The following is a 72,089-nucleotide window of genomic DNA, read 5'->3' on the forward strand; positions in this document are numbered from 1 at the left end:
GTGTAATGGAATGTGGAATGGAATGGAATGCAACGTGGAATGGAACGTGGAATGGAATGTGGAATGCAATGTTGTGGAATGCAATGTGCAATAGAATGGAATGGAACGCGTAATTGAATGGAATGGAATGGAATGTGGAATGGAATGTGGAATGAAATTGAATGGAATGTAATTGAATTTGAAATGGAATGGAATGGAATGTGGAATGTAATGGAATGAAGTGGATGGTGTATTGGAATGGAATGGAATATGGAATGGAATGTGGAATGGCATGTGGAATGGAATGGAGTGGAGTGTGGAATGGAATGGAATGGAGTGGAGTGTGGAATGGAATGGAATGGAATGGAATGGAATGTGGGATGGAAAGTGGAATGGATTGGAATGGAATGTGGAATGGAATGTGGAATGGAGCGTGGAACTGAATGGAATGGATTGTGGAATGGAATGTGGAATGGAACGTGGAATAGAATGGAATTGAAAGGAATGTGGAATGGAATGGAATAGAATGTGAAACGGAATGGAATGAGGAATGGAATGAAATTTGAAATGGAATGGAATGGAATGGGGAATGGAATGGAATGGAATGCGAAATTGAACGGAATTGAGTGGAATGTGTAAAGGAAAGGAATGGAATGTGGAATGGAATGTGGAATGGAATTTGGAAAGGAGTGTGGAATCGAATGGAGTGGAATGTGGAATGGAATGTGGAATGGAGCGTTGAATTGAATGAAATGGATTGTGGAAAGGAACGTGGAATGGAACGTGGAATAGAATGGAATTGAATGGAATGTGGAATGGAATGTGGAATGAAATTGAATGGAATGTAATTGAATTTGAAATGGAATGGAATGGAATGTGGAATGGAATGGAATGAAGTGGATGGTGTATTGGAATGGAATGGAATATGGAATGGAATGTGAATGGCATGTGGAATGGAATGGAGTGGAGTGTGGAATGGAATGGAATGGAGTGGAGTGTGGAATGGAATGGAATGGAATGGAATGGAATGTGGGATGGAAAGTGGAATGGAGCGTGGAATTGAAGGGAATGGATTGTGGAATGGAACGTGGAATGGAACGTGGAATAGAATGGAATTGAAAGGAATGTGGAATGGAATGGAATAGAATGTGAAACGGAATGGAATGAGAAATGGAATGAAATTTGAAATGGAATGGAATGGAATGGGGAATGGAATGGAATGGAATGCGGAATTGAACGGAATTGAGTGGAATGTGTAATGGAAAGGAATGGAATGTGGAATGGAATGTGGAATGGAATTTGGAAAGGAGTGTGGAATCGAATGGAGTGGAATGTGGAATGGAATGTGGAATGGAGCGTGGAATTGAATGGAATGGATTGTGGAATGGAACGTGGAATGGAACGTGGAATAGAATGGAATTGAATGGAATGTGGAATGGAATGGAATAGAATGTGAAACGGAATGGAATGAGGAATGGAATGAAATTTGAAATGGAATGCAATGGAATGGGGAATGGAATGGAATTGAATGTGGAATTGAACGGAATTGAGTGGAATGTGTAATGGAAAGGAAAGGAATGTGGAATGGAATGTGGAATGGAATTTGGAAAGGAGTGTGGAATCGAATGGAGTGGAATGTGGAATGGAATGTGGAATGAATGGAGAGGAATGTGGAATGGAATGGAATGGAATGTGGAATGGAATGTGAAACGCAATGGAATGGAATGTGGAATGAAATGTTGAATGGTATGCCATGGAACATGGAATGGAATGTGGAATGGACTGGAAAGTAAAGTGGAATGGAAAGTGGAATGGAACGTCAAATGGAAAGTGGAAATGATTGCAATGGAATGTGGAATGGAATGTGGAATGAAATGGAATGGAGCATGGTATGGAATGTGGAACGCAACGAGGAAAGGAACGTGGAATTGAACGTGCAATCTAACGTGGAATGGAAAGTGGAATGGAAGGTTTAATGGAATCGAATGGAATGTGGACAGGAACGTGGAATGAAACTTGGAAAGAAATGGAATGGAAGGTGGAGAGAAACGTGGAATGGAACGATGAATGGAAGGCGGAATGAACCGTGGAATGTAATGGAATGGAAAATGGAGGGAAAGTGTAATGGAACGTGGAATGGAACGTGTAATCAAAAGTGGAATGGAATGGAATGCATTCTGGAAGGGAATGGAAAGGAAAATGAAATGGAATGGACTGGAAAGTGAAATGGAATGGAATGGAATACAATAGAATGAAGAATGGAATGGAGTTGAATGTGAAATGGAATGTGGAATGGAATGGAATGGAAGGGGTAATGGAATGTGGAATGGAATGGAATGGAATGTGGAATGGAATTGAATGGAATGAAATGGGGAATGGAATGCAATGCTATGGAATGGAATGTAGAATGGAATGGAATAGAATGGGGAATGGAATGGAATGGAATGAGGAATGGAATGGAATGGAATTGATTGGAATGTGGAATGGAACAGAAAGGAGTGTGGAATGGAAAGGAATTGAAAGGAATGTGGACTGGAATAGAATTGAATGAAATTTGAAATGGAATGGAAAGTGGAATGGAATGTGGAATCGAATGTGTAATGGAATGGAATGGAATGGAAAGTGTAATGGAATGGAATGGGGAATGGATTGGAACAAGAAGTTGAATGGAATGGAATGAAATGTGGAATGGAATGGAATGGAAAGTGGAATGGATTGGTATGGAATATGGAATGGAATGAAATAGAATTTGGAATGGAATATAATGGAATGTGGAATGGAATGCAATGTGGAATGGAATGTGTAATGGAATGGAATGGAATGGAAGGTGGAATGCAATGGAATGGAATGAGGAATGGAATTGAATGGAATGTGGAATGGTCTGGAATGAAATCTGAAGTGGAATGGAATGCAATGTGAAATGGAATGGAATGTGGAATGGAATAGAATGGAATGGAATGGAATGGAATGGAATGTGGAAAGGAATGAAATGGAATGTGGAATGGAACGTAAAGGAATGGGATATGGAATGGAATGGAATATAGAATGGAATGGAATGGAATGGAATGGAATGAGGAAACGAATGGAATGGAATGTGGAATGGAATGGAATGGAATGTGGAATGGAATGAAGTGGAGTGGAATGGAATGTGGAATGGAATTGAATTTAATGGAAGGTGGAAAGGAATGGAATGGAATGGAATGAAATGGAATGTGGTATGGAATGGACAGGAATGTGGAAAGTAACGGATTGGAATATGGAATGGAATGGAATGGAATGTGGAATGGAATGGCATGGAATGTGAAATGGACTTTAATAGAATGCAGTGTGGAATGGAATGCTATCGTATGGAATGGAATGCGGAATGGAATGGGATGCAATCTTTAATTGAATGGAATGGAATGTGAAATGGAATGGAATGGAATGTGGAATGGAATGGAATGGAAAGTGAAAAGGAATGGAATGGAATGTGGAATGGAATGTGAAATGGAAGGTGGAATGTAATACAATGGAATGTAGAATGGAATGGAATGGAATGGAATGTGGAATAGAACGTGGAATGGAATGGAATGGAAGGGAATGGAATGGAATGAAATGGAATGTGGAATGGAATTTGGAATGGAGTGGAATGGAATGTGGAATGAAATGGAATGGAATGTGGAATGGAACGTGGAATGGAATGAAGTGGAATGTGGAATGGAAAGGAATGGAACGGAATGGAACGTGAAACTGAACGAGGAATAGAACGTGCAATGGAAAGTGAAGTGGAAAGTGGAATGGAACGTGGAATGGAATGTGGAAAGGAACGTGGAATGGAAGACAATGTAATGTGGAATAGAAAGGAATAGAAAGTGTAATGGAATGTGTAATGGACTGGAAAGTAATTTGGAAAGTGACGTGGAATGTAATGGATTGGAACGTGGAATGGAACATCGAATGGAAAGTGGAATGGAATGTTGAGCGGAATGGAGTTTGGAATGGAAGGTGAAATAGAATGGAATGGAATGTTGAATGGAACCTGATATGGAATGAAATGGAACGTTGAATGGAAAGTGGGATGGAATGTGGAATGGAACATGGAGGGGAACGTGCCATGGAACGAGTAATGGAACGTGCAATGGAATGTGGAATGGAATGTGGTATGGAAAGTAATGGAATGTGAAATGAAATGGAATGGAATATGTAATTGAATGTGGAATGGAAAGAGGAATGGAAAGTGGAATGGAAAGTTGGATGGAATGTGGAAATGAACGTGGAATGGAATGTGGAATGGAAAGTGGAATGGACCATGGAATGGAATGTGAAATGGAGTGGATTGGAATGCGGAATGGAATGGAATGGAATGGAATGGAATGTCAAATGGAAATGAAAGGAAGGTGGATTAGAATGGAAAGGAATGTGGAATGGAATGGAATGGAATGTGGAATGGAATGTGGAAAGCAGTGTGGAATGGAATGCAATGGAATGGAATGGAATGTGGAAAGGATTGGATTGGAAAGTGGAGTGGAATGGAATGGAATCTAATGGAATGTGGAATGGAAAGGAATGGAATTCAATGTGGAATGGAATGTAATGTGGCATTGAATGGCATGCAATGTGGAAAGTAATGGAATGGAATATGGAATGGAATGGAATGGAATTGAATGTGGAATAGAATGGAATGTGGAATGGAATGGAATGGAATGTGGAATGGAATGGAAGGGAATGCAATGTGGAATGAAATGGAATGGAGTGGAGTGGAATTTTGAATGGAATGGAATGTGGAATGTAATGTGGAATGGAATGGAAAGGAATGTGGAATAGAATGTGGAATACAATGGAATGGAATGTGGAATAGAATGTGGAATGGCAGGTGGAATGAAATGGAATGGAACAGAAAGGAATGTGGAATGGAACGTGGAATGTAACTTTGAATGGAATTGAATGGAATGGAATGGAATGGAATGGAATGTGGAATGGAATCGAATGGAATGTGGGTGGAATGGAATGGAATGTGGAATGCAGTTGAATGCAATCGAATGTGGATTGGAATAGAAAAGAATGTGGAATGCAATGGAATGGAATGGAATGTGGAATGGAAGGGAATGTAATGTGGAATGGAATGGAATGAAAGTTGGACAGGAATGGAATGGAATGGGGAATGGAATGGAATGGTGAATGGAATTGAATGGAATGTGGAATGGAATGGAATGGAATGGAATGTGGAATGGAATGGAATGAAAGTTGGACAGGAATGGAATGGAATGGGGAATGGAATGGAATGGTGAATGGAATTGAATGGAATGTGGAATGGAATGGAATGGAATGGAATGTGGAATGGAATGGAATTTAACGTGGAATGGAATTGAATGGAATGTGGAATGGAATGGAATGGAATATGGAATGGATTGGAATGGAATGGAATGGAAGGTGGAATGGCATGAAAAGGAACGTGGAATGGAATGGAATGGAATGGAATGGAATGGAATGGAATGTGGAGTGGAAGTGAATGGAATGTGGAAGGGAAAGGAATGGAATGTGGAATGGAAGGGAATTTTAATGGGATGGACAGTGGAATGGAAAAGAATGGAATGGAATGGAATGTGGAATTTAAAGAATGGAATGTGCAATGGAAGGGAATTGAATGGAATGGAATATGGAATGTAACGTTGAAAGGAATGGAGTGGTATGTGGAATGGAACGAGAAATGGAATGGAGTGGAAAGTGGAATGGAATGGAATGGAATGTGTAATAGAAAGAGGAATGGAATGGTATAGAATGGAATGGAATGTGGAATGGAATGGAATGTTACGTGTAATAGAATGAGGAATGGAATGGTATAGAATGGAATGGAATGTGGAATGGAATGGAATGTTATGTTTAACAGAATGAGGAATGGAATGGTACAGAATGGAATGGAATGTGGAATGGAATGGAAAGGAATGTGGAATGTATTTGAATGGAATGTGGAATGAAATGTGGAACGGAATGGAATGGAATGTGGAATGGAATAAGAAATGGAACGTGGAATGGAATGGAATGGAACGTGGAATGCAAAGTGGAATGGAACGTGGAATGCAAAGTGGAATGCAAAGTGGAATGTAACTTGGAATGTATCGTGGAATGGAATGGAATGGAAAGGAACGTGGAATGGAATGGAATGGAACGTGGAATGGAACGGAATGGAAAGTGGATTGCAACGGAACGTGTAATGGAGAGGAATGGAACGTGGAATGGAATGGAAAGTGGATTGCAAAGCAACGTGTAATGGTGAGGAATGGAAAGTGGAATGTAATGGAAAGTTGAATGGCGAGGAATGGAACGTGGAATTGAATGTGGAATGGAATGGAATGGAATGTGGAATGGAATGGAATGGAATGTGGAATGGAATGATGAATGGAACGTTTAATGGAATGGAATGCAACATGGAATAGAACGCGGAATGGAACGTGGAAGTGGGTGGAAAGGAACCCGGAATGGAATGGAATGTGGAATGGAATGGAGTGAAACATGGAATGCAGTGGAATGCAACGTGGAATGGAAGAGTATGGAAAGTGAAATGGAGTGGGATGGAACGTGGAATGGAATGTGGAATGGAATGGAATGTGGAATGGAATGGAACGTAATGGAATGCAAAGTGGAATGGAATGGAAAGTGGAAAGTAAAGGAATTGAATGTCGAATGGAATGTGGAATGTAATGGAATGGAATGTGGAATGGAATGTGGAATGGAATGGAATGTGAAATGGAAATAGAATGGAAAGTGAAATGGAAAGAGAATGGAATGTGTAACGGAATGGAAGAGAATGCAACGTGGAATGGAAGCTGGAATGGTATGTGGAATGGAATAGATCGTCAAATGGAATGTAATGGAATGTGGAATGTAATGGAATGGAATCTGGAATGGAATGGAATGGAAAGGAATGTGAAATGGAATCGACTGGAACGGAAAGGAATGTGGAATGGAATGGAATGGAATGTGGAATAGAATGGTATGGAATGTGAAATGGAACGTGGAATAGAATGGAATGGAATGTGGAATGGGATGTGGAATATTTTGGAATGAAATCTGGAATGGAATGTTTAATGGAATGGAATGGAATCCAATGTGGAAAGGAATGGAATGGAATGGTATGTGAAATGGAATGGAATGAAATGGAATGTGAAATGCAATGGAATGGAATGTGCAATGGAATGGAATGGAATGTGGAATGGAAAGGAATGGAATGTGGAATGGAATGGAATGGAATATGGATTGGAATGGAATTGAATGTGGAATGGAAAGGAATGAAATGTAAAATGGAAAGTGGAATGGAATGGAATGTGTCCTGGAATGAAATGGAATGCGGAATGGAATGGATTGTAATGTCGAATGGAATGGTCTGGAATGGAATGTGCAATGGAATGGAATGGAATGGAATGGAATGGAATGGAATTGAATGTGGAATGGAATGTAATGCAATGTGGAATGGAATCTGGAAAGGAATGTAATGGTATGTGGAATGGAAAGTGGAATTGAATGGAACAGAACGTGGAATGCAATGGAATGGGACGTGGAATAGAAAGTGGAATGGAACGTGGAATGGAATGCAATGGAACGTGAAATGGAATGAGTTATGGAATGTGGAATGGAATGGAGTGCAACGTGGAATGGAATGAGGAAAGGAACATGGAATGGACTGGAATGGAATGTGGAATGGAACGTGGAATGGAACGTGGAATGGAAATTGGAATGGAATGCAAAGGAATGTGGAATTGAATTGATTGGGATGTGTTACCGAATGGAATGGAATGTGGAATGCAATGGAATGGAATGTGGTACAGGATGTGGAATGGAATGTGGAATAGAATGGAGTGGAATGGTATGTGGAATGGAAAGGAATGGAATGTGTAATGGATTGGAATGTGCAATGGAATGGAATGGAATGGAATAGAATGTGTAATGGAATGTTTAATGGAATGGAATGGAAAGTGGAATTGAACGTGGAAAGGAATATGGGATGGAATGTGGAAACGAACGTGGAATGGAATAGAATGTGGAATGGAATGGAAAGGAATGTGGAATGGAATGTGGAATGTAATGTAATGGGATGTGGAATGGAATGGAGTGGAATGGAATGGAATGGGATGTGGAATGGAATGTGTAATGGGAAGTGTAATGGAATGGAATGGATTGTGGAATGGAATGGAATGGAATCTCTAACGGAATGGACCGAAATGGAATGTGGAATGAAAGGGAATGGAATGGACTCTAATGGAATGTGGAATGGAATGGAATGGAATGGAATGTGGAATGGAATGGAATGGAATGTGGAATGGAATGGAATGGAATGAAATGTGGAATAGAATGGAATAGAATGTGGAATAAAAGGGAATGGAATGGAATTCAATGTGGAATGGAAAGGAATGAAATGTGGAATGGAAAGTGGAATGGAACTTGGAATGGAATGGAAAGGAACGGAATGGAATGTGGAATGGAATGTGGGATGGTACTTGGTATGGAATGGCTTGGAATGCAATGGAATGTGGAATGAAATGTGGAATGGATGGAGAATGGAATGGAATGGAATGGAATGGAATGTGGAATACATTGTGGAAAGCAACGTGGAATGGAATGGAATTGAATGTGGAATGGAATGTGGAATGGATTGGAATGGAAGGTGTAATGGAATAGAAAGGAAAGTGGAATGGAACATGGAATGGAATGGAATGGAATGAGGTATGGAATGTCGAATGAAATGGAATGGAAAGTGGTATGAAATGGAATGGAATGTGAAATGGAATGGAATGGAATGTGGAATGCAATGGAATGGAATGGAATGGAATGGAATGTGGAATGTAACTTTGAATGGAATGGAATGGATGTGGAATGCAATGGAATGGAATGGAAAGTGGAATGGAACGTTGAATGGAATGTGGAATGGAACGTTGAATTGAATGTGTAATGGAATGGAATGGAATGTGGAATGGAATGGAAAAGTATGTGGAACGGAATGGAATTGAATAGAATGTGAAATGCAATGGAATGGAATGGAATGTGAAATGCAATGGCATGGAATGGAATGTGAAATGCAATGGAATGGAATGGAATGGAATGGGATGTGCAACGGAATGGAATGGAATGGGAAATGGAATGTGGAATGCAAAGCGGAATGGAACGGAATCGAATGTGGAATGCAATTTGGAATGGATGGGAATGGCATATGGACACAAATGGAATGGAATATAGAATGCAATGCAATGGCGTGGAATGGAATGTGGAATGGAATGTAATGCAATTTGTAATGGAATGCAATGTAATGTGGAATGGAATGCAATATAATGTGGAATGGAGTTGAATGGAAAGTGAAATGGAAATAGAATTTAATGTGGAATGATATGGAATTTAATGTGGAATGGAATAGAATTGAATGTGTAATGGAACGCGGAATGGAATGGAATGGCATATGAAATAGAATGTGGAATGGAATGGAATGTGGAATTGAATGGAATGTAATGGAATGTGGAATGGAATGAAATGGAATGCAATGTGGAATGCAGTGGAATGGAGTGGCGTGGAATATTGAATGGAATGGAATGTGGAATGGAATGTTAAATGGAATGGAAAGGAATGTGGAATAGAATGTGGAATGGAATGGAATGGAATGTGGAATGGAATGTGGAATGGAAGGTGGAGTGGAATTGAATGGAACAGAATGGAAGGTGGAGTGGAATTGAATGGAACAGAATGGAATGTGGAATGGAATGTGCAATGTAACGTTGAAGGGAAAGGAATGGAATGGAATGTGGAATGGAATGGAATGGTATTGATTGTGGAATGGAATGTGGAATGGAATCGAATGGAATATGGAATGGAATGGAATGGAATGTAGAATGGAATGGACTGAAATGGAATGTGGAATGCAATGGAATGGAATGGAATGTGGAATGCAATGTAATGTAATGGAATGGAATGGAATGTGGAACGGAATGGAATTGAATATGGAATGGAATGTGGAAAGAAATGGAATGGTATGTGCAATGGAAAGTGGAATTGAATGGAACGGAACATGGAATGGAATGGAACGGAACGTGGAATGGAATGTAATGTGTTATGGCATGAGGAATGGAATGGAATAGAATTGAAAGGAATTTGGAATGTAATTGAGTGGAATGTGGAATGGGAAATGGAATGGAATGTGGAAAGGAATGTGGAACAGAATGGAATGGAATGTGGAATGGACTGGAATGGAATGAAATGTTTAATAGAATGGAATTGAATTTGGAATGGAAAGGAATGGAAAGGAATTCAATGTGGAATGGAATGGAATGGAATGTGGAATGGAACTTGGAATGGAACGGAATGGAACGGAATGGAATGTAAAATGGAATGTGGAATGGTACATGGAATGGAAAGGCTTGGAATGGAATGGAAAGTGGAATGGAATGTGGAATGGCAGGTGGAATGGAATAGAATGGAATGGAATGGATTGTGGAATGCATTGTGTAATGCAAAGTGGAAAGGAATGGAAATGAATGTGGAATGGAATGTGGAATGCATTGAAATGGAATGTGGAATGGAATAGAAAGGAAAGTGGAATGGCACGTGGAATGGAATAGAATGGAATGAGGAACAGAACATCGAATGGAATGGAATAGAATGTGGTATGAAATGGAATGGAAAGTGGAATGGAATGGAAAGGAATGGAATGTGGAATCCAATGGAATGGAATGGAATGCAATGTGGAATAGAACGTTGAATGGAATGTATTGGAATGTGGAATGGAATGTGGAAAGGAATGGAATGGAAAGTGGAATGGAATGGAATGGAATGTGGAATTGAATGGATTGAAACATGGAACAGAACGGAATGGAATGTGGAATGCAATGGAATGGAATGTGGAAGGGAATGTCGAATGGAATGTGGAATAGAATGGAATGGAATGGTATGTGGAATGGAATGGAAAGGAATGTGGAATGGAATGGAATGTGCAATGGATTGGAATGGAACGGAATAGAATGCGGAATTGAATGTTTAATACAATGGAATGGAAAGTGGAATGGAACATGGAAAAGAATGTGGGGTGGAATGTGGTAAGGAACGTGGACTGGAATCGAATGTGGAATGGAATGGAATGTGGAATGGAACGTGGAATGGAATGGAATGGGATGTGGAATGGAACGTGGAATGGAATGGAATGGGATGTGGAATGGGGTGGAAAGTTATGGAATGGGATGTGGAATGGAATGCGTAATGGAAACTGTAATGGAATGGAAAGGAATGTGGAATGGAATGGAATGGAATGGAATGCCGAATGGAATGGGAAGTCGAATGGAATGGACAGAATTGGAATGTGGAATGCAATGGAATGGAATGGAGTGTAATGGATTGTGGAATAGAATGGAATGGAATGTGGAATGGAATGTGGAATGGAAAGTGGAATGGAATGAAACGGAACGGAATGGAATGTGGATTGAAGTGTGGAATGGAACGTGTAATGGAATGGAATGGAACGAAATGGAATGTCGAATGGAACGTGGAATGCAACGTGGAATGGAAATTGTAATGGAATGGAATGGAATGTGGAATTGAATTGATTAGGATGTTTTACCGAATGGAATGGAATGTGGAATGCAATGGAATGGAATGTAGAACAGAATGTGGAATGGAATGTGGAATAGAATGGAATGGAATGGTATGTGGAATGGAAAGGAATGGAATGTGTAATGGATTGGAATGTGCAATGGAATGGAATAGGATGTGTAATGGAATGTTTAATGGAATGGAATGGAAAGTGGAATTGAACGTGGAAAGGAATATGGGATGGAATGCGGAAATGAACGTGGAATGGAATAGAATGTGGAATGGAATGTGGAAAGGAATGTGGAATGGAATGGAATGGAATGGAATGCAGAATGGAATGGGAAGTCGAATGGAATGGACAGAATTGGAATGTGAAATGCAATAGAATGGAATGGGATGTGCAACGGAATGGAATGGAATGGGAAATGGAATGTGGAATGCAAAGCGGAATGGAACGGAATCGAATGTGGTATGCAATTTGGAATGGATGAGAATGGCATATGGACACAAATGGAATGGAATATAGAATGCAAGGCAATGGCGTGGAATGGAATGTGGAATGGAATGTAATGCAATTTGTAATGGAATGCAATGTAATGTGGAATGGAATGCAATATAATGTGGAATGGAGTTGAATGGAAAGTGAAATGGAAATAGAATTTAATGTGGAATGGTATGGAATTTAATGTGGAATGGAATAGAATTGAATGTGTAATGGAACGCGGAATGGAATGGAATGGCATATGAAATAGAATGTGGCATGGAATGGAATGTGGAATTGAATGGAATGTAATGGAATGTGGAATGGAATGAAATGGAATGCAATGTGGAATGCAATGGAATGGAGTGGCGTGGAATATTGAATGGAATGGAATGTGGAATGGAATGTTGAATGGAATGGAAAGGAATGTGGAATAGAATGTGGAATGGAATGGAATGGAATGTGGAATGGAATGTGGAATGGAAGGTGGAGTGGAATTGAATGGAACAGAATGGAAGGTGGAGTGGAATTGAATGGAACAGAATGGAATGTGGAATGGAATGTGCAATGTAACGTTGAAGGGAAAGGAATGGAATGGAATGTGGAATGGAATGGAATGGTATTGAATGTAGAATGGAATGTGGAATGGAATCGAAAGGAATATGGAATGGAATGGAATGGAAAGTAGAATGGAATGGACTGAAATGGAATGTGGAATGCAATGGAATGGAATGGAATGTGGAATGCAATGTAATGGAATGGAATGGAATGGAATGTGGAACGGAATGGAATTGAATATGGAATGGAATGTGGAAAGAAATGGAATGGTATGTGCAATGGAAAGTGGAATTGAATGGAACGGAATATGGAATGGAATGGAACGGAACGTGGAATGGAATGTAATGTGTTATGGCATGAGGAATGGAATGGAATAGAATTGAAAGGAATTTGGAATGTAATGGAGTGGAATGTGGAATGGGAAATGGAATGGAATGTGGAAAGGAATGTGGAACAGAATGGAATGGAATGTGGAATGGAATGAAATGGAATGAAATGTTTAATAGAATGGAATCGAATTTGGAATGGAAAGGAATGGAAAGGAATTCAATGTGGAATGGAATGAAAAGGAATGTGGAATGGAACTTGGAATGGAACGGAATGGAACGGAATGGAATGTGAAATGGAATGTGGAATGGTACATGGAATGGAAAGGCTTGGAATGGAATGGAAAGTGGAATGGAATGTGGAATGGAAGGTGGAATGGAATAGAATGGAATGGAATGGATTGTGGAATGCATTGTGTAATGCAAAGTGGAAAGGAATGGAAATGAATGTGGAATGGAATGTGGAATGCATTGAAATGGAATGTGGAATGGAATAGAAAGGAAAGTGGAATGGCACGTGGAATGGAATGGAATGGAATGAGGAACGGAACATCGAATGGAATGGAATAGAATGTGGTATGAAATGGAATGGAAAGTGGAATGGAATGGAAAGAAATGGAATGTGGAATCCAATGGAATGGAATGGACTGCAATGTGGAATAGAACGTTGAATGGAATCTATTGGAATGTGGAATGGAATGTGGAAAGGAATGGAATGGAAAGTGGAATGGAATGGAATGGAATGTGGAATTGAATGGATTGAAACATGGAACAGAAAGGAATGGAATGTGGAATGCAATGGAATGGAATGTGGAAGGGAATGTCGAATGGAATGTGGAATAGAATGGAATGGAATGGTATGTGGAATGGAATGGAAAGGAATGTGGAATGGAATGGAATGTGCAATGGATTGGAATGGAATGGAATAGAATGCGGAATTGAATGCTTAATACAATGGAATGGAAAGTGGAATGGAACATGGAAAAGAATGTGGGATGGAATATGGTAAGGAACGTGGACTGGAATCGAATGTGGAATGGAATGGAATGTGGAATGGAACGTGGAATGGAATGGAATGGGAAGTGGAATGGGGTGGAAAGTTATGGAATGGGATGTGGAATAGAATGCGTAATGGAAACTGTAATGGAATGGAAAGGAATGTGGAATGGAATGGAATGGAATGGAATTTCGAATGGAATGGGAAGTCGAATGGAATGGACAGAATCGGAATGTGGAATGCAATGGAATGGAATGGAGTGTAATGGATTGTGGAATAGAATGGAATGGAATGTGGAATGGAATGTGGAATGGAAAGTGGAATGGAATGAAATGGAACGGAATGGAATGTGGAATGAAGTGTGGCATGGAACGTGTAATGGAATGGAATGGAACGAAATGGAATGTGGAATGGAATGTGGAATGGAACGCGGAAAGGAATGGATTGGAATGGAATGGAATATGGAGTGAATTGTGGAATGGAACGTGGAATGAAATGGAATGGAATGTGGAATGTAATTTGGAACAGAATGGAAATGAATGGAATGGAAAGCAATGTGCAATGGAATGGAATGGAATGTGGAATGTGGAATGGAATGGAATGTGGACTGAAAGGAAATTCAATGGACAGGAATGGAATGGAATGCGGAATGCAAGCTGGAATGGAATGAAATGAAATGGAATGGAATGGGTAATTGAATCTGTAATGGAATGTGTAATGGAATGTGTAATGGAAAGGAAGGGAATGCAATGTGGAATGGAATGTTGAAAGGAATATGAAATGGATAGGAATATCGAATGGAATGGAATGGAATGTGGAATGGAATGGAATGGAATGGAATATGGAATGGAATGGAATGGAATGTGGAATGGAAAGGAATGGAATGGAATGTGGAATGGAATGGAGTGGAATGGAATGGAATGGAATGTGGAATGGAATGGAATGGAATGTGGAATACAATGGAATGGAATGTGGAATGGGATGTGAAAAGTTTTGGAATGGAGTCTGGAGCGGTAGGTTTAATGGAATGAAATGGAATGCAAAGTGGAATGGAAAGGAATGGAATGGAATGTGAAATGGAATGGAATTTAATGGAATGTGAAATGCAATGAAATGGAATGTGCAATGGAATATGGAATGGAATGGAATGGAATTGAATGGATTGTGGAATGGAACGGAATGGAAATTGGAATGGAATGGAATGCAATGGAATGTGAAATGGAATGGAATGGAATGTGGAATGGAATGGAATGGAATGTGGAATGGAATGGAAAGGAATGTGGAATGGAATGGAAAGGAATGTGGAATGGAATGGAATATGGAATCGAAAGGAATCGAATTTGGAATGCAATGGAATGGAATGGAATATAGAATGCAAGGGAAAGGAATGTGGAATGGAATGGAATGGAATGTGGAATGGAATGTGGAATAGAATGGAATGGAATGTGGAATGGAATGGTATGTGGAATGGAATATGAATGGCATGCAATGGAATGTGGAATGGAATGGAATGGAATATGCAGTGGAATGGAAAGGAATGTGGAATGGAAAAGAATGTAATGTGGAATGGAATGGAATGGAATGGAATGGAATGAGGAATGGAATGGAATTGAAAGCGAACGGAATGGAATGTGGAATGGAATGGAAAGGAATGTGGAATGCAATGCAATGGAAAGTGGAATGGAATGCAATAGAAAGTGGTTTGAAACAGAATGGAATGGAATTGAATGTGGAATGGAATGGAATGGAATGTGTAAAGAATGTGTAATGCAACGTGGAATAGAATGGAATTTTATGTGGAATGGAATGTGGTATTGAATGGAGTGGAATTTGGAATGGAATGGAATGGAATGTGGAATGCAATGTAATGGAATGGAATATGTAATGGAATGTGGAATGGAGTGGAATGTGGAATACAAAGAGGAATAGAAAGGAATGGATTGTGGAATGGTATGAAGTCGAATCTGGAATGGAATTTGGAATGTAGTAGAATGGAATGTGGAATGGAGTGTGGAATGGAATGGAAAGTAATTTGGAATAGAATGGGTTGGAATGTGGAATGGAATGTGGAATGGAATGGGATGGAAAGGAATGTGTAATGGAACGTGGAACAGAAACTGTAATGCAAGGTGCAATAGAATGGAATAGAATGGAATGCAATGGAATGGAATGTGGAAAGGAATGGAATGGAATGTTGAAATTAATGGAATGGAATGGAATATGAAATGGAATAGAATGTACAATGGAATGTAATGTAATGGAACGTAATGGAATGCAGTGTGGAATGGAATGTGGAATGGAAAGTGGAATGGAATGGAAGGTGGAATGGAATGTGAAATGGAATGTTGAATGGAACGTGGAATGAAATGGAATGGAGCGGAATGGAATGGAATGTGGAATGAAATGTGGAACGGAATGTGGAATGGAATGTGGAATGGAATGGAATGGTGTGGAATGGAATGGAATGTGGAATGGAATGTGGAATGGAACGTGGTATGGAATGGAAAGGCATGTGGAATGGAATGTGGTATGAATTGGAATGGAATGTGGAATGGAATGGAAAGGAATATGGAATGGATCGTGGAATGGAATGGAATGGAATGTGGAATGGAATGGAATGGAATATGCAGTGGAATGGAACGGAATGTTTAATGGAATGGAAGGGAATGGAATATGGAATGCAACGGAATGGAATGGAATGGAATTGAATGGAATGTGAAATCGAAAGTGGAATGGAATGGAATGGGATATGGAACAGAATGTGGAAAGGAATGGAATGGAAAATGTAATAGAATGGAAAGGAATGTGGAAGGGAATGAAATGGAATTGAAGACGGAATGCAATGGAATGGAATGAAATGGAATGGAACACGGAATGGTATGGAATTGAATGGGAATGTAATGCGGAATGGAACGTGCAGTGGAATGGAACGGAAAACAATGGAATGTGCAATGGAATGTGCAACGGAAAGTGGAATGGAATTTAATGGAATGTGGTATGCAATGCTGAATGGATGGGAATGGCATGTGTAATGGAATGGAATGGAATGGAGTGTGGAATGCAATGGAATGGAAAGTGGAATGGAATGGAATGCAAATTGGAATGGAATGGAATGGAATGCAAATTGGAATGGAATGGAATGGAATGTGTATCGGAATGCAAAGGAATGTGTAGTGGAAAGTGGAATAGAATGGAATTAAATGGAATGGAATGTGGAATTGAATGCAATGGAATGTGGAATGTAATGGAATGGAACGTGAAATGGAAACAGAAGGGAATGTGGAATGGTATGGAATGGAGTGTGGAATGGAATAGAATTGAATGTGGAATGGAACGTCGAATGGAATGGAATGGAATGTGAAATAGAATGTGGAATGGAATGGAACGTGTAATGGATTGGAATGGGATGTCGAATGGAATGGAATGTAATGGAATGTGGAATGGAATGTAGAATGGAACATGGAATGCAATGGAATGGAACAGAATGGAATGTGGAATAGAAAGTGGAATGGAACGTGGAATGGAATGGAATGGAATGGAATGGAATGGAATGGAATGGAATGGAATAGAATGTGGAATGGAATGGAATATAATGGAACGTGGAATAGAATTTGGAATGGAAAGTGGAGTGAAATGCTATGGAATGGAATGTGTAATTGAATGGAACGGATTGTGGAATGGAATGCAATGGAATGTGGAATTGACATGCAATGGAATGTGGAATTGAATGCAGTACAAAGTGGAGTGGAATGGAATGGAAAGTGGAATGGAGTGGAATGGAATGTGGAATGGAGTGGAATGGAATGTGCAATGGAATGGAATGGAATGTGGAATGGAAAGGAATGTAATTTGGAATGTAAGGGTATTGAATTGAATGGAATGTGGAATGGAATGGAATGGAATGGAATGGAATGTTGAATGGAATGTGCAATGGAATGTGGAATGGAATGAAATGTGTAAAGGAATGAAATGCAATGTGGAATGGAATGTGGAATCGAATGTGGAAAGGAATGCAATGTGGAATGGAATTGAAAGGAATGTGAAACGGAATGTGGAATGGAATTTGGAATGGAATGGAATGGGCAATGGAATGCAATGAAATGGAAATTGGAATTTAATGAAATGGAATGGAAAGGAATTTGAAATTGAATGGAATGAAATTTGGAATGCAACGCGGAATGGAATGTACAATATAAATTAGAATGGAAAGTGGAATGGAAAGTGGAATGGAACTTGGAAATGAATGTGGAATTGAATGTGGAATGGAATGTAAGGGAATGCGGAATGTAAGGGAATGGAATGTGGAATGGAAGGAAATAGAATGGGATGCAATGTCGAATGGAATGGAGTTGAATGGATTGTGGAATTGTATGTGGAATGGAAAGAAATTGAATGTGGAGTGGAATGGAATCTAATATGGAACGGAACGTGGAATGGAATGGAATGGAATGTGGAATGGAATGTGGAATGGAAAGTGGAATGGAATGGAATGGAATGTGGAATGGAATGGAACGGAATGTGGAATGGAACGTGGAATGGAATGGAACAGAACAAGAAATGGAATGAAATGGAATCTGGAATGGAATGGAAAGAATAATGGAATGGAATAGAATGTGGAATGCAGTGGAATGGAATGTGGAATGGAATGGAATGGAACGTGGAATGGAACGTGGAACGGAACGTGGAATGGAACTTGGCATGGAACGTGGAATGGAATGTGCACTGGAATGGAAGGTGGAATGGAATGGAATGGAATCTGGAATGTAACTTGGAATGGAATGGAATGGAATGGAAAGGAATGGAATGGAATGGAATGTGGAATGGAATGTGAAATGGAATGGAATGGAATGGAAAGAATGGAATGCAATGGAATGTGGAATGGAAAGTGGAATGGAATGTAATGGAATGTGGATTGGAATGTGGAATGGTACGGAATGGAATGGAATTTGCAATGGAATTTGGAAAGGAAGGGAAAGAAATGGAATGGAATTCGAAATGAAATGTGGAATGGAATGGAATGGAATGTGGAATGCAATGGAATGCAATGGAATGTGCAATGGAATGTGGAATGTAATGGAATGGAACGTGCAATGGATCGCGAATGCTACGGGGAATGGAATGGAATGGAATTAAATGGAATGTGGAATAGAATGGAATGGAATGTGGAATCAAATGGAAAGGAATGCGGAATCTAATGTGGAATGGAATGGAATGGAATGGAATGTGGAATGGAATGGAATGTGGAATGGAATGGAATGGAATGTGGAATGGAATGGAATGGAAAGTGAACTACAATGGAAAGGAATGTGGAAATAAATGTAATGGAATTTGGAATGGAATGTGCATTGGAATGTAAAGGATTGTGTAATGGAATGGAATGTGGAATGGAATGTGAATGGAATTGAATGGAATGTGGAATGGAATGGAAAGAAATGTGGATTGGAATTGAATGGAATGTGGAATGGAATGTGGAATGGAAAGAAATGGAATGTGGAATTGAATGTGGAATGGAAAGGAATGGAATGTGGAATGCAATGAAATGGAATGTGGAATGGAATGCAATGGAATGTGGAATGGAATGTGGAACAGAATTGAATGGTATGTGGAATGGAATGTGGAATGCTTCGAATGGAATGTGGAATTGAATGGAATGGAATGGGAATGGAATGTGGAAAGCAATGTAATGGAAAGTGGAATGGAATGTGGAATGGGATGGAATTGAATGTGGAATGGGAAAGAATGGAATGTTTAATGGAATGTGGAATGGAATGAAATGGAATGCAGAATGGAATGTGGAATGAAATGGAATGAAATGTGGAAAGGTAGGTGGAATGGAAAGTGGAATGTAATGGAATGGGATGTGTAATGGAATGTAATGGAAGGTTGAATGGAATATGGAATGGAATGTAAGGCAATGTGGAATGGAATGGAATGGAATGTGTAATGGAATGGAATGGAATGTGAAATGGAACGTAGAATGGAATGGAATGGAACATGTAATGGAATGGAATGGAAGGTGAAATGGAATGGAACTTGGAATGGAATGGAACGGAACATGGAATGGAATAGAATGCAATGTGAAATGTAATGGAATGCAATGTGGAATTCAATGGAATAGAATGTGGAATGGAATGGCATGGAATGTGGAATAGAATGGACTGGAATGCGGAATGCAATGTGGAATGAAATGGAATGGAATATTGATGCAATGGAATGGAATTTGGAATGGATTGGAATGGAATGTATAACGGAATGTGGAACAGAATGAAATGGATTGTGGAATGGAATGTCTGATGCTTGGAATGGAATGTGGAATGGAATGGAATGGAATCTGGAATGGAATGTGGAATGGAATGTGGAGTGCAATGCAATGGAAAGTGGAATGGAATGTGGAATGAGATGGAATGGAATGTGTAATGAGACGTGAAATGGAATGGAATGGAAAGCAGAATGGAATGTGGAATGGAATGGTATGGAATGTGGAATGGAATGTGGAATGGACTGGAATGGAATGTGGACTGGAATGTGGAATGGACTGGAATGGAATGTGGAATGGTATGCGGAATGGAACGTGGAATGGAATTGAATACAATGTGGAATGGAATGGAATGGAAAGTTGAATGGAACGTGGAATGGAATGCAATGTGGAATGGAATGGAATGGAATGCAATGTGGAATGGAATGGAATGGAATGTGGAATGGAATGCAATGGAATGGAATGAAATGTGGAATGGAATGGAATGCAATGTGGAATGGAATGTAATGGAACGTGGAATGTAATGGAATGGAACATAGAATGGAATGGAATGGAATTTTGAATGGAATGGAATGGAATGTGGAAGGGAAGGGAATGGAAGTGAAAGAAATGTGGAATGGAATTGAATGGAATGTGTAATGGAAGAGAATGGAATGGAATGATATGTGGAATGGAACGGAATGGAATATGGAAAGGAATGTGGAAATGACTGGTATTGTAAGTGGAATGGAACGTGGAAGAGAATGTAATGACATGTGCAATGGAATGGAAAGGATTGTGTAATGGAATTAGGAATGGAACGTGGAATAGAATGGAGTGGAATGTGGAATGTAATGGAATGTAATGTAGAAATTAATTGAATGGAATGGAATGTGGAATGGAAGGGAATGGAATGTGGAATGGAATGGAATGCAATGTGGAATGGAATGGAATGTGGAATGGAATCGAATGGAATGGAATGTGAAATGGAATGGAATGGAATCGAATGGAATGTGGATTGGAACAGAATGGAATAGAATGGAATGTGGAATGGAATGGTATGCAATGTGGAATGGAATGGAAAGGAATGTGGAATGGAATGGAATGGAATATGGAATTGAATGGAATGGAATGGAATGTGGAATGGAATGGAATGGAATGTGGAATGGAATGTGCAATGGAATGGAATGGAATGGAATGTGGAATGGAATGTGGAATAGAACGGAATGGAATGTGGAATGGAACACAATGGAATGTGGAAAGCAATGCGGAATGCAAAGGAATGGAACGTGGAATGGAATGTGGAATGGAATGGAATGGAATGTGGAATGTAACGTGAAAAGGAACGTGGAATGGAATGTAATGGAATGGAATGTGGAATGCAATGGAATGGAATGGAATGTGGAATGGAATGGGGAATGAAACGTGGAATGGAAGGGAACGGAATGGAATGTGGGTTGCAACGTAATGGAATGCAAAGTGGAATAGAATGCAACGTAATGGAATATGGAAAGGAATGGAATGGAATTTGGAATGGAATGGAATGAAATGTGGAATTAAATGGAATGGAATGTGGAATGGAATGGAATTGAATGTGCAATGGAATGTGGAATGCAATGGAATGGAACGTGAAAGGGAATGGAATGGAAATTGGAATGGAATGTAACGGAACATGGAATGGAATGGAATGGGATGTGGAATGTGATGGAATTGAAAGAGGAATGCAATGGAATGGAATATGGAAAAGAATGGAATGGAATGGAATGTGGAATGGACTGACATGCAATGAGGAATGGAATGGAATGGAATGTGGAATGGAATGGAAAGGAATGTGGAATCTAATGTGGAATGGAATGGAATGGAATGGAATGTGGAATGGAGTGGAATGGAATTTTGAATGGAATGGAATGGAACATTGAATGGAACGTGCAATTTAACGTGAAATGGAACATGAAATGGAACGTGCAATGGAATGCGGAATGGAAAGGAATGGAATGTGGAATCAAATGTGGAATGGAATGGAATGGAATGGAATGGAATGTGGAATGGAATGTAAAATGGAATGGAATGGAATATAATGGAATGGAATTGAATGGAATTAAATTTGAAATGGAATGGAATGGAATGTGGAATGGAATGGAAAGGAATGTGGAATGGAATGGAATATGGAATGGAATAGAATGGAATGTGGAATGGAACGTGAAATGGTTTATGAGATGGAATGGAATGAAATGTGGAATGGAACGTGGAATGGAACGTCTAATGGAAGGTGGAAGGGAACACGGAAAGGAATTTGGATTGGAATGTGGAATTTAATACAATGGAACATGGAATGGAATGTGGGATGGAATGGAATGGAATGTGTAATGGGAAGTGGAATGGAAAGGAATGGAACATGGAATGGCACGTGTAATGGAACTTGGAATGGAACATGAAATGGAACGTGGAAAGGAATGTGGAAAGGAATGTGGAATGGAATGTAGAATGGAATGGAATGGAATGTGTAAGGGAATGGAATTTAATCTGGAATACAAAGGAATGGAATGTGGAAAGGAATGTGGAATGGAATGGAATGGAATGCGGAATGGAACGGAACAGAATGGAATGTGGAATGGGATGGAATATAATGTGGAATGGAATGTGAAATGGAATGGAATGGAATGTGGAATGGAATGTGGAATGGAGTGGAATGGAATGGAATGCGGACTGGAATTGAATGGCATGGAATGTATTGTCGAATGTAATGGAATGGAGTGTGGAATGGAATGGGATGGAATTTGGAATGGTACGTGGAATGGAATGAAATGTGGAATGCAATGGAATGGAATGAAATATGGAATGGAAGGGAATGTGGAATGGAAAGGAATGGAATGTGGAATGGAATGGAATGGAATGTGAACTGCAATGGAATTGAATGTGGAATGGAATGGAATGGTATGTGAAATGGAATGTGGAATGTAATGTGGAATGGAATGGAAAGGATTGTGCAATGTAATGGAATGGAATGTGGAATGGAATGTGGAATGCAATTGAATGGAATGCGAAATGGAATGGAAAGGAATATGGAATGGAATGGAATGTGGAATGTGGAATGGAATGTTGCATTCCACTTTCCATTCCACGTTGCATTCCAAGTTCCATTCGCTTTCATTCCACATTCCATTCCATTCCATTCCACTTTCCATTACACGTTCCATTCCACATTGCATTCCTTGTTTCATTCCGCGTTCCATTCCACGTTCCATTTCTTTCCACTCAACATTCCATTCCATTGCCTTACACTTTCCATTCCTTTCCATTCCATTACATTGCACATTCCATTCCACATTCCATTCCCTTCCATTACAGATTCCATTCTATTCTATTCCATATTTCATTCCACGTTCCATTCCACGTTCCATTCCAATATATTCCACATTCCATTCAACACTGCATTCCCTTACAGACCATATTCCATTGCACATTCCCTACCATTCCATTTAAACATTCCATTCCATTCCATTCCACATTGCATTTCATTTTCCATTCGATTTCACACTGCATTCCACATTCCATTACACATTCCATTCCATTCTATCCCACATTCCATTCCACATTCCAATCCATTCCATTCCACGTTCCATTCCACATTGCATTCTACATTCCATTCCATATTCCATACCATTCCATTGCACATTACATTCCACAATCTGTTCCATTCAATTCCCCATTCAATTCCACGTTCCTTTCCATGTTCCATTCTACATTCCATTCCACGTTTCTTTAAATTCCGTTCCACATTGCATTCCGGATTTCTTTCTATTCCAATCTACATTCTATTCCAGATTCCATTCCTTTCCATTCAACATTTCATGCCACATTGCATTCCACATTCCATTCCCTTCCATTCCATGCTCCATTCCATATTTCATTCCTCATTCCATTCCTCATTCTGTTCCACGTTCCATTGCATTCCATTCCACGTTTCATTTCACCTTCCATTCCATTCCATCCCAGGTTCCATTCCACATTCCATTCCATGCTCCATTCCACATTCCATTCCACGTTCTATTCCACCTTCCACTAGAAGTTTCATTCCACGTTCCAATCCATTTCATTCCACGATCTATTCGACATTCCATTCCATTCCATTCCACTTTCCATTCGACATTCCATTCCACATACCGTTCCGCATTCCATTCCATTCCATTCCACATTCCATTCCGCATTCCATTCCACATTCCATTCCACACTCCATTCTACATTCCATTACATTCCCTTCCACATTCCATTGAATTCCATTCCACATTCCATTCCACTTTGCATTCCATTCCATTCCACATTCCATTCGACATTGCGTTCCATTCCAGTCCATATCCCATTCCACATTCCATTCCATTATTTTCACATTCCATTCCATTCCATTACACATTCCGTTCCACATTTCATTCCACATCCCATTCCATTCCATTCCACATTCCATTCCACAATCCATTTCGTTCCATTCCACGTTCCATTCCAGGTTCCATTCCACATTACATTACAGATTCCATTCCACAATCCATTCCATTCCATTGCAAGTTCCATTCCACTTTCCATTGCGTTACATTCCACGTTCCATTCCACATTCCATTGCACATTCCATTCCCCATACCTTTCCGTTCCATTCCACATTCAATTCCCCATTCCATTCTTCATTACATTGCTCGTTCCATTCCACGTTCCATTCCATTAAATTCCACGTTCCATTCCACAATCCATTCCATACCATTCCACTTTCCTTTGCACATTCCCTTCCACATTCCATTCCACATTCCATTCCGTTCCATTCCACATTCCATTCCAAAGTCCATTCCACATTCCAGTCCACCTTCCATTCCATTCCATTACAGTACATTTCACGTCCCATTCCACTTTCCATTCCATTCCATTCCACGTTCAATTCCACATTCCATTGACCATTCCATTCGACGTTCCATTCCATGCTCGATTCAACGTTCCACTCCATTCCATTATACTTTCCATTCCACGTTCCATTCGATTCAATTCCACTTTCCATTCCACATTCCATTCCGTTCCATTCCACTTTCCTTTGCTCTTTCCATTCCACATTCTATTCCACATTCAGTTCCACATTCCATTCCATTCCATTCCACATACCATTCCATTCTATTCCAAATTCCATTAGATAGCATTCCATTCCATGCTTCTTTCAATTCCATTCCATTACATTCCATTTCATTACATTCCATACCATTCAATTCCACATTTCATTCCGTTGCATTCCGCAATCCATTCCATTCCATTCCATTCCATTCCACATTCCACTCCATTTCGTTCCATTCCACATTTCGTTCCATTCTATTCCCCATTCCATTCCTTTCCATTTCACATTACATTTCACGTTACGTTGCACGTTGCTTTCCACATTCCATTCCAAGTTCCATTCCTCGTTCATTGCTTTCCATTCCACATTCCATTCCATTCCATTCCACATTCCATTCCATTCCACTCCACATTCCATTCAACGTTCCATTCCATTCCATTCCACCTTCCATTACACGTTCAATTCCACATTCCATTCTACGTTGTATTCCACATTCCATTCCATATTCCATTGCACATTCCATTCCATTACACGTTCCATTCCACATTGCATTCCAGTTTCCATTCCACGTTCCATTCCACATTCCATACCATTCCATTCCATTCCATACCATTCCATTCCATTCCATTCCGGATTCCTATCCATTCCATTCCACATACTATTCTGCCTTCCATTCCACTCTATTCCACATTGCATTCCACATTCCATTGCATTCCATTCCACATTCCGTTCCTTTCCATTCCACATTCCATTCGTTTCCATTCCAAATTACATTCCACATTCTATTCCACGTCCCTTTCTACATTCCATTCCACATTCCATTCCACGTTCCATTCCATTCCATTCCATTCCATGTTCCATTCCATTCCATTCCACGTTGCATTCAATGTTGCATTCCTGAATCCATTAGGCATTCCATTCCACGTTCCATTCCATTCCATTCCACGTTCCATTCCACATTCATATCCATTCCATTCCACATTCCATACCATTCCATTCTATTCCATTCAACATTCCATTCCATTCCATACCACCTTCTATTCCACATTCCAATCCATTCCATTCTCATTCTTTTCCATTCCATTCCACTTTCCATTCCAAGTTGCATTCCACGTTCCATTCCACGTTCCATTTCGCTTTGCATTCCATTCCATTTCGCGTTCCATTTCATTCCATTACACATTGTATTCCACATTCCATTCCACTCCATTCCACATTCCATTCCACATTACATTCGATTCCATTCCATATTCCACTGCCTTCCATTCCACATTGCATTCCTTTCCATTCCACGTTACATTGCACATTCCCTTCCATGTTCCAATCAACATTCCATTCCAAGCCATTCCAAATTCCAGTCCATTCCATTCCACATTCCATTCCACATTCCATTCCATTCCGTTACACATTCCATTCCATTCCATTCCACGTTCCATTCCACGTTCCATTCCAAATTCTCTTCCACATTGCATTCCACTTTCCATTCCACATTCCAGCCCATCCCATTCCACTTTCCATTCCATTGCATTCCACTTTACATTCCACGTTCCATTCCACATTCCATTCCACATTCCATTCCATTCCATTCAATTCCATTCCACATTCTCTTCCACATTAAATTCCACATTCCATTCTACATTCCATTCCACATTACATTACATTCCATTCCACGTTCCATTCCACATTCCATTCCACATTCCATTCCACGTTCCTTTCCATTCCATTCCACGTACCATTCCACTTTTCATTCCATTCTTTTCCACTTTCCATTTCACATTCCATTGCACATTCCATTCCACGTTCCATTCCACATTCCATTCCACGTTCCATTCCATTCGATTACACGATCCGTTTCACATTCCATTCCATTCCATTCCACTTTCCATTCCACATTCTATTCCACGTTACATTCCATGTTCATTTCCATTCCAATCCACCTTCCATTCCACACTGCATTCCATCCACATTCCATCTCACATTCCATTACACATTCCATTACACATTGCGCTCCTTTCGATTCCAAGTGCCACTCCACATTCTATTCCTCATTCAATTCCGCATTCCATTGCATTCCAATCCACATTCCATTACATTCCATTCCACATTCCGTTGCATTGCTTTCCACATTCCATTCAACGTTCCAGTCTGTTCCTTTCCACATTCCATTCCACATTCCAATCCATTCCATTCCACATTCCATTCCACATTCCATTCCACGTTCCTTTCTATTCAATTCCACGCTACATCCAATCTTCCAATTCACGTTCCTTTCCAGGTTCCTTTCCATGATACATTCCATTCCATTCCACTTTCCATTCCACTTTCCACTCCATATTTCATGCCACATTCCATTGAAAATTACATTCCACATTCCATTGCATTCCATTCCACATTTTTTTCCATTGCAATCCACATTCCAATCCACATTCCATTCCATTCCATTTAAACATTCCAATCCACATTCCATTCCATTCCATTTAAACATTCCAATCTATTCCATTCCAAATTCCATTCCACCTTCCATTCCATTCCACATTCCATTCCACACTCCATTCCACACTCCATTCCATACCATTCCATATTCCATTCCACATTCCGTTCCATTCCATTCCACGTTCCATTCCACGTTCCATTGGTCATTCAGTTGTACATTCCATTCCACATTCCATACCGTTCCATTCTACATACAATTCCATTCCATTCTACATTCCATTCCATTCCATTCCACTCCACGTTCCATTCCATTTCATTCCACATTCCATTGCACATTCCATTCTACATTCCATTCCACTCCATTCTATTCCATATTCCGTTACATTACATTCAACTTTCCATTCCATTCCATTCCACATTCCATTCCACATTCCTTTGAATTCCATTCCACTTTCGTTTCCACATTACATTCCATATTACATTCTTTTCCGTTCCACATGCCATTCCACATTCCATTCCACATTCCGTTCCATTCCATTCCACATTCCATTTCATTTCATTACACACTCCATTCCACATTCCATTTCATTCCTTTCCGCATTCCATTTCCTTACTTTCAAAATTACATTCGACATTCTATTCCACGTCCCATTCCACATTCCATTCCTCATTCCATCCCACGTTCCATTCCATTCTATTCCACGTTCCATTCAACGTTCCATTCCTCATTCCATTACGCATTCTGTTCCTCGTTCCATTCAATTCCATTCCACGTTCCACTCCTCATTGCTTTCCATTCCTTCCACATTCCATACCATTCCAATCTATTCCATTCAAATTCCATTCCATTCTATACCACATTCTATTCCACATTCCAATCCATTCCATTCTCATTCTTTTCCTTTCCATTCCACATTCCATTCAAAGTTCCATTCCACATTCTATTCCACATTCCATTCCACGTTCCATTTCGCGTTGCATTCCATTGCATTCTGCATTCCATTCCATTGCATTCCATTCCATTCCACATTCCACTGCATTCCATTCCATTTCACATTCCGTTTCCATTCTATTCCCCATTCCATTCCATTCCATTTCTCATTACTTTCCACGTTCCATTCCACGTTACTTTCCACGTTCCATTCCATGTTCCATTCCTCGTTCCATTCCTTTCCTTTCCACATTCCATTCCATTCCATTCCACATTCCATTCCATTCCATTCCACATTCCATTCCACGTTCCAATCCATTCCATTCCACCTTCCATTACACGTTCAATTCCACATTCCATTCCACGATGTATTCCACATTCCATTCCATATTCCACTGCACATTCCATTCCATTCCATTCCACTTTCCATTCCACATTGCATTCCAGTTTCCATTCCACGTTCCATTCCACATTCCATACCATTCCATTCCATTCCATTCCGGATTCCTATCCATTCCATTCCGCATTCTATTCTGCCTTCCATTCCTTTCTACTCCACATTCCAATCCACATTCCATTGCAATCCATTCCACAGTGCGTTCCTTTCCATTCCACATTCCATTCCCTTCCATTCCAAATTACATTCCACATTCTATTCCGCGTGCCATTCCACATTCCATTCCACGTACCATTCCACTCTATTCCACATTCCATTCAACGTTCGATTCCTCATTACATTACGCATTCCATTCCACGTTCCATTCCATTCCATTCCACGTTCCATTCCACATTCATTTCCATTCCATTCCACATTCCATACAATTCCATTCTATTCCATTCAACATTCCATTCCATTCCTTACCACATTCTATTCCACATTCCAATTCATTCCATTCTCATTCTTTTCCATTCCATTCCACATTCCATTCCAAGTTCCATTCCACGTTCCATTCCACGTTCCATTCCACGTTCCATTTCGCATTGCATTCCATTCCATTCCACATTCCATTCCACACTGCACTACGTCCATTCCAAGTGCCACTCCACATTCCATTCCTCATGCCAATCCACATTCCTTTCCATTACATTCCACATTCCATTAATTTCCATTCCACATTCCTTTGCATTGCATTCCACATTCCATTCCACATTCCATTCCATTCCATTTAATCATTCCAATCTATTCCATTCGACATTCCATTCCATCTTCCATTCCATTCCATTTTCCATTCCATATCCCATTCCACACTCCATTGCACACTCCATTCCATGCCATTCCATATTCCATTCCACATTCCGTTCCATTCCATTCCACATTCCACTCCACTTTCCATTTCAGATTCCTTTCCACATTAAATTTGACATTCCATTCCATTCCATTTCACATTCCATTCCACATTCCGTCCATTCCATTCCACTTTCCATTCCACATTACCTGCCACATTCCAATCCATTCCATTCCACATTCCATTCCACATTCCATTCCACATTCCATTCAACATTCCATTCCATTCCATTCCATTCCAAATTCCATTCCATTCCATTCAATCCTGCTCCACATTCCATTCCATCCCATTCCATTCCACGTTGCATGCCGCTGCATTCCACATCCCTTTTCACCTTCAATTCCGTTCCATTCCACATTTCATTCCATTCCATTCCACATTCCATACCATTCCATACCATTCCATTCCACAATCCATTCCATTCCATTCAACTTTTGATTCCACATTCCATTCCACATACCTTTCCGTTCCATTCCATATTCCATTCCACATTCCATTCCACATTCCATTCCACATTCCATTCCGTTCCATTCCACATTCCATTGCATTCCGTTCCAGATTCCTTTCCACATTCCTTTTCATTCTATTCTACATTGCATTCCATTCTATTCCAAATTCCACTCCACATTCTATTCCACATTCTATTCCACATTCCATTCCACATTCCATTCCATTGCATTCCACATTTCATTCCATTCCATTCCTCATTCCATTCTTTTCCATTCCACTTTCCATTCCATTCCATTCCATATTCCGTTTCACGTTCCATTCCATTACATTCCAGGTTCCATTCCGCATTCCTTTCCACTTCCCATTCCACATTCCATTCCATTCCATTCAATATTCAATTCCACATTCCATTTCGCATTCCATTCCACATTCCATTCCACACTCCATTCCACATTCCATTCCGTTGCATTCCACATTTCGTTACACCTTCCATTCCATTCCATTCACCATTGCATTCAACATTGCATTCCATTCCACTCCAGATCCCATTCCTCATTCCATTCCATTCCATTCCACATTCCATTCCATTCCATTCCACATTCCATCCCATTCCATTCCACATTCCATTCCATTCCAAATTCCATTCCATTTCACTCCACTTTCCATTCCACGTTCCATTTCACATTCCATTCCACATTGCATTCCAAGTTCCATCCCATTGCATTCTACATTTCAATCGATTCCATTCCACGTTCCATTCCACGTTCCATTCCACATGCCATTTCACATTCCAATCCAAGTTCCATTCCATTATTTCCAAGTTCCATTCCACTTTCCATTCCATTCCATTCCTCGTTCCATTCCACATTCCATTCCGTTCCATTCCGTTCCAAATTCCATTCCATTCAATTCCAATCCACATTCCATTCCATTCCATTCCAAGCTCAATTCCATTCCACTTTCACTTCCATTCTATTCTATGCCAAATTCCATTTCATTCCAATCCACATTCCATTCCCCGTTCAAATCCATTCAATTCCAAGTTCCAGTCATTTCCATTCCACATTCCATTCCATTCCATTCCACATTCCATTCCATTCCATTCCCATTCCATTCCACATCAGATTGCATTCCATTCCAGTTTCAATTTCCTTTCATTCCATTTCGTTCCACATTCCATTCCACATTGCAATCCATTCCATTCCCCATTCCATTCCATTTCATTCCACATTCCATTCCATTTCATTCCACATTCCAATGCACATTCTACTCCATTCCATTCCTTTTCACATTCCATTCCACATTCCATTCCGTTCCGTTTCACGTTCAATTCCATTCCATTCCATTCCACATTCCAATTCTTTCCATTTCACATTCCTTTCCTTTCCATTCTACATTCCATTCTGCCTTCAATTCCATTCCATTCCACATTCCATTGGACATTCCATTCCATTCCATTCCACGTTCCTTTCCATTGCATTTCACGTTCCATTCTAATCCATTCCACGTTCCTTTCCACGTTCCATTCCACGTTCCATTCCACTTTCCATTTCACATGCCATTTCAAATGCCATTCCATTCCATTCCAATTTCCATTCCGCATTCCATTCAGTTCCATTCCATATTCCATTCCATTCGTTTTCACATTGCAGTCCACATTCCCTTCCGCATTCCTGTCCAGATTAGATTCCATTCCATTCCACTTTCCATTCCATTCCATCCCATTGCATTCCACATTCCATTCCAGATTCCATTTCTTTCCACTCCATTCCATATTCCATTTCATTCCATTCCACATTCCATTGCATTCCATTCCACACTCCGTTCCATTTCTTTCCACTCCCCATTCTATTCCAATCAACATTCCCCTCCATTCCATTCCACATTCCGTTCAGTCCCACTCCATTCCATTCTGCATTCTATTCCATTTCTTTCCATTAAACATTCCATTCCACTTGATTCCATTCCACATTCTATTCCATTCCACAATCCATTCCACTGCATTCCATTCCTCATTCTTTTCCATTCCACATTTCACTGCATTCTGTTCCACATTCCAATCAATTCCATTCCATTCCATTCCACATTCCATTCCATTCCGCATTCCATTCTACTTCATTCCATTCCACGTTCTATTCCATTCCACATTCCATTCCATTCCTTTCCACATTCTATTCAATTCCATTCCATACCATTCCCAATTTCATTCCATTCCTTTTCATTCCACATTCTACTCTGTTCTACATTCCATTCCACTACATTTCACATTCCATTCCATTCCATTCCACATTCCATTCCATTTCTTTCCATTCATTTTCCTTCCATTCCAATTTCTATTCCTTTCCACATTCCAATGCTTTCCTTTCCACATTCCATTCCACTACATTGTATTCCATTCCTACCCACATTCCATTCCATTCGATTCCATTGCACATTCTATTCCATTCCATTCCACATTCCATTCCACAATCCATTCCACGTTCCATTCCACCTTCCATTCCTTTCCATTCCACATACCATTCCATTCCATTCCACATTCCATTCCTCTTTCCATTACATTCCATTCCACATTAAATTCCCTTCCATTCCACATTCCTTTCCATTCTATTCCACATTCCATTCCACATTTGTTTCCATTCCATTCACCATTCCTTTCCACATTCCATCCCATTCCATTCCATTCCACATTCCATTCCATTCCTTTCCACTTTCCGTTCCGCATTCCATTCCATTCCATTGCTCATTCCATTCCACATTCCATTCCATTCAATTTCACATTCCATTCCATCAATTCCACATTCCATTCCACATTCCATTCCACATTCCATTAAATTCCATTCCACATTCCAATCCATTCCATTCCACGTTCCATTCCATTGCATTCCACATTGCTTTCCATTCCATTCCACATTACTTTCCATTGCATTCCACATTCCATTCCACATTCCACTCCACTCCATTCCATATTCAATTGCATTTGATTCCACATTCCATTCCATTACATTTCATTCCACATTCCATTCGACATTCCATTTTATTCCATTCCACATTCCATTCCATTCCATTCCACATTCCATTCCACATTCCACTCCATTCCATTCGATACAACATTTCATTCCACTTTCCATTCCATTCCATTCCACATTCCATTCCACATTCCACTCCATTGCATTCCACTTTCTGTTGCATTCCGTTTCACATTCCAGTCCACATTCCATTCCAAGTTCCATGCCATTCCATTTAATATTTCATTCCTTTCCATTTCATATGCCATTCCATTCCATTCCATTCCACTCCACAATCCATTCCACATTCCTTTCCAAGTTCCGTTCCACATTCCATTCCACATTCCATTCCTCATTTCATTCTGTTCCATTCCAGTTTCCATTCCACATTCCATTCCACATTCCATTCAGCATTCCATTTCACATTCCATTCCATTCCATTCCACATTCCGTTCTCAATCCATTGCATTCCTTCCCACATTCCTTTCCACTCTCCATTCCATTCCATTCTACATTTCATACCAGATTCAATTCCACATTCCATTCCATGTTCCATTCCACTTTCCATTCCACTTGCCATTCCATTATATTCCATTGCTCGTTCAATTTCATTCCATTCCACGTTCCAATTCATTCCTTTCCACATTCCATTACACATTCCATTTCACATTCCTTTCCAAATTATATTTCACTTTCCATTCCATTCCATTCCATTCCACAGTTCGTTGTAGTCCATTCCATTCCATTCCACCTTTCATTCCATTGCATTCCGCATTCCATTCCATTCCATTCTATTCCATTCCATTCCTTTCCATTCCATTCCACTGTATATTCCACTCCATTCCATTCCATTTCACATTCCATTCCATTCCATTCCACATTCCATTCCACATTCCACTCCATTGCATTCCACTTTCTGTTGCATTCCGTTTCACATTCCAGTCCACATTCCATTCCAAGTTCCATGCCATTCCATTTAACATTCCATTCCTTTCCATTTCATATGCCATTCCATTCCATTCCACTCCACATTCCATTCCACATTCCTTTCCAATTTGCGTTCCACATTCCATTCCTCATTTCATTCCGTTCCATTCCACTTTGCATTCCACATTCCATTACACATTCCATTCAGCATTCCATTTCACATTCCATTCCATTCCACATTCCGTTCTCAATCCATTGCATTCCTTCCCACATTCCTTTCCACTTTCCATTCCATTCCATTCTACATTTCATACCAGATTCAATTCCACATTCCATTCCATGTTCCATTCCACGTTCCATTCCACTTGCCATTCCATTATATTCCATTGCTCGTTCCATTTCATTCCTTTCCACGTTCCAATTCATTCCTTTCCACATTCCATTACACATTCCATTTCACATTCCTTTCCAAATTATATTTCACTTTCCATTCCATTCCATTCCATTCCACAGTTCGTTGTAGTCCATTCCATTCCATTCCACCTTACATTCCATTGCATTCTGCATTCCATTCCATTCCATTCTATTCCGTTCCGTTTCTTTCCATTCCATTCCATGGTATATTCCACTCCATTCCATTCCATTTCACATTCCATTCCATTCCATTCCACATTCCATTACATTCCTTTCCACATTCCATTCCACTTTCCATTCCATGTCGCATTCCATGTTCCATTCCACGTCCCATTCAATGTTGCATCCCTTTCCATTCCACATTCCATTTCATTCCATTACACTTTCCATTCCATTCCATTCCATGTTCCATTCCACGTTCCATTCCACTTTCCATTCCACGTTGCATTCCAAGTTCCATTCCATTCCATTCCATGTTCCATTCCACGTTCCATTCCATTAAATTATACGTTCCATTCCATTCCATTTCAAATTCAATTTCACTTTGCATTCCATTGAATTCCACGTTCTATTCCATTCCATTCCACATTTGATTCCACGTTCTATTCCATTCCATTCCGCATTTCATTCCACTTTCCAATCCATTCAATTCCACGTTCCATTCCACGTTCCATTACTTTCCATTCATCATTCCTTTCCATTCCACTTCACATTCCATTCCATTCCATTCGACACTCCATTGCACGTTCCATTCCATGTTGTGTTCCATGTTCCATTCCACGTCCCATTCCACCTTCCATGCCTTTCCATTCCACATTCCATTCCATTCCATTCCACATTCCATTCCATTCCATTCCACATTCCATTCCATTCCATTCCACATTCCATTTCTCATTCCATTCCTTTCCATTCCACGTTCCATTCAACATTCCAATCCATTCAATTTCACGTTCCATTCCATATTCCATTCCACATTCCATATCACATTCCCTTCCAGTTCCATTCGACGAACCGTTCCACGTTCAATTACAGGAAGCATTGCACGTTCCATTCCACATTCCATTCCATTCCATTCCATTCCATGCCAGCTTGCCTTCCACATTGCATTCCACATTCAATTCCATGTTCCATTCCACATTCCCTTCCATGATCTATTCCACGATCCATTCCAGTTTCCCTTCCATTTCATTCCACGTTCCATTCCACATTCCATTCCTTTCCATTCCACATTCCCTTCCACATTCCATTCCACGCTGCATTCCACATTCCATTCCACGTTCAATTCCACGTTGTATTCCAAATTCCATTCCACGTTACATTCCATTACATTCCACGTTCCATTGCACATTCCATTCCAGGTTCCATTCTACTCCATTCCGCTTTGCATTCCACATTCCATTCCATTCCATTCCACCTTCCTTTCCACATTCCATTCTACGTTTCATTCCTCGATCCATTCCACGCTCCATTCCATTTCATTCCAAGTTCGATTCCACATTGCATTCCATTCCATTTTCCATTTCACATTCCATTCCACATTCCATTCCACATTCCATTCCACATTGCACTCCGTTCCATTCCACGTGCCACACCACATTCCATTCCACATTCCATTACACTTTCCATTCCACATTCCTTTCCATTCCATTCCATTCCATTCCACGTTCCATTCCACATTCCATTCCACTTTCCATTCCACGTTCAATTCTACGTTCCATTCCTTTACATTCCACATTCCATTCCATTCCATTCCACATTCAATTCCATATGCCACTCCACGTTGCATTCCACATTCCATTCCAATTTCCATTCCAATCCATTCCACGTTCCATTCCATGATCCAATCCACATTCCTTTCAACGATCCATTCCATTACATTAGACGTTCCAGTCCATGTTCCATTCCATTCCATTCTATTCTACATTCCCTGCCTTTGCATAACACGTTCAATTCCACATTCAATTCCACATTCAATTCCACATCCCATTCCGTTCCATTCCACATTCCATTCCATTCCATTTCACATTTCATTCCATTCCACATTCCATTCCATTCCATTTCACTTTGCATTCCATATTGCATTCCATTCCATTCCTCATTGCATTCCACATTCCATTCCACATTCCATTGCACATTCCATTCCATTCCATTGCATATTTCATTCTACATTCCATTGAAATCCATTCCACATTCCATTCCACATTCCATTCCACATCCCATTCTAACTTCCATTCCTTTCCATTCCACCTTCCATACCATTCCATTCCATATTCCATTCCATTCCATTCCACATTCCACTCACTTTCATTCCACGTTGCATTCCATGTTGCATTCCACGTACCATTCCATTCCATTCCACTTTCCATTCCATTCAATTCCACGTTCCATTCCATGTACCATTGCATTCCTTTTCACTTTCCATTCCATTGCACGTGCCATTTCATTCCATTTCACATTCCATTCCACATTGCATTTCACATTCCATTCCACATTCCATTTCACACTCCATTGCATTCCATTCCATTCCATTCCACATTCCTTTCCATTCAACATTCCATTCCATTCCACATTCCATTCCATTCCACATTCCTTTCCATTCCATCCACATTCCATTCCATTGTATTCCACATTCCTTTCCATTCCACATTCCATTCCATTGCGTAACACATTCCATTGCATTCCACATTCCATTACATTAAATTCCACATTCCATTCCACATTCCATGTCACATTCCATTACACATTCAATTCCTCATTGCGTTCCACGATCCATTCAATTGCATTCCACATTTCACTCCATTCCGTTCAGTTCCACATTCCATTCCATTCCATTCTGCATTCCATTTCATTCCATTCCACATTCCATTCCATTCCATATTGCATTTCATTCCATTCCACGTTCAATTAAATTCCGTTCCACATTCTATTCCATATTCCATTGCACATTACATACTGCATTCTAGTCCCTTCCATTACACATTCCATTCCATTCCATTACACTTTCCTTTCCATTCCATTTCACATTCATTCCATTACATTCCACTTTGCATTCAACATTCCATTCCACATTCCATTCCGCATTCCATTCCCTTCCGTTAAACATTCCATTTCATTCCATTACTCATTCCATTCCATGTTCCATTGAACTTTTCATTCCACGTTCCATTCCACTTTCCGTTCCACATTCCCTTCCATTCCATTCCAAATTCCATACCATTCCATTCCACATTCCATACCATTCCATTCCATTCCATTGCACGTTCCATTACATTACATTCCATTCCGCATTGCATTTCACATTCCATTCAATTCCGTTCCACACTCCATTCCATTCCTTTCCACATTGCAGTCCATCCCATTCCACATTCCATTGTATTCCATTCCACGTTTCATTCCATGTTCCATTCCATTCCATTCATCGTTCCGTTCCATTCCCTTCCAATATCTATTTCATTCCAGTCCACAATCCATTCCACATTCCATGTCACATTCCATTCCATATTCATTTCCACATTCCATTCCACGATCCATTGCATTCCATTCCACATTCCATTACTATCAATTGCACATTCCTTTCAATTCCATTCCACATTCCACTGCATTCCATTCCACTCCACAATCCATTCCATTCCATTCCATTCCATTCCATTCCTTTCCCTTCCACATTCCATTCCATTCCATTCCACGTTCCATTCCATTCCATTGTACGTTCCATTCCATTCCGATCCACATTCCATTCCATATTCCATTTCACATTACATTCCGCATTGCGGTCTCTTCCATTCCACACTGCATTCCATTCCACATTCCTTTCCATTACATTCAACGTTCCATTCCATTCCACTCCACTTTCCATTCCACGTTCCATTCCACATTCCTTTCCGCATTCCGTTCCCTTCCATTCTACAGTCCATTCCTTTGCATTACACATTACATTCCACCATCCCTTCCACGTTTCATTGCACTTTCCATTCCACGTTGCATTCTATGTTCCAGTCCAGGTTCCATTCCATTCCATTCCACATTCCATTCCATTCCATTTCACATTTCATACCATTCGATTCGAATCCATTTCGAATTCCATTCCTTTCAATACTACATTCCATTCCATTCCTTTCCACATTCCATTCTATTCAATCCCACATTCCATTCCATTCCATTCCACTTTCCATTCCATTCTATTGCATGTTCCCTTTCATTCCATTCCACAGTCGATTCTACATTCCATTTCACATTCTATTCCACATTCCATTCCACATTCCATTTCATATTCCATTCCACATTCCATTCCACTTTCCATTCCGCATTACGTTTCACTTTTAATTCCACATTCCATTTAACATTCCACATTCAATTCCTTTCCATTTCACGTTGCATTCCATTCCACATTCCATTGCATTCCATTCCAGATTGCATTCTGTTACATTCCCCATTGCACTCAAATCAGTTCCACATTCCATTCCACATTTTAGTCCACATTCCGTTCCAATCCATTCCATTCCACATTCCACTCCAAACAATTCCTCATTCCATTCCATTCCATTCCATTCAATTTCACATTCCCTTCCACATTCCATTCCACATTCCATTCCTTTACACTTTTCTTTCCACATTCCATTCCACTCTATCCCACATTCCATTCGACATTTCATCCCTTTCCATGACATATTCCACTCCACATTGCATTCCATTCCATTTCACATTCCATTCCATGCCATTGCATTCCATTCCATTCCACATGCCATTCCTTTCCACTGAATTCCACAATCCATTCCATTCCATTCCACATTCCATTCCATTCCGTTTCACATTACAATCCACAATCCAATCCATTCCTCGTTACATTGTATTCCACCTTCTGTTCCACATTCCACCACATTTTTCTTTCCATTGCATTCCACATACCATCCCACATTCCAGTCCACATTCCATTCCATTCCATTGCACATTCGATTCCACATTCCGTTCCATTCCACTCCATTCCACATTCCATTCCATTCCATTGAGTTCCATTCCTCATTCCAGTTCAATCCATTGCATTCCACGTTATATTCTATTCCACGTTCCATTCCACATTCCACTCCACATTCCATTCCATTGCATTCCACATTGCATTCCACACTCAATTTCATTTAATTGCACATTCCATGCCATTTCATTCCACATTCTATTCCGTTCCATTCCAAATTTCATTCCACATTCCATTCCAAGTTGCATTCCTCATTAAATTCCGCATTCCATTCCTTTCCATTTCACATTCCATTCAACATTCCATTCCGCGTTCCTTTCCACATTCCATTTCACATTCCATTTCATTCAATTCCACATTCCACTTCACATTCCATTTCATTCCATTCCACCTTCCAATCCACATTCAAGTCCATCCCACTTTGCATTCCACATTGCGTTCTATTCCATTCCGCATTCCATTCCACATTGCTTTCCATTTCATTCCACGTTCCATTCCACATTCCATTTCATTCCATTCCACATTCCTCTCCACATTCCATTCCACATTACCTTCTGTTCCATTCTCTTCCATAATCCATTCCATTCCACATTCCATTCCTTTCCATTGCACTTTCCAATCCATTCCATTACACATTCCATTCCATTCCACATTCCATTCCACATTCCATTCCAGACAATTCCACATTCCATTCCATTCCGTATCACATTCCATTGTATTCCATTCCATTCCACATTACATTCCTTTCCACTCCAATTTACATTGTATTGAATTCCATTCCATTCCATTCCATTCCACATTCCGTTCCATTCCATTCCACATTCCACTCCACATTCCTTTCCATTGCATTCCACAATCCATTCCACCTTCCATTCCATTCCATTCCACATTCCACTCCACATTGAATTCCATTCCACTTTCCATTACACATTTCCTATCAGATTCCATTCAATTCCATTCCACATTCCATTCCATTCCTTTCTACATTCCATTCAATTCCATTCCATGTTCCGATCCATTCTACTCCATTCCATTCCACATTCCATTCCACATTCCTTTCCTTTCCATTACACATTCCATTCCACATTCTATTCTATTGTATTCCACATTCCATTCCATTCCTTTCCACATTCTTTTCCATTCCATTCCACATTCCATTCCACATTGAATTCCATTCCCCTTTCCTTTACACATTCCCTTCCAGATTCCATTCAATTCCATTCCACACTCCATTTCATTCCATTCAGTTTCATTCCACATTCCATTGCATTCCATTCCACATTCCATTCCATTCCATTCCACCTTCCATTCCATTCCATTCCACATTCCATTGGATTCCATTCCATTGCATTCCACATTCCATTCTATTCCATGAAACATTCCATTCCATTCCATTCCATATTCCATTCCACACCATTCCACACTACATTCCATTCCATTCCACATTCCATTCCATTCCGTTCCACATTGCATTGCAATAACTTCTACATTCCATTCCACATTCCATTCCATTCTATTCCACATTCCATTCCAAACTGCTTCCCATTCCATTGCATATTCAATTCCACATTCCTTTCCATTCCATTCCATCCCATTCCAGTCCATTCCATTCCACTTTCCATTCCGTTTCATTGAATTCCACGTTCCATTCCATTCCATTCCACTATCCTTTCCATTCCATTACTCATTCCATTACATCTTCCATTCTACGTTCCATTGCAGGTTCCATTACACTTTCCATTCCACGTTCCATTCCATTTTCCATTCCATTCCATTGCACATTCCTTTCCATATTCCATTGCATTCCATTCCACATTCCATCCCATTCCATTCCATTCCACATTCATTTCAATTACATAACGCATTCCATTCTATTTCATTCCACAATCCATTCCATTCTATTCCACATTCCATTCTATTCTATTCCACATTCCATTCCACATTGAATCACATTCCTTTCCATATTCCATGACATTCCATTCCATATTCTATTCCACTTTGCATTCCATTCCATTCCACATTCTGTTACATGCCATTCCATTCCATTCCATTCCACATTCCATTCCGTTCCTTTGAATTCAACTTTCCGTTCCATTCCATTCCACATTCCATTCCATTCCATTCCACATTGTGTTTCGAATTCCAAACCATTCCATTCCACATTCCATTCCATTCAATTCCACATTCCATTCCACATTGCATTCCATTCTATTGCATTCCGCATTCCATTCCAGTAAATTTAGTTCCATTCCACATTCCATTCAATTCCATTCCATTCCACGTTATATTATATTCCAGGTTCCATTCCAAGTTGCATTCCACATTCCAGTCCGCATTCCATTCCATTGCATTCCACATTACATTCCACATTCCATTCCATTCCATTCCACATTCCATGCAATTCCATTCCACGTTCCTTTCCACATAGCATTCCGTTCCATTCGACTTTTCATTCCACATTCCATTCCACGTTCCATTCCACATTCCATTCCACATTCCATTCCATTCTCTTCCACATTCCATTCCATTCCATTCTACTTTAAATTCCATTCCATTCCACACTCCATTTCATTCCCTTCCATTCCACTTTCCATTCCATTCCATTCCACATTCCACTCCATTCCATTCCATTCCATTCCTTTTCACATTCTATTCCATTCCATTCCATTAACTTCCATTTCAATTTCCATTCCATTCCATTCCAAATTCCATTCCTTTCCATTCCATTGCATTCCACATTCCATTCCTTTCCATTCCATTCCACATTCCAATCCATTCCGCATTCCATTCATCATTATGCTCCATTCCATTCCACTTTCCATTCCACATTCACTTCTATTACCTTCTATTCTACATTTCATTCCACGTTCTAGTCCACTCTCAATTCCACATTTCATTCCACATTCCATTACACATTCCACTCCATTCCATTCCACATTACATTCCAAATTCCATTCCATTCACTACTATTCCATAACACATTTCATTCCATTCCATTCCATTCCAGATTCCACTCCATTCCACATTCCATTCCTCATTCCATTCAATTCCATTCCACATTCCATTGCGCATTCCATTTAATTCCATTCCAATTTCCATTCCATTCCATTCCACATTCCTTTCCATTCCATTCCACGTTCCATTCCATTCCATTCCAGGTTCCATTCAATTGCGTGCTACCATCCATTCCATTCCACGTTCCATTCCATTCGATACGGCATTCCATTCCATTCCATAACAGCTTCCATTGCATTCCATTCCACATTCCATTTCATTCCATTTCACATTCAGTTCCACATTCCATTTTACATTCCATTCCACATTCCATTTCACATTCCATTCCACTTTCCATTTCACATTCCATTCCAAATTCCATTTCAAATTTCATTCCTTTCCACATTCCAATCCATTCCGTCCACTTTCCATTCCATTGCATTCCACATTCCATCCCATTCCACTTTCCATTCCACATTCCATTACCCATTCCATTCTATTCCATTCAATTCCACATTCCATTCCATTCCATTCAACGTGGCATTCCTCATTCCAATCCACATTACGTTCCACATTCCATTCCACATTCCATTCCACATTCCATTCCATTCCATTCCACATTCAATTCCATTCAATTCCAAATTCCATTGCATTCCATTCCACATTCCATTCCATTCCACTGTATTCAACATTCCATTGCATTGCACATTCCATTCCACATTCCATTCTTCGTTCCATTCCGTTCCATTCCATTCCACTTTCAATTAAATTCCATTCCACTTTCCGTTCCATTTTGCATTCCACATGCCATTCCACTTTCCATTCCATTCCATTCCACATTCCATTCCATTGAATTCCACATTCCATTCCATACCATTCCACATTCCATTCCATTCCATTGCATTCCATTCCATTTCATTCCACATTGCATTCCATTGCATTCCATTCCACATTTCATTCCACATTCCATTCCATTCCACATTTCATTCCACATTCCATTCCATAGAATTCCACATTCCGTTCCACATTCCAATCCATTCCATTCCACATTCCAGTATAGATTCCATTACACATTCCATTGCATTCAATTTCTCATTCTATTCCACATTCCATTCCACATTCCATTCCATTCCATTCCACATTCCATTCCACTTTGCCTTCCATTCCATTACATATTCCATTCCACAATCATTTCCATTCCATTCCACATTACATTTCATTCCATTCCATTCCACATTCCGTTCCATTCCATTGAATTTCACATTCCTTCCCATTCCATTCCACATTCTGTTCCATTCCATTCCATTCCGCTTTCCATTCCACATTTGAATCCATTCCATTCCACATTCCATTCCACATTCCATTCCATTCAATTTCTCATTCGTTACCACATTCCATTCAATTCCATTCCACATTGCATTCCACATTCCATTCCATTCCATTGCACGTTCCATTCCACGTTCCATTCCACGATCCATTCCATTCCATTCCACATTCCTTTCAATTCCATTCCAGATTCCTTTCCACATTCATTTCCATTCCATTACACATTCCATTCCATATTCCATTCCATTCCATTCCACATTCCGTTGCATATTCCATTCCATTCCACACCCCATTTCTTTCCATTCCATTCCACATTCCATTCCATTTCACAATCCATTTCTCATTCCACTCCATTCCATTGCGCTATCCATTACACATTCCCTTCCATTCCATTCCATTCCACATTCCAATACACGGTATAGTCCACTATCCATTCCATGTTCCATTCCACACTCAAATCCATTCCATTGCATATTCCATTCCATTCCATTCCACATTCCATTACACAGTCCACTCCATTCCATTCCACATTGCATTCCAAATTCCATTCCATTCAATTCCCTTCCATAACACATTGCATTCAATTCCATTCCATTCCATTCCATTGCAATTTCCTTTTCATTCTACATTTCATTCCTCATTCCATTTAATTCCATTCCTCATTCCATTGCACATTCCATTTCATTCCATACCACATTGCATTCCACTCCATTCCATTCCACTTTCCATTCCTCATTCCATTCAATTCCATTGCACACTGCATTGCACATTCCATTCCATTCCATTCCACAATCCATTCCTCATTCCATTCCGTTCCATTCCACATTGCATTGCATATTCCATTTCATTCCATTCCACATTCCATTCCATTCCATTCCACATTCCATTCCATTCCATTCCTCATTCCATTCCACATTCTTTTTCATGTTTTATTCCATTCCATACCAGATTCCATTCCATTCCACATTCCTTTCAATTCCATTGCATTCCACATTGCGTTCAATTCCATTCCGCATTCCATTCCTTTCCATTGCATTCTATTCCACATTCCATTCCATTACATTCCACTTTGCATTCCATTCCATTCAATTCCCCATTCCATTCCACATTGCATTCCACTCTCCATTCCACATTGTATTCCACGTTCCTTTGCATTCCATTCCACATTACATTCCATTGCATTCCACATTCCATCCCATTCCACTCCACGTTCTATTCCATTCCAATTTCCATTCCGTTTCACATTCCATTCCACTTTCCATTCATTTATATTGCACTTTCCATTCCACATTCCATTCCACATACTCTTCCATTTCGTTCTTTACCTCATTCCATTCCATTCCATTCCACAATCCACTCCATTCGTTTTCACGATACACTACATTCCATTCCATAATCCACTCCATTCCTTTCCACATTACACTACATTCCATTCCACATTCCATTCCGTTCCATACCACATTCCATTCCATTGAATTTCACATTACATTCCATTAAATTTCATTCCACATTCCATCCCGTTTGATTCCGCATTGCATTCAATTTCCTTACGTTTTATTCCACTTTCCATTTCATTGCATTCTGTTAAATATTCCATTCCTTATTCCATTCCACATTCTTTCCACGTTACATTCCATTCCATTCCATATACTATTCCATTCCATACCACATTCCCTTCTATTCAATTCCACATTTTTGACTTTCCATTGCATTCCACATTCCATTCCATTCCATTCTGAATTCCATTATATTCCATTCCATTCTATTCCACATTCCATTCCATTACATTCCACATTGCATTGCATTCCATTCCATTCCACATTCTATTCCAAATTCCATTCAGCATTTTCTTCCACGTTCCATTGCATTCCATTCCACATTCTGTTCCATTCCATTCCACATTCCATCCCATTCCACTCCACATTCTATTCCATTCCGTTCCATTCCATTCCATTCCACATTCCATACTATTCCATTGCATTCCACATTCCATTCACTTCAATTACACATTACATTCCTTTCCATTGCACGTTCCATTTCATTCCGTTCCACCTTCTATTCCACGTTCCATTCCAATACATTCCACGTTCTATTCCGCCTTCCATTCCCACATTCCATTACACATTCCACTCCATTCCATTCCATATTCTATACCATTCCATTCTATTCCACAATCCATTCAGCATTTCATTCCAAATTCCATTTCAAATTCCATTCCACATTCCATTCCATTACACATTTCATTCCATTTCCCGTTACCTTCCGCGATATATTGCACATTCCACTCCATGTTCCATTGCATTCCATTTCATGTTCCATTCCACATTCCATTCCATTCCTTTCCACCTTCCATTCCACATTCCATTCTTCATTACATATGCCTGTGCATTCCTTTCCATTCCACAATACATTCCACATTCCATTCCATTACAGTCCACAATCCATTCCACATTCCACTCAAGATTCCATTATACATTCCATTGCATTTCGTTCCACATTCCATTCCATTCCACTCCACATTCTATTGCACATTTCATTCCATTCCATTCCAGATTCCATTGCACATTCCATTCCACATTCCATTCCATTCCTTTCCACATTCTATTCCATGTTGCATTCCATTACATTCCACGTTCCATTCCACGTTCCATTCCACATTCCATTAAAAATTCCACTCTACATTCCGTTCCATTCCATTCCACATTCCATTCCACTTTCCATTCCAACTTCCATTTCTCATTCAATTAAACATTCCATTTCACATTCCATTCCATTTCATTACATATTCCACTCCATTCCATTCACATTCCATTCCACTCCATTCCACTTTCCATTCTGTTCCACATTCCATTCCATTCCATTCCAATTCCGTTCCATTACATTCCAGATTCCATTGCACTCCTTTATATTCAACATTCCATTCAATTCCATTCCACATTCCATTCCATTACATTGCACATTTTATTCCACATTCCTTTCCACATTCCATTCCACTTTCCTTTGCATTCTGTTCCGCATTCCATTCCATTCCATTCCATTCCCCATTCCTTTCCATTCCATTCCACATTCCATTTCATTCAATTTCACTTTGCATTCCATTACATTATATTCCACATTCCATTCCATTCCATTCTGCATTCCATTCCATTCCATTCCATTGCATTCTATTCCACATTCCATTCCGTTCCATTCTTTTCCACATTCCATTCCGTTATGTTCCACATTCCATTGAATTACATTCCACATTCCATTCCAAGTACCATTCCAAATTCTACTCCACTTTCCATTCAACTTTCCATTCCACCTTCCATTCCATCCAACATTCCATTTCACTTTCTATTCCATTGCATTCCACATTGCATTCCACATTCCCCTCCATTCCATTCCACCTTCCATTCAATATTCCATTACACATTCCATTCCCCGTTACTTTCCACATTCCATTTCACATTCCATTGCATTCCATTCCATATTCCATACCATTCCATTCCATTCCAAACCACAATCCTTGCCATATTCCATACCATTCCATTCCATTCCACAATCCATTCCATTCCATTGCACATTGCATTAAACATTCCATTCCACATTCAATTCCTTTCCATTCCAAATTCCATTCCATGCCATTCCACATTCCATTCAAACTTCCTCTCAAAATTCCATTCCACCTTCCATTCCAGTACATTCCACATTCCATTTCACATTTCATTCCATTCCATTCCACGTTCAATTCCACATTCCACATTGCATTCCATTACATTCCACATTCAATTCCACATTCCATTCCAAATTCCATTCCATTCCATTGCTCATTCCATTACACGTTCCGTGCCATTCCATTCGACGTTCCATTCCACGTACTATTTCATTTCCCATTCCATTACATTCTACATTACATTCCAAATTCCATTCCATTGCATTCCACATTCCATTAAAAATACCATTGCACATTCCATTTCATTCATTTCCACATTCCATTAGACTCTCCATTCCATTCCATTCGACATTTGGTTCTACGTTCTTTTCAACATTCCATTCCACATTCCATTCGACATTTGGTTCTACGTTCTTTTCAACATTCCATTCCACATTCCATTCTACATTCCAATTCATATTCCTTTCCATTCCATTCCGCATTCCATTCCATTCCATTCCACTTTCCATTCAACATTCCATTTCACATTCCATTCCACATTCCATTCCATTCCATTCAAAATTCCATTACACATTCAATTCCACATTCCATTCCACATTCCATTCCACATTCCATTCCATTCCATCCCACATTCCATTGCACGTTGCATTCCATTCCATTTCACATTTCATTCCACGTTCCATTCCATTACATTCCACTTTCCATTCCATGTTCCTTTGCACGTTCCATTGCACATTCCATTCCATTCCATTCCATATTCTATACCGATCCATTCCATTCCACAATCCATTCAGCATTCCATTCCACATTCCGTCTCCCAGTCCATTCCACTTTCCATTCCATTCCATTCCACATTTCATTCCATTCCAAGTTCCCTTCCACGATGCATTCCACATTCCACTCCACGTTGCATTCCATTACATTCCACTTTCCATTCCATTCCTTTCCACTTTCCATTCCACATTCCATTCCTCATTACATTCGACAGTGCATTCCTTTGCATTCCACATTACATTCCAGATTCCATTCCCCATTGCATTCCATTCCAATCCACATGCAATTCCACATTGCACTCAACCTTCCATTTTACATGCCATTGCATTCCATTCCGCACTCCATTCCTTTCCACTCCACATTCCATTCGACATTTGATTCCATTCCATTCCACATTCCATTGCACATTCCATTGCACATTCCATTCCACATTCCATTCCTTTCCATTACACATTGCATTCCATATTCCATTAAATTCCATTGCATATTGTATTCCACGTACCATTCCACATTCTATTCCACATTCCTTTCTACATTACATTCCGTTCCAATACACATTTCATTCTACATTTCATTCCACAATCCATTCCACTTTCTATTCCACAATCCAATGACATTCCATTCCATTCCATTCCTCATTCCATTCCAAATTCCATTCCATTCCATTCCACATTCCATGCCACATTATACTCCATTCTATTCCACATTCCATTCCTCTTTTCTTTCCACGTTCCATTCCACATTCCATTCCTAGTTCCATTCCATTCCATTGCACGATCCATTCCCTTCCATTCCACGTTCCATTTCATTTAATTCGGCCTTCCATTCCACTTTCAGTTCTACCTTCCATTTCACATTCCATTAAACATTCCATTTCACTTTCCATTGCATTGCTTTCCATTCCATTACATATTCCATTCCATTCCAATCCACATTGCACACCATTCCATTCCACGTTCCATTCCGATACACATTCCATTCCATTCCGTTCCACATTCCATTCCATTGCATTCCACATTCCGTTACATCACATTGCAAATTCCATTCCATTCCATTCCACATTCCATTCCATTCCTTTGCATATTCCATTCCACATTCCATTCCAAGTTTCATTCCATTCCATTCCACATTCCATTTCATTCCTTTCCCCATTCATTTCTATTCCACATTCCTTTTCATTCAAATTAATATTCCATTCCAGTCAATTTCACATTCCATTCCTTTACATTGCATTCCACATTCCATTCCATTCCATTCCACATTCCATTCCATTCCACATTCCATTCCATTTGATTCCCTTCTATTCCACATTCCATACCATTCCATTCGATTCCACATTCCATTCCATTCCATTCTATTCCACATTCCATTCCATTCTATTCCACTTTCCATTACATTCCATTCCACATTCCATTCAGTTACATTCCCCATTCCATTCCACTTACCATTCCACATTCTATTCCGCTTTCCATTCCAGATTCCAATTCACATTTCATTGCATTCCATCCCACATTCCATTACACTTTCCATTCCATTCCATTCCACATTCCATTCCAATTTTAGTTCCATTCAATTCCGCCTTCCATTCCACGTTCCATTCCATGTTCCATTCCCCGTTCCTTTCCACATTCAATTCCACATTCCCATCCATTCCATTGCATATTCCTTACCATTCCATTCCGTTCTTATCCACAATTCATGCCACATTGGTTAACATTCCATTCCATACCATTCCACAATCCATTCCATTCCATTGCATATTCCATTCCACATTCCATTCCACATTTAATTCCTTTCCATTCCACAATCCATTCCACATTCCATTCTGTTCCATTCCACATTCCATTCCGCACTCCATTCCACATTCCATTCCACATTCCATTCCACCTTCCATTCAAAATTCCATTCCACATTGCATTCCATTCCATTCCACATTCCGTTCAACTTTCCATTCCATTCCATTCCACATTCCATTCCACATTTCATTCCATTACGTTCCACATTTCATTCCACAATCCTTTCCACGTTCCATTCCACTTTCAATTCCATGTTCCATTCCATTCCATTCCACGTTCCAAAATACGTTCGATTCCATTCCATTCGACGTTCCATTTCATGTTACACTCGATATTCCATTCCATTCCATTCCACCTTCTATTCCATTTCATTCCACATTCCTTACCATTATATTCCACATTCCATTCCACATTCCATTGCACGTTCCATTCCATTGCATTCCACTTTCTATTACACTTTCCATTCCATTCCATGCGACGTTCCATTCCACGTTCCATTCCACATTCCGTTCCACATTCCATTCCACATTCCTTTTCACATTCCATTCCATGGCATTCCACATTCCGTTCCCATCGATTCCACTTTCCATTCCACATTCCATTCCATTCCATCGCACATTCCATTGCACTTTCCATTCCATTCCATTCCACATTCCATTTAATGTTCCATTCCATTACTTTCCACTTTCCTTTCCACGTTCCATTACACGTTACTTTCCAGGTACCATTCGGCATTCCACTCCATTCCATTCCATATTGTATAACATTCCATTCCTTTCCACATTCCATTCCATTGCATTCCACTTTGCATTCCACATTCCATTCCGCATTACATTCGACCGTGCATTCCTTTCCATTCCACATTACATTCCACATTACATTCCAAATACCATTCCATTCCATTCCACATTCCATTCTACATTCCACTCAACATTTCATTACACATTGCATTGCATTCCATTCCACATTCCATTCAATTCCACTCCACATTCAATTCCACATTTCATTCTATTCCATTCCACCTTCCATTACACATTCCATTCCGCATTCCATTCCATTGAATTCCACATTCCATTCCAAGTTCCATTCCATTCCATTCCACGTTGCACTGCTCGTTGCATTCCACATTCCATTCCACATTCCATTCTACATTCCATTCCTTTCCATTACACATTCCATTCCTTTCCATTACACATTCCATTCCACATTCTAACCACATTCCATTCCTTTGCATTCCTCATTCCATTCCACATTCCATTACATTCCAATCCACATTCCATTCCACATTCCTTTCCATTCCACTTTCCATTCCATGTTCCATTCCACCTTCCATTCCAGGTTCTATTCCACTTTCCATTCCATTCTAATCCACTACACATTCCATTCCATTCCACGTTCCATTTCATTTCAATCCACTTTACATTCCACATTCCATTGTACCTTCCGTTTCACATTCTATTCCACATTACGTTTCACTTTCTATTATATTTCATTCCATTCCATTGCACATTGCATTCCGTTCTATTCTACATTTCTTTCCACTTTCCATTCCACATTATATTCCACATTCCGTTTGTCATTCCATTCCACATGCCATTCCATTCCATTCCACATTCCATTCCATTCATTCCACATTCCATTCCACATTCCATTCCACTCCATTTCACCTTGCATTCCGTTCCATTCCACATTCCTTTCCACTTTCCATTCCACATCCCTTTCCTCAATCCGTTACACATTCCATTCCACATTCCATTCCATTACATTCCACATTGCATTCCATTCCATTCCATTCCGCTTTACATTGCACGTTCGTGTCCACGTTCAATTCCACTTTCCATTCCTCGTTACATAGCATTCCCTTCCATGTTCCATTCCATTCCATTTCACATTCCATTCCACTTTCCATTTCTCATTCCATTCCACGTTCCATTTCATTCCATTTCCCATTCCATTCCAATTCCCATTCCATTCCACATTCAGTTTCACATTGCATTCCACCTTCCATTTCAGATTGCATGCCATTCCATTCCCCATTCCATTCCATTCCATTCCACATTCCATTCCACTTTGCATTCCATTCCTTTCCACATTACATCACACATTCTATTCCATTCCATTCCACGTTACATTCCACGTTCCATCCTAAGTCCCATTCCATTCCATTCCATGTTGAATTCCACACTCAATTCCATTCCATTTCACGTTCCATTCCAAATTCCATTGCATTCCTTTCCACATTCAATTCAATTTAATTCCACATTCCATTCCATTGAATTTCACATTCCACTACACTACATTTCATTCCACCTTCCATTCCATTCCATTCCAATTTCCATTCAATTCCATTATATTCTATTCCACATATCATTCCATTCCATTCTATTCCGCATTCCATTGCATTCCATTCCACATTCCATTCAATTACATTCCACATTCCGTTCCACATTCCATACCACATTATATTCCACGTTCCATTACACATTCCATTCCACATTCCATTCCATTCCATTCCACATTCCATTCCATTCAATTTCACATTCCACTACAATAAATTGCATTCCACATTCCATTCCATTCCGCATTCCATTCCATTCTATTTCATTCTTTTCAACATTCCATTCCATTCCATTCTATTCCATATTCCATTGCATTCCATTCCACATTCCATTCATTTGCATTCCACTTTCCATTGCACATTACATTCCATTCCATCCTACATTCCATTACTTGTTCCATTCCTTTCCATTCCACATTCCATTCCACATTCCATTCCATTCCATTCCACCTTCCATTTCACGTTCCATTCCACTTTCCATTCCACGTTCCTTTCCATGTTCCAATCCACATTCCGTTCCATTCCATTCCATATTCCATACCATTCCATGCCATTCCATTCCACAATCCATTCCATTCCATTCCACATTCATTTCCACATTCCGTTCCACATTCCACTCTGTTCAATTCCACTTTCAATTCCACACTCCATTGCACATTCCATTCCACATTCCGTTCTATTCCATTCCACATTCCATTCCACATTCTATTCCTATACATTCCGCATTCCATTCCATTCCATTCCACTCCACATTGCATTACATTCCTTTCCATTCGACATTCCATTCCACATTTCATTCCAATACAATCCACATTCCATTCCACTGCATTCTAAATTCCATTCCTTTCCACTCCCCATTCCATTCCACATTTCATTTCATTCCATTCCACAATCCATTTTATTTCATTCCACATTTCATTCCACATTCCATTCCACATTCCATTCCACCCCAATCCACATTCCATTCCTTCCCAATCCACATTCCATTCTTCATTCCATGCCCCATTCCATTCCATTTCATTCCATTTTCCATTCCACATTCCATTCCATTCCACAACACATTCCATACTGTTCCACATTCCTTTCCTTTCCAGTCCTGATACTGTTCCATATTCAATTCCATTTCAATCCACAATCCATTCCTTTCAATTCTACTTTCCATTCCACATTCCATTCCACATTCCATTCCAGATTCCATTCCATTCTAATCCATTCCATTACAAAATCCATTCCTTTCCAGTCCACATTCCAATGCACATTCCATTCCATTCCACATTCCATTCCTTTCCAGTCCACATTCCATTCCACTTTCCATTCCTTTCCATTTCATTCCATTCCGCATTCCATTCCATTCCATCCCATACCACGTTCCATTCCACTGCATTCCACTTTCCATTGCATTGCATTCTACTTTTGTTTCCATTCCAATGCACTTTCCATTACATTCCATTCCACTTTCCATTCCATTCCATTCCACATTCCATTCCATTCCATTCCACATTCCACTCCATTCCACTCCACATTCCATTCCATTACTTCACATTCCATTTCACATTCCAGTCCACATTCCATTCCATATTCCATTGCATTCCATTCCACATTCCACTCGTTTCCTTTCCATTCCATCTTCCATTCCACATTCCTTTCCATATTCCATTCCATTCCATTCCACTTTCCTTTCCACATTATGTTCCTTTCCATTCCACATTCCGTTCCATTCCATTCGACATTCCATTCCACATTCCATTCCATTCCACATTCCCTTCCACGTTCCATTCCATTCCATTCCACACTCCATTCCATTCCATTTATCATTCCATTCCATTCCATATTGCATTCCATTCATTCCACATTCCATTCCCATCCATTTCTCCTTCCATTCCATTCCAATCCACATTCCAAGTTCCATTCCACATTCCAGTGCTCATTCTTTCCATTCCATTCCAAATTCCATTCTATATTCCATTCCAAGTTCCATTCCCCATTCCAGTGCTCATTCTTTCCATTCCATTCCAAATTCCATTCTATATTCCATTCCAAGTTCCATTCCTCATTCCAGTGCTCCTTGCATTCCATTCCATTCCCAATTCCATTCCATATTCCATTCCACTCCACATTCCATTCCACATTCCGTTTCTTTCAATTCCACATTCCATTACACATTCCATTGCATTTCATTTCCCATTCCACTCCACATTCTAGTGCACTTCACATCCCATTACACATCCGATTCCATTCCGTTCCATTCCATTCCATTCCACATTCCATTCCATTCCCTTCCACGTTCCATTCCATTCCATTCCACTCCATTCCAATACATTCCATTCTATTCAATTCCACCTTCCATTCCATATTCCATTCCATTCCAGTCCACATTCCATTCCGTTCGCATTCCATTCCACTCCATTCAACATTCCATTCCCTTCCATCCCAATTTCCCTTCCCTTCAATCCCACATTCCATTCCCTTCCATTACACTCCTCATTCCATTCCATTCCCCTTTCCATTCCATTCCATTCCATTTCATTCCACATTCCATTCCATTGCATTCCACGTTCCATTCCATTCCATTCCAATTTCCATTCCATTGCATTCCATTCTTTTCAACATTCGATTCCATTCCATTCCACATTGCATTCCATTCCATTCCACATTACATTACATTCCATTTCACTTTCGATTTCATTCCGTTCCATTCAACATTCGATTCCATTCCATTTCTCATTCGATTCCATTCCATTCCATTCCATATTCCATTACATTCCATTACATTCCTTTTAATTTCACACTACATTCCATTACATTCCATTCCTCATTCCGTTTCACATTGCATTCCACATTCCTATCCATTACATTACATGCCATTCCACATCCCATTCCATTCCACATTCCGTTACACATTCCATTCCACATTCCATTCCATTCCGTTACACATTCCATTACACATTCCATTCCATTTCATTCCATTCCTTTACACATTCCATTACGCATTCCATTCCATTTCATTCCATTGCATTACACATTCCGTTACACATTCCATTCCATTCCACATTTAATTGCACATTCCGTTAAATTCCATTCCATTCCACATTCCATTCCAATCTATTACACATTCCATTCCATTCCATTGCACATTCCATTCCATTACATTCCACATTCCATTCCATTCCGTTCCACATTCCAATCCTTTCCATTCTGTTCCATTCCATTGCTCCTTGCATTCTAGTTTCCTTTCCACATTCTATTCAACATTCCATTCCATTCCATTCCAATCCACGTTCCATTCCACATTCCATTGCACATACCATTCCATTCCATTGCACATTGCTTTCCACATGCCATTCCATTCCTTTCCAATCCACGTTCCATTCCACATTCCATTGCACATACCATTCCATTCCATTGCACATTGCTTTCCACATGCCATTCCATTCCATTCCATTGCATATTCCATTGCATTCCATTTCATTCCACATAGCATTCCATTCCATTCCACATACCATTCCATTCCATTGCACATTCCATTCCATTCCTCTCCATTCCTGTCCACATTCCATTTCATTGCACTGCATTCCAAATTCCGTTCCATTGCATTCAACATTGCTTTCCATTCCATTCTAAAACCCACTCCATTCCATTCCACATTCCATTCCACGTCCATTCCATGTTCCATTCCTCGTTCCATTCCGCATTCCATTCGAATTTCCATGGCTTTGCATTCCACAATCTATTCCATTCCATTCCATTCCACAGTGCATTCCATTCCATTCCATATTCCATTCATTTCCATTACATTCCATGGTGCATTCCATTCCATTCCACCTTCCATTCCATTGCAATCCATGTTCCTTTCCATTCCATTCCACTTTCCATTCCACATTCCATTCCATTCTGTTCCACTTTCCATTCCATTTCATTCCTGTCAACACTCCATTCCGTTCCGTTCCATTGCACATTCCATTCCATTCCATTCCATTCCACATTCCAATCCAATCCAAATTCCATTGCACCCCATTCCACATCACATTCCATTCCGTTCCACATTCCTTTACATTCCATTCCACATTCCATTGCATTCCATTCCACATTCCATTCCACATTCCATTCCATGCCACATTCCATTCCATTCCATTCAACTTTCCATTCCACATTCCATTCCATATTCCATTCCATTCCATTCCGCATTTGATTCCATTCCATTCCACTTTCCATTCCATTCCACTCCGCATTCCATTCTATTCCATTCCACATTCCTTTCCATGCCATTCCACATTCCATACCACTTTCCATTCCATTCCATTCCACTTTCTTTCCATGCCATTCAACATTCCTTTCCACTTTCCATTCCATTACATTCCACATTTCATACCATTCCATTCATTTCCAGGCCATATTCCATTCCATTGCTTTGCATTCCACATTACATTCCATTTCATTCCACATTCCTTTCCATTCCATTCCACAATCCATTCCATTTCATTCCACTTTCCATTCCATTCCATCACACGTTACATTCCACGTTCCATTCCTCTTTCCAATCCACGTTCCATTTCGCTTACCATTCCACATTCCGTTACACTCTATTCAATTCCACATTCCTTTCCTCCTTCTATTCCATTGAATGGCAAATTCAATTCCATTCCATTCCACATTCCATTCCATTCATTCCCAAATTCCATTCCATTCCATTTCCTTCCAAGTTACATTCCGCATTGCAGTCCTTTCCATTCCACGTTCCATTCTGTTCCACGTTACATTCCATTCCACATTCCATTCCATATTCCATTCCAATCCAGTCCACATTACACATTCCATTTCACGTTCCATTCCACTTTCCATTCCATGTTCCATTCCACGTCCCATTCCACGTTCCATTACATTTCATCCCACGTTCCATTCCATCTTCCATTCCATTCCATTCCAAATTCCATTCCATTCCATTCCACCTTCCATTCCACCTTCCATTCTATTCCCTTCCACATTCCATTACATTACATCCCACATTCCATTCCACATTCCATTTCTTTCCATTCTACATTCCATTCCATTCCATTCCACATTCAATTCCACATTCCATTACATTCCATTCCATATTCCATTCCATCACTTTCCACATTCCATTGAATCACACTCCATTACATTCCACATTGCATTCCACATTCAATTCTATTCCATTCCATTCCACATTACATTCCATTCCAATCCATATTCCATGCCATTCCATTCCACATTACATTCCTTTCCATTCCGCATTCCGTTACATTCCCTTCAATTCCACATGCCATTTCACATTTCATTGCATTCCATTTCACGTTCCGTTCCATTCCACTGCATTGAATTCCCTTGCAAATTCCATTCCACATTCCATTCCATTCCATTCCACATTCCATTCCATTCCACTTTAAATTCCATAACATTCCATTTCATTCCATTCCATTCCACTTTCCACTCCATTCCATTCTACGTTACATTCCTATCCATTCCACATTCCATTCAATTCCATTCCACATTCCATTCCACATTCCACGCCATTCCGTTCTTCTTTCCATTCCAAATTCCATTCCCTTCCATTCCACATTCCATTTCATTCCATTCCACATTCTCTTCCACATTCCATTCCACATTCCCTTCCATTACATTACACATTGCAATCCATTCCATTCCACCCCACATTCCACACTGAAATGCATGTTCCATTCCACTTTCCATTCCACTATTTATTGCATTCCATTCCACATTCAATTCCACATTCAATTTCATTCAATTCCACCTTCCATTCAATTCCATTCTACCTTCAATTCCATTCCATTCCACGTTCCATAACATTCCATTCCACGTTCCATTCCATGCCATTCCACGTTCCTTTCTGTGTTCCATTCCATTCCACATTTCAATCTATTCAATTCCGTGTTGCATTCTATTCCATTCCACTTTCCATTCCGCATTCCATTCCGTTCCATTCCACATTGCATTACATTCCATTCTGTTCCATTCCACACTGCATTCCATTCCATTCCATTCCACATTCCATTAATTTCCATTCCACGTTCTATTTCATTGCATTTGGTGATCCATTCCATTCCATTACACGTTCAATTCCCAATTCCATTCCATTCCAAATTCCGTTGCATTCCACTTTCCATTCCATTCCATTCCACTTTGCATTCCACAGTCCATTCATCTCCACTCCACATTCCATTCCACATTCCGTTCCACAGTGCACTTCCATTCCACTCTCAATTCCATTCCATTCGACATTCGATTCCATTCCATTCCACATTAAATTCCACATTAAATTCCATTCCATTCCACATTATATTGCATTCCATTCCACATTGCATTCCAATCAGTTCCGCATTCCATTCTATTCCGTTACGTTCCGCATTGCATTCCATTCCCTACCACATTCCATTCCATTCCATTCCACATTCCATTTCACTTTCCATTCCATTCCATTTCACATAGAGTATAGAATGGAATTTGGAATGGAATCTGCAGTGGAATATAATTGAATGTGGAATGGAATGTGGAATGGAATGGAATGGAATGTGGAATGGAATGGAATGGAATGAGGAATGGAATGGAAGAGAATGGAGAATGGAATGGAATGGAATGTGGAATGGAATGTGGAATGGAATTGAATGCGGAATGGAATGAAATGGAATGTGGAATCGAATGGAAAGGAATGTGGAATGATATGTGGACTGGAATCGAATGGAATTTGGAATGGAAAGTTGAATGAAATGGAAAGGGATGTGTAATGGAATGGAATACAATGTGGAATGGAAAGGAAGACAATGTGTAATGGAAAGGAATGGTATGTGGAATGGAATGTGTAAAGGAATGGAGTGGAATGTGCAAAGGAAAATAGAATGGAATGCAATGGAATGGAATATGGAGGGGAATGGACTGGAATGTGGCATGGAAAGGAAATTATGTTGAATGGAACGGAATAGAGTGTTTAATGGAATGTGGAATGGAATGGAATGGAAAGTGGAATGGAATGGAGTGGAATGTGGAATTGAATGGAATGGAATGTAATGTGGGGTGATATGCAATGGAATGTGGAATGGAATGTGGAATGAAATGGAATGGAATGGAATTGAATATACAATGGAATGGAATGGAATGGAATTTGGAATGGAAAGAATGGAATGGAATGGAATGGAGTGGAATGTGAAATGAAAAGTGGAATGGAATGGAATAAAAAGTGGAATGGAATGGAACATGGAATGGAAAGGAATGGAATGTGGAATGGAATGGAATGGAAGTGGAATGAAATGGAATGTAATGGAATGTGGATTGGAATGTAATCGAAAGTGGACTTGAATGTAATTTAATGTGGAATGCAACGTGGAATGGAATGTGGAATGCAACTTTCAATGGAAAGTGGGATGGACTGTTTAATGGAATGTGGAATGGAATGTGGAATTGAATGGATTGTGGAATGTGGAATGGAAAGGAATCGAATGTGAAATGGAAAGGATTGGAATGTTGAATGGAATTGAATGCAATGTGGAATTGAATGGAATGGAATGTGGAATGGAATGGAATGGACTGTGGAAATGAATGGAGTGGAATGTGGAATGGAATGGAACAGAATGGAATGGAATCAAGTGTGGAATGGAATGGAATGTGGACTGTAATGGAAAGGAATGTAATGTGGAATGGAATATAATCGATTTTGAAATGGATTGTGTAATAAAATTGAATGGAATGAAATGTGGAATGGAATAGAATGGAAAGGAATGAAATGTGCAATAGGAATGAATGGAATGTGGAGTGGAATGTGGAATGGAATGAGATGGAATGTGGAATGGAAACTGGAATGGAAAGTGGAAAGGAATGTGGAATAGAATGGAATGGAATGTGGAATTGAATGCAGAATGGAATGGAATGGAATGTGGAAGTTGAACGTGGACCGGAATATAATGGAATGGAATGTGGACTTCAATGGAATGGAACGGAATATGGAATGGAATGGAAAGTGGAATGGAATGTTAAATGGAATGGAATACAAGGAGGAATGGAATGAAATGCAATGGATTATGGAATGGAATGTGGAATGCAATGGAATAGAATGAGGAATGGAATGGAATGGAATGTAAAGTGGAATGGAAAGTAGAATGAAATGGAATGGAATGTGTAATGGAATGTGTAATGGAAAGGAATGGAAAATGGAAAGGAATGTGGAATGGAATGGAATGAAATGTGGAATTGAATGGAATGGAACGTGGAATGGAATGGGGAAAGGAATGTGGAATGGAATTGAATGGAACATGGTGTGGAAAGTGGAATGGGACGTGGAATGGAATGGAATGGAGTTGAACGTGGAATGGAATGGCATTGAAAGTGGAATGCAATGAAATGTGTAATAGAATGGAATAGAACGTAGAATCGAATGGAATGGAATGGATTGTGGACTGGAGTGGAATGGAATGGAATGTGGAATGCAGTGAAATCGACTGTGAAATGAAAAGTGGAATGGAATTGAAAGGAATGTAATGTGGAATGGAATGGAATTGAAAGGAATGAAATGTGGAATGGGTTAGAATGGATTGTGGAACGGAATGTCGAAAGGAATGGGATGGAATGTTGAATGGAGTGTGAAATGGAAAGTGGAATGAAATGTGAAATAGAATGGAATGTAACATGTAATGGAATTTGGAATGGAATGGAATGGAATGTGGAATAGAAAGTTCAATGCAATGTAATGGAATGTGCAATGGACTGTGGAATGCAAAGGAATGGAATGGAATGTGGATTGGAATGGAATGGAATGTGGAATGGAATGGAATGGAACGGAATGTAATAGAATCCGGAATGGTATGGAATGGAATGGAATGGAATGGAAAGGAATGTGGAATGGAATGGAAAGTAAGGTAGAATTGAATGGAATAGAATGGAAGGTGGAATGGAATAGAATGTGGAATGGAATGGAATCGAATGAGGAATGTAATGGAATGAAATGGAATGTGGAATGAAATGTAGAATGGAATGGAATGGAATGTGTAATGGAATGTGTGATGTAATGGAGCGGATTTTGGAATGGAATGTGGAATGGAATGGAATGTGGAATGGAATTTTGACGGGAATGGAATGGAATTAAATGTGGAATGGAATGGAATGGAATGTGGAATGGGTTGAAATGATATCTGGAATTGTATGTGGAATGAAATGGGATGGAATGTGGAAGGGAACATGGAATGAATAGTGGAATGGAACGTGGAAAGGAACTTGGAATGGATCATGGAATAGAACGTGGAATGGAAAGTAGAATGGAACACGGAATGGAGTGGAACTGAATGTGGATTGGAATGGAATGAAATGGGGAATAGAAAGGAATGCTATGCGGAATGGAATGGAATAAAGTGGAATGCAGACAGGAATGCAATGGAACAGAACGTAACGTGGAAAGCAATGGAATGGAATGGAATGAGGACAAGAATGCATTGGAATGGAATGGAATGTTGAATGGAAAGGAATGGATTGTGGAATGGAATGTGGAATGTAAAGGACCGGAATGTGGAATGGAATCTGGAACGGAATGTGGAACGGAAGGTGGAATGGAATGCAATGGAAGGAGGAATATAATGGAATGGAATGGAATGGGGAATAGAATGGAATGGAGTGGAATGGAATTCGGAATGGAATGGAATGGAATGTGGAATTCAATGTAATGGAATGGAATGTGAAATTGAATGGAATGGAATGTGGAATGGAAAAGAATGGAATGTGGAATATAATGGAATGGAATGGAAGGTGGAATAGACTGGAATGGAGTGGAATGGAAAGCCGAATGGAATGGAAAGGAATGTGGAATGGAATGGAATGGAATGGAATGTGAAATTGAATGCAATGGAATGTGGAATGGAATGGAATTGAATGTGGAATGGAATAGAATGGAATGTGAAATGGAAAGTGGAATGGAATGTGGAATGGAAAGTGGAATGGAATGTGGAATGCTATGGAAGGGAATGAGTAATGGAATGTAATAAAGGGTTGAATTGAATGGAATGGAATGGAATGTGGAATGGAATATGGAATGGAATGTGGAATGGAATATGGAATGGAATGTGGAATAGAATGGAAGGGAATGTTGAATGGAATGGAATGGAATTTGGAATGGAATGGAATGGAATGAGAAAAGGAATGCATCGTGGAATGGAATGGAAAGGAATGAGGATTGGAATGGAATGGAATGTGTAATGGAATGGAATGGAATGGATTGGAAAGTGAAAAGGAATGTGGAATGGAATGTGAAATGGAAAGTGGAATGGAATCTGGAATGGAAAGTGGAATGGAATGAATTGGAAAGTGGAATGGAATGGAATGGAAGGTGGAATGGAACATCGGATGGAACGTGGAATGGAATGTGGAACGAAATGTGGAATGGAATGTGGAAAGGAATGGAAGGTGGAATGGAAAGATTAATGGAAAGGAATGGAATGTGGTTGGAATGTGGAATGGAATGGAATGGATTGTGGAATAGAATGGAATGGAATGGTATGGAATGTGGAAGGGAATGGAATGGAATATGGAATGGAACGTGGAATGGAACGTGGAATGGAACATGGAATGAAATGCGTAAGGGAGTGGAATGGAATGTGGAATGGGATGTGGGATGGAATGGAATGGAAAGTGGAATGCAATGTTGAATGGAATGTGGAATGGAATGGAAGGGAATGTGGCATGCAATGTGGAATGGAATGTGAAATTCAATGGAATGGAATGTGGAATGGAATGCGAAATGGAAGGGAGTGAACTGTGAAATGGAATGTGGATTGGAATGTGGAATGGAATGTGGAATGCAATGTCGAATGGAATGAGTAATGGATTGAGGAATGGAATATGGAATGGAATGTGGAATGGAAAGGAATGTAACGTGGAAACGAATGGGGAATGGAAAATGCAATAGAAAATGGAATGGAATGGAAAGGAATGTGGAATGGAAAGTGAAATGGAATGGAATGGAACGTGGAATGGAACACTGAATGTAATGATTAGTGGAATGTGGAAAGGAATGTGGAATGGAATGGAATGGAATGTTGAATGGAATGGAATGTGGAATGGAATGTGGAATGGAATGTGGAATGGAATGGAATTGAATGTGGAATGTAACATGGAAACAAATGTGAAAGTGAACATGGAATGGAATGGAATGGAATGTGGAATGTAAGGGAATGGAAAGTGGAAAGGAATGTGGAATGGAATGCAATGGAATGTGGAATGGAATGGAATGGAACGTAGAATGGGTTGTGTAATGGAATGTGAAATGGAACAGAATGGAATGTGAAATGGAATGTGGAATGGAATTTGGAATGGAATGTGGAACGGAATGTGCAATGAAATGTGGAATGGAATGTGTAAAAGAATGTGGAATGGAACAGAATGGAATGTGAAATTAATTGGAATGGTATGTGGAATGGAATGGAATGGAATGAGGAATGGAATGCAATGGAATGTGGAATGGATTATGGAACGGAATGTGGAATGGAATGTTTAATGGAATGTGGAAAGGAATGTGGAACGTAACGGAATGGAATGTGAAATGGAATGGAATGAAACTTGGAATAGAATGTGGAATGGAATGGAATGGAATGTGGAATGCAATGGAATGGAATGTGCAATGGAATGGAACCTGGAATGGAATGTGGAAGGTAATGTGGAATGGAATGTGGAATGGAATGGAATGCAATGTGCAATGAAATGTAGAATGGAAAGTGTAATGAAACGTGGAGTGGAACGGAATGTAATGTGGAACGAAATGTGGAGTTGAGTGTGGAATGAAATGTGGAAAGAAACGGAATGGAAAGTGGAACGGAATGTGGAATGGAATGTGGAATGGAACTTAAAATGTAATTGAATGGAATGTGGAATGGAACAGGTAATGGAATGTGGAAATGATTGGAATGTGGAAAGGAATGGAATGGAATGCGGAATGGAATGGAATGGAATGTTGAATGGAATGGAATGGAATTTGCAATGGAATATGGAATTGAATGAAATGGAATGTGCAATGGAACGTGGAATGGAACATCATATTCTATGGAATGGAATGTGGAATGGAATGGATTGTAATATGCAATGGAATATGGAATGGAATGGAATGGAAAGTGGAATGGGATGTGAATTGCAATGTGGAATAAAACGTGGAATGGAATATGAAATGGAATGTCGAATGGAATTTGGAATGGAATGGAGTGAAATGTGTCATGGAATGTAGAATGGAATTTAATGGAAAGTGGAATGGAAGATGGAATGGAATGTGGAATGTAAAGTGGAATAGAATGTAATGGAATGGAATTTAATGCGGAATGCAATGTGGAATGGGTCGCGGAATTTAATGGAATTGAATGTGCCATGGAACTTGGAATGGTAGGGAATAGAACGCGCAATGTAACATGGAATGGAACGAGGAATGGAACTTGGAATTCAATGTGGAAGGGAGTATGGAATGGAAAGTGGAATGGAATGGAATGGAACTTGGAATGGAATGGAATGGAATGTGGAATGGAAGGGAATGGGACGTGGAATAGAATCTGGAAAGGAATGTGGAATGGAATCTGGAATGTAATTCAACGGAATGTGAAATGATATGGAATGGAATGTGGAATAGAGTCTGGAAAGGAATGTGGAATGGAATCTGGAATGTAATTGAACGGAATGTGAAATGATATGGAATGGAATGTGGAATAGAATGGAATGGAATGGAATGTCGAAGACAATGCAATGGAATAGAATCTGGAATAAAATGGAATGCAATGGAACTGTATGCGGAATGGAATGGATTGGAATGTGGAATGCAATGAAGAGGAATTGAATGTGAAACTGAATGGAACGTTATGTGGAAAGGAATGCAATGGAATGTGGAATTGAATGGAACAGGAAATGGAATGTGGAATGGAATGTGGAATGGAATGGAATGGAATGAGGAATGGAAGGTGGAAAGGAATGTGGAATGGAATGTGGAATAGAATGGGGAATGGAATGGAATGGAAAATGGAATGCAATGGGATGGAAAGAAATAAGCAATTGAATGGAAAGGAATATGGAATGGAATGTCATGGAAAGTGGAATGGAATGGAATGGAATGTGGAATGGAACCTGCAATGGAACGTGGAAAGGAATCTGGAATTGAATGTGGCATGGAATGTGGAATGGAATGTGCCATGGAACGGAATGGAATGTGGAATGGAATGTGGAATTGAGTGTGAATTGGAACGTGGAGTGGAATGGAATAGAATGTGGAATGGAACATGCAATTGAAGATGGAATGGAATGGAATGGAATGTGGAATGTGAAGTGGAATGGAATTGAAATCAATGGAATGGAATGTGTAATGGAATGGACTGGAAAGTGGAATGGAATGTGGAAAAGAATTTAATGTAAAGTGGAATGGAATGTGAAATGGAATGGAATTTCCAAAGGAATGGAATATAATGTGGAATGGAATGCGCAATGGAATGTGGAATGGAATAGAATCTGGAATGGATTGTGAATTGGAATGCAATCGAATGTGCAATGCAATGTGGAAGGAAATGCAAAGGAATGAGAATGGAATGTGGAATGGAATGCAATGGAATGTGGAATGGATAATGGAAATGAATGTGGAGTGGAAAGTGGAATGGAATGGAATGGAATGTGGAATGGAATGAGGAATGGAATGTGGAATGGTATGTGGAATGGAACGGAAGGTAATGTGGAATGGAATGTGGAATGGAAAGTGGAATGGAATGGAATGGAAGGTGGAATGGAACATGGAATGGAACGTGGAATGGAACATGGAATGGAATGTGGAATGGGATGTCTAATGGAATACGGAATGGAAAACTGAATGGAATGGAATGGAACATAGAATTGAACGTGTAATGGAATGGAGTGGAATGTGGAAGGGAACGAAGAATGGAACATGGAAAGGAATGTGGAAGGGAATGTGGAATGTAATGGAATGGAATGGAATAGAATGTGGAATGCAACCTGCAATGTATCCCGGAATTGAATGTGGAATGGATAGTGGAATGGAACGTGAAATGGAATGTGGAATGGAATGTGGAATGGAATATGGAATGGAAAGTGAAATTGAATGGAATGGAATGTGGAATGGAATACATTGGAAAGTGAAATGGAATTTGGAATGGAACGTGGAATGGAACGTGGAAAATAATGGAATGGAACGTGGAATGGAATGTAGAATAGAATGGAATGGAATGTGGAATGCAAAGAAATGGAATGTGGAATGGAAAGGAATTGAATGTGAAATGGGATGTGGAATGGAACATGTAAAGCAACATGGAATGGAACGTGGAATGGAATGTGGATTGCAACGGAATGGAATGTGAAATGTAATGGAAATTAATGTGGAATGGAATTGAATGGAGTGGAATGTGGAATGGAATGGAATGGAATGGAATTCGGAATGCAATGGAATGGAATGTGGAATTGAATGGAATGGAATGGAATGGAATGTGGAATGGAATGGAATGGAATGGAATGTGGAATTTAATTTAATGGAATGAGGAATGAAATGGCTTGGAATGTGGATTGCAGTAGAAAGGATCCTGGAGTGGAATGTGGAATGGATTTTGCAATGGAATGGACAGGAATGGAATCTGGAATAGAATGGAAAGGAATGGAATGAGGAAAGGCATGTGGAAAGGAATGCGCAAGGGAATGGAATGGAATGTGGTATGGAATGGAATGGAATGTAATGGAAAGTGAAATAGAATGTGGAAAGAATTGTGAAATGGAATGTGGAATGGAATGCGGAACGGAAAGAAATGAAACGTAGAATGGAATGGAATGGAACATGGAATAGAATGCAATGGAACATGGAATGGAGCGTGGAATGCAACATGGAATGGAATGTGGAATGGAATGTGGAATGCAGTTGAAAGAAATGTGGTATGAAATGTGGAATGGAATGAAATGGAATGCGGAATGGAATGTGCAACGTAATTCAATGGAAAGAGAATTGAAGGTGAAATGGAATGGAATCCAATGTGCAATGGAATGTGGAATACAATGGATTAAAATGTGGAATGGAATGTGGAATTGATTGTGGAATGGAACGGAATGGATTGTGGAATAGAATTTTGAATGAAACGTGGACTTGAACGTGGAATTGAATGGAATGGAACTAGCAATAGAATGTGGAATTGAATGCAAGGAAAGGTGGAATGAAATGTGGAGTGTAATGGAATGGAATGTGGAAAGGAATGGAATGGAACGTTGAAAGGAATGAGTAATGAAACGGAATGAAATGTGGAAAGGAATGTGCAATTGAACGTGGAATGGAAATTGGAATGGAATGGAATGGAATGTGGAATGGAACGTGGAATGAAAAATAATGGAACTTGGAATGGAAAGTAGAATGGAATGTGGAATGGAATGGAATGCAATTTGGAAAGGAATTTGGAATGCAATGGAACGGAATGTGGAATGTAATGGAATGGGATATGGAATGAAATCTGGAATGGAACGTGGAATAGAATCTGGAAGGCAATGTGGAATGGAATGTGGAATGGAACGGAATGGAATGTGGAATGGAATGTGGAATACAAAGGAATGCAATGTGGAATGGAATGTGGAATGGAATGGAAAGCAACGTGGAATGGAACGTCGAAGGGAACGTGGAAAGGAACGTGGAAAGGAAAGTGGAATGGAATGTGGAATGCAATGGAATGGATTGTGGAATGCAATGTGGAATGGAACGAGGAATGAAAAGTGGAAAGGTACGTGGAATGGAATGTGGTATGGAACGTGGAATGGAATGGAATATAACGTGTAGTGGAACGTGGAATAGAAAGTTGAACGGAACGTGGAATGGAACATGGAATGGAATGAAATTCAATGTGGATTGGAATGGAAGGGAAGGTGGAATGGAATCGAATGGAATGGAATGTGGAATGGAATGGAATGGAATGGAATGCAATGAGGAACGGAATGGAATGGAATGGAATGCAATGAGGAACGGAATGGAATGGAATGGAATACAATGTGGAATGGAATGAAATGGAAGTGCATGAGGAATGTAGTGGAATGGAATGTGGAATGGAATGGAATGGAATGTGGAAAAGACTAGAATGGAATGGAATGGAAGGTGAAATAGAATGGAATGAAATGTAAAATGGAATTCAATGGAAGTTGCAACTGAATGGAATGGATTTAGGAATGGAATTGAAAGGAATGTGGAATGGAAAGTGGAATGGAATCAAATGGAAAGTGGAGAGGAGTGGAAGCGATTGCAGAATGGAATGCAATGGAAAGGAAATTGGAGTGGAATGGAATGGAAAGGAAAGGAATGTGGGGTTTAAGGGAAGGGAATGTGGAATGGAATGTGGAATGGAATGGAATAGAAAGGAATGGAAGGTGGAGTGGAATGGAAGGGAATGTGGAATGGAATATGGAATGGAATGGAATGGAAGGTAGGTTGTAATGGAATGGAATGTGGAATGGAATGTGGAATGGAATGGAATGTAATTTGTATTGGAATCGAATGGACTGGAATGTGGAATGGAATGAATGGAATGGAATGGAATGTGAATTGGAATGGAATGGAATAGAATGGATTAGAATGGAATGGAATGGAATGTGGAATGGAATGGAATGGGATGGAATGTGGAATGGAATGTGGAATCGAATGGAATGGAATGTGGAATGGAATGTGGGATATAATGGAATGCAATGTAAAATGAAATGTGGAATGCAATGGAATGGAATGTGGAAAGGAATGCATTGGAATGTGGAATGGAATGGTATGCAATGGAATGGAATGCGGAATGGAATGGAATGGAATGTGGAATGGAATGAAATGGAATGTGGAATGGAATTTGGAATGGAATGAAATTGAATACGAAATGTAATGGAGTGGAATGTAACGTAAAATGGAATTGAATGGAATGCGAAATGGAATGTGGAATAGAATGGAATGGAATGTGGAATGGAATGTAATTGAATGTGAAATGGAATGGATTGAAAGTTAGAAAGGAGGAAAGGAATTGAATGGATTGGAAAGTAGAATGAAGGAAAGGATGGAAAGGAATGTGGAGTGGAATGAAAGTGAATGGAAAGTGGATTGGAATGTTCCATGGAATGGAAAGAAATATGGAATGGAATATGGAATGGAATGAGGAATGGAAAGTGGAATTGAAGGGAATGGAATGCAATTGAATGGAATGGAATATAACGTGAAATGTAATGGAGAGGATTGTGGAATGGAATGTGGAATGGAATGGAATGGAATGGAAAGTGGAAAAGACTATGTAATGGAATGGAGTGGAATAGGGATTGGAATGGAAAGGAATATGGTATACAATGTGGAATAGAATGGACTGATGAATGGAATGTGGAATGGAATGGAATGTGGAATAGAATGTTTAATGGAATGGAACGGAATGTGGAATGGAATGGAATGGAATGGTATGTGGAATCGAATGGATTGGAATGTGGAATGGAATGGAATAGAATTTGAAATGGAATGGAATGGAATGTGGAAAGGAATGTAATGGAATGCGGAATGGAAGGTGGAGTGGAATGGAAGGTAATGTGGAATGGAGTATGAAATGGAATGGAATGAAATGGAAAGAAAAGGAAGGGAATGGAATGTGGAATGGAATGGAATATAATGTGGAATGGAATGTGATGGAATGTGGAATGGAATGTGGAATGGAAAGTGGAATGCAATGGAATGAATGTGGAATGGAATGTGTAACTTAATGGAATTGAACGTGTAATGGAACGGAATGGAATGGAATGTGCACTTGAATGGATTGGAATGGAATGGAATGTGGAATGGAATGGAAATGAATGTGGAATGGAACGTATAATGGAATGGAAAGAATGTGAAATAGAATGTGGAATGGATGGAATAGAATGCGGAATGCAATGGAATGGAATGTGGAATGGAATGGAATGGAATGGAATGTGGAATGGAATGGAATGGAATGGAATGGAATGGAATGGAATGGAATGTGGAATGCAATGGAATGGAATGGAATGTGGAATGCAATGGAATTGAATGGAATGGAATGTGGAATGGAATGAAACCGAAAGGAATGGAATGCAATGGAATGTGGAATGGAATGTGGAATGAAATGGAATGGAATGGAATGTGCAATGGAATGTGGAATGCAATGGAATGGAACGTGGAATGGATCGTGGAATGGAATGGAATGGAATGTGGAATGGAAAGGAATGGAATGTGGAATGGGACATGAAATGTAATGGAATGAAATGGGGAATGGAACGTGGAACGGAACGTCAAATGAATCGTGAAATGTATTGTGGAGTGGAATGGAATGGAACGTGGAATGAAACGTGGAATGGAACGTGCAATGGAACGTGGAATGGAAGGTGGAAAGGAATGGAATGCAATGTGGAATGGAATGGAATGTGGAATATAATGGAATGGAATGTGCAATGGAGTGGAATTTGGAATGGTGTGTGAAATGGAATGTAATGGAATGTGGAATGGAAAGTGGAATGGAACGGAATGGAATGGAATGTGGAATGGAATGTGCAATGGAATGGAATGGAATGGAATGTGGAATGGAATGGGGAATGGAATGGAATGGAATGTGGAATAGAACACAATGGAATGTGTAATGGAATGGAAATGAATTTGGAATGCACTCTGGAATGGAATGGAATGGAATACTGACTGTAACCTGGAATGGAATGGAGTGGAATGGATTGTGGAATGGAACGTGGAAAGGAATGGAATGGAATGTGGCATGGAATGCAATGGAATGTAGAGTGGAATGTAGAATGGAATCGAAAGGAATTTGAAATGGAATGGAATGGAATGAGGAATGGAATGGAATGAAACGTGGAATTGAAAGTGGAATTGAATGGAATGGAATGTGGAATGGTATATGAAATGGAATGGAATGGAATGTGGAATGGAATGTGGAATGGAATGGAATAGAACGTTGAATGAAATGTGGAATGGAATGGAATGGAATGTGGAAGGCAATGCGGAATGGAAAGGAGTGGAACGTGGAAAGGAATGTGGAATGGAATAGAATGGAAAGTGGAATGGAAAATGGAAAGGAACATGGAATGGAACGGGGAATGGAATGTGGAATGGAATGGAATGGAATGGAATGGAAAGTGGAATGCAATGGAATGGAATGGAATGTGGAATGGAATGTGGAATGAAACGTGGAATTGAAAGGAACGGAATGGAATGTGGGTTGCAAGGCAATGGAATGGAAAGTGGAATAGAATGCAACGTAATGGAATATGGAAAGGAATGGAATGGAATGGAATGGAATGTGGAATAGAATGGAATTGAATGTGGAATGGAATGGAATGGAATGTGGAATGGAACGTGGAATGGAATGGAATGGAATGTGGAATGGAATGGAATGGAACGTGAAAGGGAATTGAATGGAAATTGGAATGGAATGGAACGGAATGTGGAAAGTGATGGAATTGAAAGCGGAATGAAATGGAATACAATATGGAATAGAATGGAATGGAATGGAATGTGGAATGGAATGTGGAATGGACTGATATTCAATGCGGAATGGAATGGAATGGAAAGTGGAATGGAAAGGAAAGGAACGTGGAATGTAATGTGGAA

Source organism: Pongo abelii, chromosome 11, assembly GCF_028885655.2.
Source record: "Pongo abelii isolate AG06213 chromosome 11, NHGRI_mPonAbe1-v2.0_pri, whole genome shotgun sequence".
NCBI classification, from domain to species: Eukaryota; Metazoa; Chordata; class Mammalia; order Primates; family Hominidae; genus Pongo; species Pongo abelii.